At 26.4% G+C, this 60,948-nt stretch overlaps 2 protein-coding genes and 2 long non-coding RNA genes across 7 annotated transcripts; 1 reads left to right on the top strand and 3 right to left on the bottom strand.

Annotated features, from left to right (window-relative positions):
* Nucleotides 1-1,092: 1,092 nt before the first annotated feature.
* On the bottom strand, nt 1,093-2,198 carry LOC135930060 (uncharacterized). The gene is made up of 3 exons (XR_010572717.1): nt 1,870-2,198; nt 1,534-1,824; nt 1,093-1,489 (listed from the first exon to the last, which is right to left on the bottom strand). It is a non-coding gene; the product is annotated as an uncharacterized LOC135930060 (long non-coding RNA).
* Nucleotides 2,199-2,448: 250 nt separating this feature from the next.
* LOC135930254 (uncharacterized) lies at nt 2,449-3,367 on the bottom strand. Its single transcript, XM_065467035.1, has 6 exons — nt 3,325-3,367; nt 3,156-3,281; nt 3,063-3,113; nt 2,933-3,022; nt 2,827-2,889; nt 2,449-2,785 (listed from the first exon to the last, which is right to left on the bottom strand). Exons 1-6 carry the CDS (start codon nt 3,365-3,367, stop codon nt 2,646-2,648), a joined length of 513 nt encoding a protein of 170 aa, XP_065323107.1. The 3' UTR covers nt 2,449-2,645.
* Nucleotides 3,368-6,256: 2,889 nt separating this feature from the next.
* On the top strand, nt 6,257-21,116 carry LOC135930005 (uncharacterized). 3 transcript variants are annotated; one of them, XR_010572702.1, is made up of 6 exons: nt 6,257-6,348; nt 19,880-20,031; nt 20,070-20,208; nt 20,262-20,499; nt 20,546-20,851; nt 20,934-21,116. It is a non-coding gene; the product is annotated as an uncharacterized LOC135930005 (long non-coding RNA). The 3 variants fall into 3 exon arrangements; XR_010572700.1 differs by having other exon boundaries at nt 6,258-6,348; nt 20,099-20,208; nt 20,934-21,114; XR_010572701.1 differs by lacking the exon at nt 6,257-6,348 and adding an exon at nt 16,346-16,726 and having other exon boundaries at nt 20,099-20,208; nt 20,934-21,114.
* On the bottom strand, nt 19,133-46,674 carry LOC135930004 (metastasis-associated protein MTA3-like). 2 transcript variants are annotated; one of them, XM_065466763.1, is made up of 18 exons: nt 46,619-46,674; nt 46,509-46,576; nt 46,371-46,461; nt 46,139-46,329; nt 45,851-46,071; nt 36,777-37,065; nt 36,303-36,436; nt 35,236-35,303; nt 34,944-35,057; nt 32,969-33,052; nt 32,633-32,697; nt 32,118-32,481; nt 31,753-31,971; nt 31,231-31,311; nt 29,866-29,937; nt 23,244-23,281; nt 22,715-22,809; nt 19,133-19,658 (listed from the first exon to the last, which is right to left on the bottom strand). In XM_065466763.1, the coding sequence occupies exons 1-18, from the start codon at nt 46,644-46,646 to the stop codon at nt 19,583-19,585; spliced, it is 2,298 nt and encodes a 765-aa protein (XP_065322835.1). In that variant the 5' UTR covers nt 46,647-46,674; the 3' UTR covers nt 19,133-19,582. The 2 variants fall into 2 exon arrangements, with proteins under 2 accessions (XP_065322835.1, XP_065322834.1); XM_065466762.1 differs by lacking the exons at nt 19,133-19,658; nt 22,715-22,809; nt 23,244-23,281 and adding an exon at nt 25,061-25,561.
* Nucleotides 46,675-60,948: the final 14,274 nt, after the last annotated feature.

Genomic DNA, 60,948 nt, shown 5'->3' with positions numbered 1-60,948 from the left:
GTTTAGGCTTATAAATTTTTCCTTATTAGTCCATTTTATAAAACATTGTCTAAAAGGGTAGCGGAGAGTTATATTAGTTTAATGACAATGTAAGTTGCTAAGATTCATAGGCGTAGCCAGGATTTTCCTAAAGGGGGGGGAATTACAAAATTTTTGGGGGCTTCGCCCCCAGACCCCTTTTTTGGGCCGGGTTATTAATCCTATATATATTTTAAAATTTTTTTAACAAATAATAAGCCCGGAAGAAATATGAAATATATTTTTATTAGTTTATTGTTAATATAGATAGATCACACAAAAATGTAATATTAATTTATGTTATGTCATAAGATAGATCATACAAAAACGAGGTAATAATTTATGTTTTGTGTAATATAAGATAGATCATACAAAACGTGGTAATAATTTATAATGTTATATGGAATTTTCTTTTAGAATTTGATAATTCATTAATTATTTCAGTATTATCTGGTGTTAATTCCTGATGAATATTTAATAGCGCTAAACCATTTAATCTATTTTGCGAGGTAGTATGTTTTTAGTCTTCTTAAATTAGAGAAAGTTCTTTCATTTGTACATGTCGTAATTGGGAGGCATGCTGAAATTTGAAATAATTTTGTTATGTTCGGAAATTCAATTAATGTGTTTACAAAATTCAGTACATTTAATGCATTATCAGGCTTTATATCCATTCTTTTTAAATTGGCAAACCAATATTTAAATTCACTTATTACTTCTAATTCGGTCCCTACCATATCTTGCAAATAAAAATTATATAAATACTGAATTTTATTTCTAATGTCATCCGAAATGTTCACAGATGGATTAGAGGATAACAAAATTTGAAAGTTACTTAGCAAAAGTTTATGGTTTAATAAACGTTCTTTAATCTGAGTTAAAAAAGTGTCCATAAGTGGTATAAAAATAATAATTTTGTAATACTTATCAACTGATTGTAAGGAAATATTATTCCTATGTACTTGTCTTGATACTATTCTTGGCATGCTTATTATCATATTCTAAGATTGCACTTTTTTTTTGAACTTTGTTAAAAATCGTTCTAAATTCACAATCAGCATTTTTTCTTATCTGTAAAATAGCATTATATGCATCTTCAGCGAAGATCAATGCCTGAACCATATCTTGGTTCACTCTTTGCAAGGCTCTGCATAATAATATCGTGTGGCAGAAGAGAGTGTTAATGCAATTAATGGCCAATAAAAACTCAGGATCTTGAATCGCTTTCAAGATTCCATTGGCTTCTGCCACCACTGATGTATCTGTCCATCCACATATTTCCTCCAATGCAACAATTATCGGGTCAACTAATGCAAGAAAAACTGCAAACGATTCATGTCGTAGGATCCATCTTGTAGGGCACATTTTCATAAGTTTATGATGATTATTGCCTCTTCCTTTGCCAAAAAATTTTTGAGGACATTAGATCTTTTTGGATACTTGAACATATCATATACCTTGCCTATTGTGCCTTTTTAAATATATGATTATAATTAAAATAAAAGTTTAATAAACCCATGGTACTAAGAATAACGGGAATTGAGCAACAATCAGAAATGGCTAGATTTAGGGAATGCGACGCACAATGTACATAAATTGCAGTAGGATATTTTTTTATTAAATGTGATTGAACACCGTTTAAATGTCCACTCATAGCACTGGCACCATCATATCATTGTCCCCGCATAAAATTAACATTAATTTAAAATTTTTTAAGATGAACATCAATTGTGTTAGCAAGACATTCACCTCTTATATCTTGAATCGGAATAAATTGCAAAAAGTCTTCTTTTATTTGAACTTCATCTATATAAATGATAATAATTTATATAAAATAAATATAAATTTTACCATTTTCAGAATATAAATATCGAGCACACAAGGACATTTGCTCTATGCCAGATATATCAGTTGATTCATCTGCCAAGACTGAAAAGAATGGAGACTTGTTAATGTTGGCAACTATCATTCTTAATATTAAATCATTACACACATCAATGATTTCGTTTTGAATGGTGGGGCTTAAATACGTAGCATTTTTCGGTGCATTTAACAAGTTAATCCTGAGCTCATCATCTCCAATTGCTCGGTTTCTGAGAATAGCTCTAAAGTTTCCATCATTTTCATTTGCCTGAATCTCGATGACCTCTTAATGCCATACATTGATTTCCACATGTAATTATTGCATCTATTATAGGAGATAATTTTAGTCTATTTTCATTTGCCATTTTCTTTTTACCTTGATCTTTATAAAAAATAAATAATTATAAGGCCATAAAATATGAAACCCAAAAGGTTGGCCAATTAAACTGGTACCTTTGTGGGTCTCTTATAATAATTTTTAATGGTTTACCTATTATATGAATGATAGAATCTCTATCATAAGCATTAATTGCTCAAAGAGATGATATAATATTTTGTGTATTTTTATGGTATAAATTGTTTTGATGATTTTCAAAATTCTCCCCTGCATCTTTCCAACGTTTATATGGGCAATTCACAAGTCGCTTTAATTTTTGTTCACCTTTACCAGCATATTATGGTCCAAATAGAACACAATATTTACAATAAGCCCCATTTTGTGAAGGTGAGTAAGCCAATCAAGGCCAAGTGGTAAACCAATTAAATTAAAATTTTAATTTCCTTCTAGATAGATCTCTTGGAAATTTAAAATTATTGGGTGGCCTATATATACTCTCTAGTATATTAAAGTCTTTGGGGACTACATCCAATTGAACATAATTGCTTATGTCAAATGGTAAAGTACCTAAATAAACTATTTACATATTTTTAAAATAGAAATTTTACTATCCATATTTTGAACTCTTGACTGTCTAAGATTTACTGCAGATCTTTCATCAACGACATCAACTTAAAAAAATGCAAATTACATAATGATATTAAAATAAAATACCTATTGGGATTACCTGGATGATAGGATTACTTTTCTCATTCTCTAGCACAATCTCTAATATTTGATCATCTTTTTGATAATCAATAACAACTAATAATAATAATTATGTTAATATTCAAATAGTTCTTACTTGAATCAAGGTCTCTTATATTTAGAGAATTATTATCTCCCAGCAACATCACTAAAAAAAGATATATAAATTCATTATAAATATAAAATATACGTTCATCAATCCTTGTTAAATTTATTCTAATATCCTTCTTTTTTGATATATTTTCATGATTGTTACATAATATTTCTGATACCCTATTTTCACTTGAAATTGAATCAATTTTCTTGCGATGATGATCTTGGTAGGAAATTAATGTTTATTATAATAAATATAGAATTACCTTTTTCATTTACATTCTTTAAAAAATATTTTCTGATGTCCATATCAATCTTAAAACAAATATGATGCTTGTTGCTCGGTCAAAAAATTGCAAAATATATTTTAAAAATAAATTGGAAGGAAATTTAAAAAAATGGGAATATGGTTATGTTAATTTTTTATTAAATTTATAAATTAATTTTATTAATAATTTTGTAATTAAATTTTACTTTAATTAAGAAAAATAAATTAATATAATTCATTATATAAAATTATAAAAAATCATATTTTTATTTATTATTTTATTTAGTATTTTTATAGATCTATTAATAGTAATTATATAAAATTGACTTTTGTCTTATGACTTATATATGGCTTATATTTCTTTTTTTTAAATACATTTTTGTATCACTTTTTTTATATATATTTATATATAAATCTTTTTAAAAAATATAAATTATAGTCAATAGTTTAAGTTTAAAAAATTATTAACTCTCATTATTTCTTTCATTATTGTTTAAGAAGATATATGCATACATTTTTGAGAGACAGAGAGTGGGAAGATGGAACGTATTTTTTATTAGTTTAAAATGATATTTACGAAAAGTGATATATTTCTGAAGAAAGGGGGGGTTTCCCCTTTTCCCCCTTTCTGGCTACGCCTATGCTAAGAATTATATTATTATATGGTTTTTAAAAACCATTATTAATTGAGGCATATGTATGAATTAATTAACCTTTTTTAATCATTTGTAATTTTTAGACGCTAAATTTTTTTATATCAGCAATTGAAAATATTTTATAATGTAATAAATAAATTTTGTATTAAAAAATATTATTTTTAGAAATGTCTTGTATTGTTTTAATTATTTATATGCTATTTTATTTTGTATGCATAAATAATAAATGACAAAATATGAAATTCAGAATAATTGTTCAGAGTGAGCAAATTTTAAAAAAGAATAATATATTAATATAAAACCCGGCCGAAGTCCAGCACGCCCCCGTCCCCATAAATATTTTTTTAGTTGAACCTCCTGAGATTGTAAAGGCTAGCGACGCCCCTGACATTTATACAATTTAGTTCGAATGAAACTAAAGCGTGTTGGGTTGAAAATACACGGCTTGCCGTGCCGTCCTTAAATGCGAATTCATACGTTCTATTTAAATGCACGATATTTGTTTTTCCTTAGCTTTTAGATTCGTAACTGAAAACTTAGATTCGTAACTGAAAACTTTGATTCGGAAGAAACTGAGAATCCTTGTCCACATACCCCTAAATACCCTGGTCATAGTAGTATTCCTCCCATGTTTGCTGTTATGGACTCGCGTATCGGGCCAGAGCATAACAGATAAAGTTAATTTTTTCAATTAGCCATATATGTCGAAAACAACCTGCCAAATTTAATCTATAAACTCATTTAAGCTAACTTTGAAATATATAGATTGATTTACTAATATTATGGCCAGTGGCATCTAGGGAAGTGTAATATATAGCTCAAGAGATATGATAAATTTGTAAATTCTATTGATCACCCTCCAAACCAAATTCGGTGAAATATATCTTAACCAAATTTAATTCAACAAATTATTGTTGTTGCGTTAGTCATTGGGTTCTATTTTTTCTTATAGCTACCTGTTTAGGTTTTTCTAGAACCACCTCTCATCATTTAAAATGATTTATCATGTTATTCTTTTTAGTCTATACATCATCCGTCAAATTATTGATTTACGCTAGTCATATTTTAGCTAAAATTTTAAATTTTTTGCAAAAGAGTATGGTACGATTAAAACACCGTTATCTCTTATTAGAAATAAAATTAAATGCCAAATATGAAAATTCTTTTTTTAATGTCTCAGAATCAGATATTCTTGATATTATCAAAAAATACGTGAATGTATTGCATGGTGATTATGGAAGTGGTATAGTGGACAATTCATTATCAATTAAATACTATCAGCCCAGTTCAAGAATATTAATATTGAGACTAAATAAAAAAGGACACCTAATAGTAGCTTCGGCAATTCCACTTATTTGTAAAATAGGATCATATGATGGATATTTTAAAACTATTTATGTTGGTGGTACAATTTTGAAATGTCAAAAAATGCTATTAAAATATTATAAATCAAGTATAAAAAATCTAAATAAAAATATTTTATCATGAATTTTAATTAGCAGTCTTATAAATAAAATATCAAATTTGATAATTAAATTCAAGATTTAAGAAATATAATAGTATTTATTATTTATGTGTAAAAATAATTTTTACCTAAAATGTATAGAGTATATTTATAATCAAAATTGTACTGATATAATAAAATTACAGGATTTGGAATTTTTAGCAATTTATTTGCCAAAACAAAGTGTTTTTTTTTGTTTTTCTTTTTATTTCAAATTTAAAAGTGTATAAATTTAAAAATACTTGCCTATATATCAGTTTCATTGATCACTGAGGTAAATTTGCTAAAAATTGAGTGCTATTCTATTTATTTTGGATTTCCTGAGTTTTAATCTATATTTTTTAAAAAATCCAGGCTGAATTGCTAAAAATAGACCAATTATCAAACTAATTAAAATAATAGTGCTGTTTCCCATTCTATTATATCCTTTCATTTTTACTTGTCCCCAATTCCTTTCAAACTTGAGACTCCATTCTACTAATTTAGCATTAATCACGAAAATAAGAGTAGTCTACCTTTCCTATTATATTAAGGTAATTGAAACCTACCATATTTAATTATTGCACTCAAAATTTATTTTATCATATAATAAAATCAATCATTAAAATATTTTTATCTTTCTGTATTTTGTTATTAAAGACAAATTTTTTATAAAAAAAATGTTTTTCAATATATACACTAAAGTAATTGGCCATAATTACTAACCTTGACATTAAGTTATTATTTAAATTAAATTTTGAATATATATATAAAATAATAACAAATTAATAATTGTATATAGCTAAACATTAAAATATGTTATATAATAATATGTAGATTATCTAAATGGTTCAATTGAATTTATCAATCTCACTTGCAAATAGTAAGAATTTTTTTATAAATATAAAAAATATACATCTAATGTTATTATAGAATAGTCTTGCAATATTTTATGTATTAACTTTTATTTATCCTCTGCCAAATATTTAAGTAGTTCTATGTCACTTTAAAAAATTTTTTTAGCAAAATATTTCTATTAATATTAATCCTAGGAATTAAAACCTATTAAATATATTTTTAGCAAAATATTTATATTAAAATTAATACTAGGAATAAAGAACCTATTTTTTCTGTTTTTTTTAAAATGTAATACTATTACAAATAATACTGCCAATATTATATTTTTTATTACCACAATCATTTTATATTTTTCCCATTTTGTTTAGTTTCATTAAAAAAATAATTTCTTTTTTTTAATAATTTTTTTAAAAAAAATTTGTAGCAGCTTTTTCCAATCCTGATGTTTTTTTTATATTCCTGATTAATACCAATATGAAACTTAAAAAACAACAGTAGGGGAGACCTTTCCTAGTTTAACATGGTGGTAAACCACCTGATCCCATTTTAAAATTGAGATATGATATTTAAATCTTAATATATAATTTAGACCTTAATTACCAGTTTGATGCACACCAGTTTTACTCTGATAACCACATCAAAACAAAACAAAGATTTAGGGATTTACATTACCATTAAATAAATAAAATAATTGGTAATTCTTCCCCTCAAAATGTAATAAAGTAAAAGGAAGAAATAACTCTAAATAAATAATAAAGACCAAATGAGAGTGCTGACTCATGGACAGAGTTGTCAAGTCAAAATTTTCAAATTGCTGGAAAAATTTGGTATTATGTGGGAGAAGTTTTTCTTTTTATTTCAACTTTAAAAGTGTAGAAATTTTAAAATACTTGCCTATATATCAGTTTCATTAGCCACTGAGGTAAATTTGCTAAGAATTGAATGCTATTCTATTTATTTTGGATTTCCTAAATCTATATTTTTCAAAAAATCCAGGCTGAATTGCCAAAAATAGACCAATTATCGAACTAATTAAAATAATGCTGTTTCCCATTCTAGTATATCCTTTTATTTTTACCTGTCCCCAATTCCTTTCAAACTTGAGACTCCATTCTACTAATTTAGCATTAATCATGAAAATAAGAGTAGTCTACCTTTCCTATTATATTAAGGTAATTGAAACCTACCATATTTAATTATTTCACTCAAAATTCATTTTATCATATAATAAAATCAATCATTAAAATACTTTTATCTTTCTGCATTTTGTTATTAAAGACAAATTTTTTATAAAAAAAATGTTTTTCAATATATACACTAAAGTAATTGGCCATAATTACTAACCTTGACATTAAATTATTATTTAAATTAAATTTTGAATATATATATAAAATAATAACAAATTAATAATTGTATATAGCTGGACATTAAAATATGTTATATAATAATATGTAGATTATCTAAATAGTTCAATTGAATTTATCTATCTCACTTGCAAATAATAAGAATTTTTTTATAAATATAAAAAATATACATTTAATGTTATTATAGAATAGTCTTGCAATATTTTATGTATTAACTTCTATTTATCCTCTGCCAAATATTTAAGTAGTTCTATGTCACTTTAAAAATTTTTTTTAGCAAAATATTTCTATTAATATTAATACTAGGAATTAAAACCTATTAAATATTTTTTTAGCAAAATATTTCTTATTAAAATTAATACTAGGAATAAAAAACCTATTTTTTCTGTTTTTTTTTAAAATGTAACACTATTACAAATAATACTGCCAATATTATATTTTTTATTACTACAATCATTTATATTTTTCCCATTTTGTATAGTTTCATTAAAAAAACTAATTTCTTTTTTTTAATAATTTTTTTTAAAAAAATGTTTGCAGCAGCTTTTTTCAATCCTGATGTTTTTTTTATATTCCTGATTAATACCAATTTGAAACTTAAAAAACAATAGTAGTGGAAACCTTACCTAGTTTAACATGGTGGTAAACCACCTTATCCCATTTTTAAATTGAGATATGATATTTAAATCTTAATATATAATATAGACCTTAATTACCAGTTTGATGCACACCAGTTTTACTCTGATAACCACATCAAAACAAAACAAAGATTAAGTGATTTACATTGCCATTAAATAAATAAAATAATCGGTAAGATTGGCCCCTCAAAATGTAATAAAGTAAAAGGAAGAAATAACTCTAAATAAATAATAGACCAAATGAGAGCTCTGACTCGTGGACAGGGTTGTCAGGTCAAAATTTTCAAATTGCTGGAAAAATTTGGTATTATGTGGGAGAAATATGAAAATTGCTGTAGAAATATAAAAATTCTAAAAAAAAATTTTTGCGGGCCATAGTAAGTCGGTAACTATTTTTCAAAATAAAATAACATCTTGATTTAATAAAATATATTAATTTATAAAAAAAACCAACTATCTTTTTTAAATATAAAAGAATGTAAACAAGATAAAATTTTATAAAAAAACGATTTTAATTTTACAATTAAAAATATATTTTATGCGAATGTCCTGCAAAACGACCGCAATTGGAAATCTACCGTGTGTGTGTATAACATTATAGGAATAGGCATTTAATTATCACGTTTAAATACATAATGTACTCCAAAAATAAGAAATAATACAGATGCAACTACAGTTAAGCAATTGTAATCACTTATCTAGTAGTACAACATTCACAGAGATACTTATCATCACAATGTTGGTAGAATCTTTTCCCCATAATATTTAACAACTCTAATATAAATGAAAACTATACTTGTAGAACAAAAATGAGCAAGGCTATTATCAATGTTTTAGGACCTAAATCCAGGAGGTCAATTCTTAACGATTTGAAAGATGGGCATACATATGCAATTCTAACAGATGCATCTAATAAGGGAAATATTAATATTTCCCTTGATCCTCCGCTATTTCAACAAAATTAAGGTCGTTTCAATAAAACTATTTTATTTTTTCCCCACAAATAGTGAAAAATCCAAAGACATAGCTAACCATATAATGGTAAACATAGCAGATTCGAGATTATCAATGAATTGCATGTCAGCTTTCTGATCTGATAATGCCTCAGTGAATTTGGTAAAAACAGAGTGTATTTACAGAATTGCAGCACAATGTTGGTTGCGATATGTTCCTAATACCCGCCATCGATAGAGTTTTAAAATTTTATAAACCTTTAAAACAAAATTTCTTAAATAAAAATTATAAAAGCTGTCCTAACATTTTGAAAATTTTTTTCAATAATGAATGGCAGAGGTATATTTAGGAATGATTTCACATGTAGGAAATCTACTACATGCTGTTAATGTGTAGTTGCAATCAGAAAAATCTTAATAAAGATACACAAAATTATGCTGCAGATGTGTTCAACTTTACACTTTAAAATTGACAATAAGTGCCATTGCTAAAACTTAATTATATTTTATTTGAGAATTAAATAATAGAACTAAATGTTTACCGTCGTTATTGAGATATTTATAAAATTCCTGGCATGACATATATATTTGCTCGGCCTCTAATGTTGTTAAACAATCCGATTTCTCTCCTTTTTCCAGGCAGTCCTCATCAGGCTAAAAATGCGTTCGGATGAGGCATTAGAATGAGGTAAGGAGAATACATACTCGCATATTTTTTCCAAGCATGGGGATTTATCGTTTTTACGAAAAAATTCTACCCATTTCTCCTCTGCTTTTAGACCATCTAACTTTAAGTATTTTGGCGAATCATAAAAAATAGAGAGAATATAAATCTCCTCAAACAAGACATCAATGTCTTTCGGTATTTTTAATACATTTATAAAATTATAAAAACCATCAATTGATGGTTTCTGTTCCAAGGTCATAATACATTTGTAAATATAGTTATTAAAATCAAATTTTGATTGTAAATATTCTAAAATTGTCTTAATAAAAATATCTGCTTCATTTAAAAATGCATTAATTAGAGTATTATTTGAACATTATAATATAATATTTTTAGCAATAGCGCTATAAAATTTATTATCAATTTTTAACTGTAGAGATGAACAGAGCTTAGCATGATTTTGTGAATCTTTTTTAATAAAGAATATTCTGATTGCAACTGAATATTAACTGCATGAAGTAGATTTCCTACATGTGAAATGAATCCCAAATATGCTTCTGCCTAGTGTTGTTAAACGGCTCATTTTGAGCCGATTTTTAATAACTGCTAACTCAATATTTTATTAGGAAAAATATTATGCAAGCCTTAAGATTTTGCTCATCGGTGGCACAAAGGTTTAAACATCTATTGACAAAATCTCGAGGCTTAGACAATAATTATCTGGCTAAAATATTGAGTAAGCCGTTTTTAAAAATCGGCTCAAATCGAGCCGTTTAACAACACTACTTCTGCCATTGCACTTATATTGGAGTTGTTAAATATCATGAGAAAAAGATTCGACCCACATTGTGATGATATAGCTCTGTGAATGTTGAACTAGATGATAGATGTATACGATTTCCGCAAATGTGATTGCATCTGTATTATTTATTATTTTGAGAGAATATTTTCCTATTGCAATGCAATCGATGTTGATATACTCCCCTGTACTGACTTATATGAATGAAATGATGTTGATTTATTATTGGATAAAAATAGAAGAGGATAGAAAAAATTTACATACTAGACATGTTTTTCGAATAAATATTTAAAATTTATTTTATAAATATAAAAATAATCAATTAATGTCTCTCAAAATTATTATTTATATATTAAAATGTTAAAATACTAAAATAAAAAAAGCGGGAGAAATTAAAAAATTGCGGTAGACTTCGGGAGATTTCCAATTGCGGTAGTTTTGCGAGAGAGAGATGTCTGCGTGTAAACTAAAAAATTGCGGGAGTCTCCCGCTGATGGGGGGAGACATGGCAACTCTGCTCGTGGATAGTGTTGTTAAACGGCTAGATTTGAATCGATTTTTAAAAAAGGTTAACAAACCAATATTTTAACTAGGAAAATATAGCCTAAGCCTCGAAATTTCGCTAATACGGATCCAAATCTTTGTGCCAGCTATGAGAAATAAATCTTTAGGCTTGCGTAATATCTTTTTGATAAAAACATTGATTTAGCCCTTTTAAAAATTTGGCTCAATCGAGCCGTTTAGCAACACTAATTGTGGACTATGGAGAGTTTCTACTGGCTAAGAGACCTTAAAGATTATTATTTAGTGTAATGTTTTAAACGACACGATTTGAGTCGATTTTTAAAAACGGCTAACCCTATATTTTAGCCAGAAAAATATTGCCTAAGCCTTGAAATTTCGCTAATAGATGTCCAAACCTTTGTGCCATGAGCAAAATTTTTAGGACTTAATATGGTTCTTGTTAAAATATTGGATTTGTCATTTTATAAAAATCGGCTCAGATAGAGCCGCTCTAAGACACAAATTTCGTGCTTATATAAAATTATTATAAAAAAAAAGAAATTGCGATAGAAAGTAATCGAATACGAATTGAATAATTTGTATTCGAATCATGAATAAAATAAGAATAATATATTTTACTATTCCTATACGAAGTAGTAAATTATTCTATTCGTTCAAAATGCTGAATACGAACAATTCAATATCCAATTTGTATTTGCTTTTGAATAGACCTAGGAATAAATATGTCCAGATATAAAATAAAATAGGAATAATAAAATTATAAAAGAAAAGGCGATGAAAAAAATATATGATAATTTATATTTAAAAAAAGGAGGGGGGGATTTTAAAATAATCAAAATATTGACCAACTTAAATAAATGCCAGAGAATTTGAACAATGGTGTCCATCTCCAAGTATGAAGTTACAAGGATAGAAAAGTTCCCAATTCTAAATTTTTATTTCAAAATCAAACAACAATCACACCAATGAACATACAAACCAATATACAGTTTGCTTCACTAGTAACTTCTATTCAAATTTATATATTCAAATCGATTCTAGTCGAATTAATCTAAACTATCCAAAAATTTGATTCGTTGATAAGACTGTAATAATGTATTGAACAATGATGAAATTCTATATTTATACACGATGCGATGATTCACATCAACCTCCCACACATCCACATAGATAAATAATTTAAAATGTTTGTATTAATACTGATCAATATAGTCCAAATAATTATCTTGTACTGATATATATATATTGCTAAAAGAGTGGGTCAATAGCGAAATGCATTCTGCAAAGGCTATAATTATATGAAAATGAAGATAACATTACTACAAATAATAAAGTTGAAGGTTAGAACTTTGCGGAAAAAGAGATTTCATGAAAAAAATTATAAATTTATGCGATATAATATACTCATGGTCTATATGTCAGTCTAAAGATTCGGCGATTCTAGATAGTACATACTTTTAAAGAGAATGATAAAGTAAACGCTGAATAAATTTTAAGCCCAAAAAATATTATTAAGGATTTTTCCACTATTTAACTACACTTTCAAAATTAACACATATCTAAAAAAAGCGCTGTTAATTAATTTTTTTATAGTACCGAAAGTGTCAAATAGAAAAAGATGGAACAAAATGTTTTATTTTTATTACAACTTTATATTATATTTATTATGCAAATCCCAAAATTCAAAAATATAAAATGGTTAAAAATTAGATTGATAATATTTTTCAACAATTTTAATGGCGATTGTTTTTAAGATCGTTCATTTCTCAGCATAATGAACACTATTTCAATAAGTGCAGAGGGTCGTAAGGGTGCATTATAAAATTGTTTACACCTAAAAGAATTTAATAAAGCCTATCTTCCCCAGAAAAAAACGTTTTTTCTTATCGTGAAAATGAGTACTAGCACTAATTTCTTCCATATTTTTATCATTATCTTTCATCAAAAAAAATTATAACCCAAAAAGGAGAGACAGGGGCTAGGTAAATCCCGAAGCTTGGCAAACCTCTTAATCTTATTTTAAAATTAAAGAGACTAGAAGGCTTAAATTTTTATCCTAATATGCTTATAGAAATTTTAATGTAAAATTCAAAAGATTTTTACATTATAGAATTTTAATTTTTTATTATGTTATATAATGATTTAAATTTTATAACAAAATTTATTTTAACCCTCTTTTATAATTTGAGAAAGTTTTATGAGTATTTATTTTGTCTAGAAATTATTCCAATCATGATTAGTCAATTTCGAGCTAGGGGGCTTGCTAAACCATACGCATATATTATGGCAGTTAATATGAAAAAATTCTTGTAGGAAAATATCATGGCTGTGTATGATTGGTTTTTAGGATATGCTAATAAATCATAAGCTTTTTTTATGTTCAAAATGTTTATTAAATCTCCAATATTAAATTTCAATTTATTAGCTTCATTTTTATTCTCAATAAATTAATAAAATTATTTCATCCGTACCATTATTAATAAATAAAAATGCATTTCATTAAAGCCTAAAAAAAACTAATGGTTTAGTAAGCCCCTTGCAGTGGTTTACCTAATTTCGTTATTATGGAGTATATTTATAGGTATCAATTTATATATTGTTTTTTTACCATATCTTAAAAAAACAAGAGTTTTAGCCGATTTTGTAAAAATCGGTTCGATTAGCCCCAGTTTCCTCTATAGTGTTGACTTTTCATTTGGCCAAAAGTAATATGACTATACTGAAAGTAATATTATTAATTGAAGGCTTCATTTAGACTAATAAAAATTACAGCAGATTTATAGTTATTTTTTTAAATTTATTTATATAAATATCAGACCTAATTATTAAAAACTAATTAATCAAAAATGATATAAAGTAACGAGCTCTAATGTCATTACCTAATATTTTTGAAAAAAAAGTAATTACCTAACTTTTGTAACACGTTACTATCCCAGAATGTTTGCATCTATGCTATAACTTTAAAGAAATTAGTCATCAATAATGGGACAATTAAATTTTTTTATTAAATTACTTTGTCCCTCAGTCATATTTTAAACATCTAATTTATTTATCTGTCTATTTTTAGTTTTACGCTACTAACTAAAAGATTCTACTAACGATTTTAAATTGTAACTGAGAGCATGTGACCAAATGCATTTTTATATAGTATTTTTTAGCTCATAAAAGAGATTTCATAGTATTTTGGCCAAATTTGATTATTAACCATATTATAAATATAAAAAATACAATATTTTTCGATTTGATTTGATTTATTTTAGATGGGGGAAAATGTCTTAATATAACAGTCCTTATATTTATAACAGTCCTTATATTTTCCCTTAAATGATCAATGTTGGGAACAGTTTTCTTATTTAGTTTAAATAAGTATCTTTCTTATATGTATCAAATAGGATTTACTAAATCATTAAAATTATTTTTCGATTTTCTTTGAAAATTCAAAATAAATTTAACTAACAGGGAAATCTGCTGGAAGTTAATGAATTCAATTATTTAACAAGAACTTGCTAAGTTACATCTGCCAACTTAGTTAATTATATTATTTTTCATTTTGTAGTTAATCTAATTTAAATACTTACCGTTCTAATATAAACCTTTTTGATTTTTATCAAACATAAAAAGGGAATCTTTAAAAAAATGATTCTATAATCGTTTTTTAAATTAAAAAAATTAAATACCCTCCTATTCTTGGTAAGATTCAAAATTTTATAATAAATAATAATATAATTTTAAGAAAATAAGGTTCTATTTTATTTTTTTTGATTTTGTATAAAGCTTTTAATAAAACTTATTTTTCCAACAGGATTTAAATGTATCATATTCAACAAAATACCATAATTAAGGCAAGACAATGTAAATTTTGACGAACAACTTTCATGAATCAATCAGGATTGGGAATTGATACATTTTTAAACGATTCCACCCCAACCACCAAATTCCCAAAAGAATATTTTAAATTAAAAGAAGATTTAGCCGAGTGTCAAATCAATACCCGTACAGACACTTTTGATGTTATCGCTATAATTAGTGGTGTTTATATGGTACTTTGCATCATATTTATAGTCTGGTATTTGGGATACGTGAAAGGGAAATCTATCAGGCACAAGGAAATGGAAAAGGCCTTAACAAATGAGAGAAGAAACACGCTAAAATTGTATAATATATCTATTCCAGAAAAGCCAAGGGACGTAAAGGTGAAATACGATTTTAAACAAGGTCTTAAAAATGAAACTGTATTGACATAATATTTATAAAAATTTTAATCTTATTTGAAGAATTAGAAAAGGCTATATTCTATAACGGCGAAGCTGTCATGTGATTAATTATATTTGTGTAAATATTTTTTTTAAATTGTTAAGATATTTTGATTTTATTTTCATTATTAAAATAAAATAGATTAATTTTTTTGTTTTGTTAAAGTATTTCAACTATCATTTTCTTCTTTTCTACCATTGTCTAATGGTGATTTTTCAGATTAAATAATATAATTTTCAAAATAAACAAATGGAACCTAACACGAACCAAAATTTGTCCTTATTTGAAACCAAGTCGAATACATTAAAATGAGATGTGAAACCGTTACTAATAATTTATATTCAGAGATCCTGGATTCGATCCTAAATTTGTCAATTTTCCCGGATTGATAATCCTGAATTAAATTGAGGATCTTGATCGAGATCATTTTTTTTAATATTCGATCCCGATCCTTTTAAAAATTAATTTTTTACTTAAAAAGGAATAAATAAAATAAAAATTGTGAAAATTAAATTAATTTTTTTAAAAAATATCTATCTACATCATATTTTATCAACTTCCATTCCACTATATTTTATATTTCATCAATTTTCTAAATTTTATCTAGAACGAGATTTAAAGCCTAATTTATCTAATTATAGTATATATAATATAAATAAATTCTAGGTTTTAATAATGTCCTCCATTATAGATTTAGAAGATAATATATCTACTATTGATGTGACAGCAGATATAAGTGAAAATGAGAATCTTTTACCATTTCATAATTTACATAAGTATTTTACTTTATGTGAAGTTGATTTGATCAGTACAAAATGCTATTTTTGTAAGAATAAAATATCTTCTTCAATTAGTAGTTCAAACCTCAAAGTCTAAATATAATATTAAATTTAATCAATATTTAGACCATAAATACGAATACGATACAGATGATGGGCTTTGCCTGACTATTAAATTTGAAAGTGCTAAGTTTTGCAGATACCTGATTTATTTGAATGAACGCTTATTTAATAACAAATTAATTATCATTTCTTAATATAGATTTCCTTTTCACTGTATGACAGTAACATTGGCAGCAATAATTCACTCAAAATTTAAGTTAAACTGGCCTTATATTAATCTGCCACAAAATGGTAAAAGAAAGGTTAATTGCCCATTTGGGAAATATGTAGGATCAACTACATGTAGATGCTTCAAATGAATGTATGGATGAAATAAATACTTTTTTGAGAAAAATTTTCACAAAATGTTCGTTTTATTAATAATATTTTTAATATTTATATTAATTTAAAAAAAATATTTATTGAATCTAACAAACCTTTGCCATCAAGCGCTCCACAGGAGCGCTTATTTAGTAAAGCTAAACATGTGCTTAATGAAAGACGGGGATTTTAAATGATAATAACTTAGAAAAATTTTAATAAATTATAATTGTTATACTTATGTTAGTTATACAATTACAATAAATTTATACCATATTTAATTTATGTTAATTTTGCATCGATTAAAAATTTCCTTAAATAAAAAGGATCAAAAAATGGTCGATCCTCTTTTTTGAAAAGATCGTGATTCGATCTTTTTAAAAAGATCGATTAACAAGTATGCCTATATTATTATATGAAGTAAGCTTTAAAACTTTTTTCTAAAATAAAAAAATTTGGTTCCGAGTTCAGCAAAAAATTCCCTAAACCATGTTCGGGTTTGGGGTTCCAAAAAAATTAGGACATAAAATTTTGTTAAAATAACAGAAACAGCATGGGTTTTTTAAAATTTATTTTATTATATTTAGTTTTTATTTGCAATAATAATAATTTATCATAATTATAATAATACAATATAATTAATAATATTTCTAAGGATAGCTTGGGTTCGATTAGACCAAAATTAAACTCAATTATAGTGATTTAGCCCTGGTGGTAATATAATAATCTATTAGTCTCGTTATTAATTTAAATAATGATAAAATTCCAATTTTAAAGTAGATTAAATTTCTTAAAAATATCAACTGAAAAATTCACGTAAAAGTAACTTGTATATAAATTTAAATAACATCAATCATCTCTTGTTAAATAAAAATCAATCATACAATTTACAAGATAATCTAATATTATCAACATAACATTGTAAACATTGATACAATATTTAAACGAATTACCTGATATCTTTATATATCATCACTGATGAAAGAATAACTTTGAAATTTTTGAACATTAAAAAAAAGGTTCAATAAAATTTCGAGGGTTCGAGTTTTCAGGATATTTACTGGGAGAAAAACGCAAAGATATCGCTTATCAATAATATACAACAAATTTATAAAATTAAAAGTAGAAAGAAAGAAATTCAGATTATAAAAATCGCGAATCAAATCTTGTTCATTGTATCAAAAATTGAAGGGAACGTCTATAATGAATATCATCCTCTGGGTTATAAATTTTTTAAGGTAATTAAAATTATGGAGTACTTTACTTTTCAATTAAATATTAGGTTTAAAAAAACCTCTATTAACAATTAAGATAATAATGTACCCAAGGTAAATGAAGCACATCATTCTGGCTGACTAAGCTGAACTTATGGGGCTGTATCATTGCAAATTGTGGGAACTTTACTTTCGTTGAAGAAACAATTTCTAAATATATCAAGAAATCATTACTATTTTTGAATCAAGATAATTTTATTTATGCAAAAACTCTTAACAACCTTTTTTAAATAAAAAAAATTATTATTCTTTTATGAAAATTATGCATATTTAATATTAAAATTATGACAATAAATAAGATATTTCACCTATCTTAATAAATCGTTTAATATTGTATTACAGCCCTAAAGTAAAAACTGACATCATTTTCGAAAGTTTATATTGAGAGAATTACATATGATTTTTAAAGATATAAAGCACACCAACCCCAACTTTTTGAGCTGATATAGATAAAATAAATGAATTTTTTTTTGATATACATTTTTAGAGCTCTGTAAAAAAAACTATCCGACCGATCTGACATAAAATATTGATTCATTTCAAATAACGCAAAAAATATAGGTTTTCAAGAATAATAATAAATTTTGTTTTTTTGTTAGTAGAATTTTATTTAAAATTAAAAAGAGTTATGTGTGAAAAAAGGTCCCCTTCTTAATCATTGTCATTCCTTCCAGAATCTGCAGATGTATTTTTTTTCTAGTAAAATTTGAGGAGGAGAAATAAATCGACTAAATAAGAGATTAAGATTCGCGTAATATATTTTAAAAACTTTCAAATACTATTTCTTTTTTTTCTCCGTAGTAGTGTTTCCAGAGTCCGAGTAAGCCAGTTTCCCCTTCTCCATTTTTTAAATTTAATAAATTATTATTTTTTAAAAGAAATGGAAATAATTTGAAAACCCGGTTCGTTTGTCTATGGGATTCTTTTTTTTAAACACTGATCACATTTGTTAAAAATAAATTTTGTGCTCATCCGAAAGTATAATATTTATTTATATAAATTCAAGTAAAAAATAATAATATAAATTATTATACAAAAAAAATTGTTATAAAAAATTTCATCAAATATTTTAGCATTAACTAATAAAAGGGCTTCAAGACTAAATTTTAAATAATATCTATATGAATATCATCTAATCTACACTTATAATTTGGAAGTGAGGCTAAACATCGATATCTTAGTCAAGAGTGAGTTAATTTTTGAAGAAATATGAAAATAACTTATCCTATAAAAATTAAATAATATTTTAAAAAATGTGAAAGGAAGAATTTCAATGTTTATCATAATCATTGAAGATAAAAAATGATTAATTATTAAGGCTTTTAAAAAAAAGGATTTGCATTATAAATATAATATAATTGGTGCAATATCTATAAAAAGGATGGATTATATAATTTAAAACATATCAGTCACTCGAAGGATAGGCCTAAGGCATTAACTCAATTCCAACCAAAAGTGGAGAGTTAAATTAGAACCAATATAAACAAGGAGGCATTTTCAAAAGAAAAAACATTGATACATAAAAGTTTAACAAAATATAGAATATGAAATGAATGATTGATTTTTTTATAAGAATCTATGGTCTATATTCCTACAAGTATTCCCATTCGGCGACACGATTTCTTGACAATTGTTTGATTCAATTTTCTTCGCATTTTCCTATAAAATTTGTTTTATTTTGTTAAATATATTTAATAATAGTGAGCAAAGTTTCAAGGCAGCGTTTCAAAATCCAAATAAAAAAGTTAACTTTTATTTTTTTCAATATGAAACGTCTAAATTCTAAATAAAAAAATGCTTGCTATATAATTAACAGAGGTATAAAACATCGTTAATATATGTTAAAAAAAATCTATTTTCTGAATATATTAATTTTAAAGGGGATTTGACAAATTCACAATTTTATAATTATACCAGAATGAGAAGATCAACCTTTTCATATATTCTCGGGTTAATATATGATGATATAAATCCAAAAATTACTAATTTAACAAACAAATTGATCTGAAGACAGATTATTTATTACCTTGAGGTAAAATAAATTTAATTCATTAGTAAATTATACATAAGATATTTAATTATTGGTTTTGCACAATTAGCATATAGTTCAAGGATTTCAAAATCCTGTATAGCCAACATTGTGAAAATCAATGCACAGCCAAATGTACATACATATATCCCTAAGCCCAATAAAAATGAATGGGAAAGAGTAAATTTATTATATTAAATTAAAGAAAATATATATTTATATTATATCTTTAGATTTCCCAAGAATTCCTCCTTCAATCCGGATTATAAAATTGTTTTGGGGCAATAGATGGTAAACATATCTATATCAAGAGCCCTCAAAATAGAGGCTCATAATCTTATGACTTTAAACATAGATTTTCAATTAACCTGTTAACCTTAACAGATATCAACAGAAAATTTATTTTTATATATGTGGGAGCATATGGAAAGCAGAGTGATGGCGGAGTATGAAAGAGCTCTTTATATAAAGGTTATATTATATTAATTTTAAAATATTCTAGGAATATAAATAATAGAATTGGTGAACAATACACTTGATCTGCCTGCTCTCAAGCCCTTTCCAGTTTTAATGAAGCCATGCTATTTGTAATGTCTGTTGAAGCCCTACCCCAAAAAATCTAACAATGGAATTCAACGTGAGGTTATTCCATGCCAGTGTAGGCATAGAAAGGAGTTTTGGGGGAATTGTTTAAAAAAATCTGAGTTTCTGATTAAGCCAATAGAAATTGGCCTAGCTATCATATAAATAGTCATAAAAACAATCTGTATCTTACACAACATAATCGTCAACATAGAAGGATCAGCTTCCAATGATGATACAGGTACTACAAATAGTTAAATTGAAATATATAATTATTAAACATCTTACGTATTTATAATACTAAAATTATGTAACCATCATAGAGATACAACAATGGTAAACCTTAATGCTAGACCATCATTACTTAGCAGAGAAAATAATTCTTCTTCAATGGAATCAAAAATTCTTAGAAATAAATTTAAAGATTATTTAAATTATTAAATTTGTTTATTTATATTGTAATAAATTTATTTATTATACATAATGTATGTTATTAAATGATATAAAAATTATATTAATTTTAAAAATATGTAATATAATACAAAAATATTAAATAAAAACATCACTTGTAAATATAAAATACATAAATATTACACATGTAAATATAAATATTACAAGTAAATATTAAAATACAAAAACATCATTTTAAAATACAAAAACATCATTAATATATAAAATAATAAAATATCATTTATATAATGCTATTATATATATCTAATTAAAGTAACATTTGCCTTTAGTTGATATAGGAAACTTAAAACCTCAATTTTAAATAATAGTTGGTTGTTTAAACTTAACTAAATAAATATAAATGAATCATAGATAAAAAATCCGAGATAGATTTTTTCCAATACATTTATTAACCTGTTAATATCATTTGTCACTTTAGGTTTTATCGTGTTTGAGGGTGACACACCATCTAAATTGACAGATGTTGGGTTTATGCATAAAATTTATATATTTCCTATATTTGTATTCATGCTTGCAAGCCTTTGAACCCGATGGCCTCCTTAGTTTCTCCTTATTTAACTGATCTTTAAAATTTTTCAATCTTTTACTTATATATAAAGCGCTGGTATCAAAATTAGGAAATTCCAAAGCTAAGCTAATTATATTCTTTGGAACCAATAACATATAATTGTTCCATAACAATGAACCTTTTATTATGGTCAGTATGTTCTTGGTTCCTGGTTCAATCAGTTCAGCTAATCTTTTTGTAATATCATCATTCCATGGGCTAAAAATATTATTGTGTCATTAAATATAATTATTCTTACTCTTTATAAGATGTTATCAATTTTATCACTTCAAAATTTAAAATACAAAACGGAAATGTGCCAAATTTAAAAGAATGCATTTAAAATGCATTATTTGCGTTTTGGAAAGCTGCGTTGAAACGTTCAATTTGTGCGCACTATAACGCAATTTAAGAAAATGAGAAAAGTAATATTTTTCACAACTTATGTCATTTTTATCATCAACTGGAAAAAACAGTAATAATTTTCCTAATCTAAGAATAAAGTTATGATAAGAAATTATAACATCGCCAATATTTCAGCTATTATATAGATGAAAAATGGAATGTATAAAATGGGTATTTTAGTTAAAAATATATACAATGTTTCAATTTATATAATATTCTTCAAATTCTGTTTCGCGATCACGATGCAACAGCTGATCAAGTTTTAAAATATTTTAATGAAATCAATTTTTCTTAAATTCCAATCATGTTTATAATAATTATTAAGATTAATAAAGAAGAATTGATCCAATCAAAAGATTTTATAAACTCGATCGTGCCTCGATTTTTAGGAGCACAAAAGAAATATTTTGATCAAATATAAAATAAAATATGAAAGGCGAAAATAAAATTTAGATGTTCTTAGCAATTGCTTGGGCCTGGACAACTTCCTTAGCGCTGCGTTAAAAGCACTTTCGATGTTAAAAATCCAGTCCAAAAAACGGCTCATTTCACACGTTCTAGGATGTTGAATCAGTTTATTCATTCGAATAAACTGGATATGGTGTAGTTCCTTCCATAAAATATTAAATTTATGGAAGGATGTCAAAAGTAAATAAAAATTGTTGAAAACGCCGAATTTACCTAATCAACCCATTGGCTACAAAATAAAGATCATCCGGAGCGTCTATAAACGAATTAACGTTTCTTTTCTGGGGTATGTTGATCGATAACTTAGGCTTAGATTTTTATTTTTTTATTATTTAATAATTTAAATATTCTATTATATCCAAAATTTCAAATCTTATTTCAAAGAACTTAAGTAAATTTTTTAAAAAAAAATAAATAAAAAAGAAGTTTAAAACTACATAATTTAAAAGGTATTGTGATTTTTACTTATTTCAATTCTTGAAAGAAAGTTCTAAGCAAAAACTAGAAAATACTTTTTTTTCATACTACTTGCTTAATAGTATGTCAATCAAAATACAATGATTAATAAAATGAAAATGATTTTTATCAGAGAGACGACCTGTAGAAGTCAATCTTTTAAGTCTGGTCCGAATTTTTTTAAAAAAATTCACTTTAAAACCTGGCGAGGGTTTGTTCATTGCCAGGCCGGGTCAGATCTGTGATTTTTATATATATCGATTAAAATTATATATAATGATTGTACTATATAGGTGGATCCACTCATTTTAATCCTTTTGCCATCTATAAAATTATAATATTCAATAAAAACAATACAGGAGGTTCTACTTTGTAAATAATTGATAATATAAAAAGTTTATAAAATTATGTGAGAAGATATTCTCGAGAGAAATTTATAAGATGGAAAAAATAAATTTTAATTCATCTGAATATCGACAAAGAGAACAATGTCGCCAAATTATATAAATAATATAAAGATAATAAAAAAAAAATCATTATGAAGAAAAGTTATATTTTCAAATATAAATTTTGTAAAATGTTTATGTAATAAGTGCTTTAGGGCTGTTTTCGTAGGAATGGCCCGGTTCGAAAAAATTTAGGATATTTTGCAGCGAGGGTGGCTCAAGTTCAGCCCAACCGGAATTTTAAAATTAAGTCGATCGGTTTAGAACCGTTCGAATTTCTTTAAAGGAAAATTATTTTGTATTTAAAACTCAACACAAATGTTTAAGAAATATGTAAGAAAATTTAATAAAGAGACCTTGAATAAAAAGAATAAATTTTAGAAATAAGTTAATGTATTATGACTAAAACAATGTTGTTTTTTTGTTTAATAAGTATGGTTGATAAATACAAGACTATCAAATCAAATCTATGAATTTGTATTTAAAATAAAAATTATCGCTTGATATCAGAAGTTTGATTTTAAAAATGAAAGTTATTTCGGATAATATTTTTGAAATTATACATTTGAAAGTACGAGAAAAATAAAATGGTAGTTTACTTTCTTTTGTTTGTTTTACAAAAATATGAATTACAATTTAACGAAAAATAGAGCTTAAAAAATTAAAGGAAAATTAAAATTAGGTCTTCCGACTTCGAGTGGGCAAAGACAGGTCCTTTTAGGATTCTAATATGCGGTTAATTATTGTCCGAAAGATTTAGCTGTTAAAAATCCAACTTAACTTCGAGGTAAACTAGAATTCTGCAATGGGGTTTTAACCAACTGTCAATAGCCCATTGTTAAAAAATAAATTTAACCCGCCCGCTCACCTGCTCACCTCAGTATCTACAATCTTTTAGAAGGGCTAAAAACACACCCATTACAGATATCTAACCTAATAGGGATGAACACGGTCAAAAAATACCCATAAGAAATATTAATTTTGGTTTCGACTAGGGCAATTCATATTACATTTATAAATTTTGAAAAAAATTATATTAAGAGTTCTATTACAAGTGAAGCACTATTGGGAGATTAGCTATCATCAATAAAGTAAAATAAATTAATAAGCACACATTAAACCCCGTGACTGCCCCAGCGCAAATGTTTATTAATATAATTTACAATCATATAATATCGCATAATTTTATATATATATATACACCAAACACACATTTAGACTAACTTTATTGCAAAACTGTTTAAATTAATTTAGTGACAAACAATTAAACAATGTAACACATTATTATTATTATTACGTAAGATACAAATAAATATAGTCTTAAAAGAAAGTTTCATTATAAAAAAAATTCCCAAAAATATAATTCGATTTTTTTTAACGAAAAAAATTTTGATTTTGCACTCCGTATAAATATTTCTTTCGCATATTTTTAACGTAAGAGTTTACGCTGAATTTACTGCATTTACATTTCGCAGTTCTTTTTTCAATTTAACAAAGATGGCGGTATATGGATTGATAAGATAATACTGTAAAAAGTGTCCAGTAGATTCCATCACGTTTTTTTAAAAAAAATAATATTAATATATAAGGTTTGCATTATAAATATAGGAAATCTAATATTGTCTACTTGGATATTATAAGCAAACCTCTGAGTTTAAATTAATATTTTTTAAAAAAAAGAAAAGAAATTTTTTTTTAAAAATCTATAATCGAAAATGATAAAATCCCGTTTTAGATAAAAAAAATTATTTAATTTTCTAATGATCGATTTATGTTGTAGATTCGGATTCATCTCTGTTTAATTTCATAAGTCTTTTGATAGTCCTCAAGATCGTGACTTTCGAAACCGTTACACTATATTTGACACCTATCAATTCTTGAATATTTTCTAAGCTCAGGGCGGAGTTTTCTTTTATCGAAGAGATGATAAACTTTTCTTGGTCCGGCGATAATATTTCTCTTAAATGTGGTCTTCCCTTCCGGGCACTTTGTATACGGCCAGTTTTTATAAAATTGTGCTTTATAGTGCTCACTGTTTTGTAACTCAATTTAAAACAATCCGCGACTTCTTGCAAACTGTCCCTTTTCAGGGCTTCAATGACTTGGCCTCGCATTATATTATCGATGTAATTACGCCTCTTGGTGGTAGCCTTACCAGCTAAATTATTTTAGAAAAAAAAGTAATATAAAAATACGCTAAATTTAAGCTACTGTTATGGAACGCAGATGTCGGTTAATAATTTCTAACCAAAAAAATCTATTTTAAACCCCATCAATATATACATACTATTTTTTTCTTATTTTGAAGCTATCCCTACCCCAAGTATCACTTTTATTGAACGGTTCGTTTTGAGCCGATTTTTTAAAACGGCTAACTCATTATTTCATCTAGAATAATATCAAGCAAGCCTGAGATCACAAAGGTTTGGACATCTATTGGCAAAATCTCAAGGCTTAGGCAATATTTTTCTGGCTAAAATATTAAGTAGCCATTTTTAAAAATCGGCTCAAAACGAGCCGTTTACCAACAATAATTGAAATCAAACAGAAGAGATAAATAATATATATCAAAAAAGAATTTGAAAAATTGGTCAATGTAGCATTATAGTGCGAACAAATTGAGCGTTTCAAACGCTGCGTTGCAGCGCCAATAATGCCTTTTAAATGGCCCAGTGCAAATTGGTAAAATTACCGTTTGGCGTTAGCAACCATTTAAAAATGCAAACAGTACTTTTTTTATTTTTGTTTTGTAATACTTATAAATAACTTACTTATATCCTATAAAAAGAATATTTAGAAATAAAGAAATAAGAACGCAGGATAATATAATTTTCAAAGACAAATCCTTTTTTTAGAACTTATTTAAAATTTTGAATCGGCAAATATTAATAAAAAGACAAGCTCAATTTAAACAAAGGACGCGTTAGGTTTTTTTATTTAAAATTTACGGTCAAACGTAAACACTTAATTTGTACGCACTATTATAGCTTTAAAGCAAAATTCTAGCTAAAATAATATCTAATAAAGACCAACCAACTAGTTAACATCAGGTAATGACCTATATGTAAACTCCTTATTTTAAATATCATTTTTGTATGGAACTATTTAACCGACATGGTGTTTCCGTAAAAATAATCTTAAATTTACGTAGCCTAGCAAGTAGTGTTGTTATATTCTCTATCTTTCGCCAATACTAAAATGGTTTTAGCCAAGTGTTTATCCTTAAAAATTATCACAATTTCTCTAAGTTGAGCCTCTACTTAAGAAGTTTCAAGTTCAAATTTTATAGGTTTTAATGCTTGACCTAGCCGTTTTTGAAGGGGACCAAAGTTAGATATTTTAAAAATTACCACTGGCAAGAATATTATTTCCATCTTTTAAAATATTATTTTAAGCGTGAGCCTATGATATTAGATTATTTTTTTTATAAGAAATCTATTATAAACAATGTTAATTCCATAATATTCTTAAACCATTGAGTTTAGTGGGGTCAAGTAGTATCCCTGTCAAAATTGCTATTAGATAAAAAAAACTGCATATAATCTGACTTTTTTTAATATCTCCTACTTTATCCTAAAATATGTTTCAGCAAAGATTCGCGTATATTTAATGATTTTTTAAGATATAAGCATTTTTGGAGTAAGATGGGCATTTTAACTCTTAAATATTTTTTTAAATAAACAATTATTTGAAAAAACGTTTATACTATTATTTAAATTTAAATAAAAATTTGATAATTGTATGTTACAAATCGATTTTTTTTAGTAACAATAAGAAATAGTACATATATGCAAATATCGCTTTATTTTTGACCCTTTAAAAAAAATTTATTGTAAAATTTTTATTTAATTAAATATTCAAAATTTTTATTTTTAATTAAAGGTTTAACTTAATAAATTTCTAAAATATCCAGGCAATAAAATTTTAATAGATATAAGAGTTTTAAAATGTGGGTCAAAGATAGAAAGAAAGAATTACCTAAGCACTAGCGTTATTTTATTACAAAACTTCTCAAGGGTTAAAGAGAGAATTCCAAAGGATACATTCATTAGTTAATAAAAATTTCAAAAGGTTCTTATAATGAGTACAAATTGAGCGTTTCAAACGCAATTAATGCATTTCAAACGGTATCGTGCAAATTTGTCAAATTACCACTTGTCGTTAAAAACCATTTTAAAAAAGGCAAACTGGTTTGCTATTTCAATACTTTTTTATTCATTCATTTTTCACGTTTGTCACCAGTTCTTAAGAACTAGGGTTTTTTCACAAGAAAAATAACAATAAAGAATAGTAAGGGGGGAGGCATTAAAATTCCTTCCTAATTGTTTAATTATTAAATTAAATATAATATTATATAAAATGTAAAAAAAATAACTTATCTTATATTTAGAATTTAATGAAAAATGTATAAGATAATATTTTTTTTACAAAAATCAATTTTTTTTTAAAAACAGTTAAAATTTTGAATCGACGATGCTAATAAAAAGACAACCTCCGTTCAAACAGTATGCGTTACTTTATATTAATTAAAAATAATATGGCAAGGCGCAAACGCTCAATTTAAGCGCGATATTATACTGTTGTTCATTTAATATTAGATTAAATTTAGGCCTATTCAAAACGAATAGATTCGATATAGCACATTAATCGTATTCGAATCATTTAAATGAATTGGATAATTTACTATTGTGTATTCGTTTCGAATTACTCGTTTAAAATCTTTAATCATTATATTAATTAAATTATGATATAAAAAGTAAAATACAATCATATATCAAATACAACATTTAAATTATGAAACATAAATTATCAGATATAAAATAATTTGGAAAAAAATCCTTTAAATATATATATATATATATAGAGGAAACAGAATATTTATCTTTATAAAATGGTAGCAAATTCTTACAAAATAAATTTATAAATAAATTTGCAATGAAAATTGTTTTTTTTTAAAAAATGTATTATGAAAATTAAAAATTAGAATTAAAATTTTTCAGACCCCAAAAGAAATCATATTTTAGACAGAAAATATCATTAAAAATTTGCAGATCCGACAGAATTTCTGGTCATATTAATCTCAAATTATATTAATTTATTTAAATTGTACCTTTAATTTTTGTCATATATATATATATTTAATAGATTATTAATAGTTCAAATCAATATAGAAAAAATTTACATTTAAAACAAGGTGTCAAACCAAGACAAACAGAACATCGAAACGAAAATGATCTTTTATAATTTTTCCAACCCCAACCATAACCGAGATAAGAATATTCCAAATGAGAGATAAACAAAACGCTTATAAATATGTTTGAACCGGTATCAAGCGATTCATATTGATTTTAAATTTTGAAGTAAATTTATAAATAAAATATAGGCAAGTATGTAGTGCAAAAATATTTACTAATTGATTTTAATTCAGAAAAACCCCAAATTTATAATTAAAAAAAACCTTGCAAAAAAAAGGGAAAAGAACCAACGTAAATTTAATACCGGAATGTAGTAAATTTGTTCAATAGCCAGAATTTAACCATAAGCCGTTTTAACATTTTAAATTAATAACAGGAAACTAAACATTTATAACGGTTTGACACTTGGTTTAAAAACCAATGTTTCAATAATGAGTAATCGTTTATTCATATTTGAATGAATCAAATTGATTATTATATATGTATTAGAATGAATCGAAAAATTTATTATTGGTATTTGTTTTACTATTTGATTCAAATTATTATTAGAAACTAATCGAATATTCGATTATTTTTGAATAGGCCTAAAATGATAAGATTAAAAAAATATATATTGCCAAACAATTTACCATAATATATTTTTATATCGTTAAACTGATATATTTTCGGTTTAAATTGTGTAATATAAAAATTACAATAAAGTTAGTCTAAATCTACAAAAAAATATATAAAGCTGTTTTGATACGCACTATAAATCAAAATTCTTCTGAATATAATAAATAATCCTTCAATTAGACTCTTATTATAACTAGGTAAGTGAGTAGTAACTGGGTCATTTGCATTTATCACTATATTTTTACTATAAATTAATATCTTTTTAACTATAAAAAAATAAATGGCCCAGTTACTCTACTCCATATACCGATATTTAAATATTATGATAAAATAAATGTAAAGAGGAGTTCAAATGCAAAACAATCCTGGCTATTTTAGGCTAATCGCTGATAATATTCAATATAAAAAAACATAAGATTTTATCTTATGTGGGTGACTGAAGGTTCAAAATTTCTTTTCTCTTATCGATGATTGATATACATTTTTGTTTTTTTTCACTGCTTTTTGTAACATTTTACTTAATTATTTATTAACCATTTTATTTGATTCTATTGATATAAATTCATCGATTGTATGTTAAAAAATTTTCAAATTTTCTTAGAGCATGAGAGTGTCATCAATGTTTAATAAATAAGATATTTTGGATTATAACCTGTCATTTCTTCATCAGTAGAAATCTCTATACTTCTTTTTCCTTTATTGGTGCTCAAATAATTCTGTTTGTCTGATTATTTAATGGATAAAATAATTATAAAAGTAATAATTAGTTGAATTATATATTATTTAGAACGTTACCTTACAAATAGTGTTCGATTTGAACCGATTTTAAAAATGGCTAACTCAATATTTTTGCCCGAAAAATATTTCGCGAACCTAAAGATTTTGCTCATAGATGACACAACGGTTTAGTAGACATCTATTCACGGTTCTCGAGGCTTAAGCAATATTCTTCAAGTTAACATAATGAGTTAGCCGTTTTTAAAAATCGGCTAAAATCGAGCGGTTTAACAACACTACTTGCACATTATGTAAAATAGAGATATTTAATTCCTTGAATGAATAGATAGTGTGTAGGGTTCATAGGCTGATAGTGTATCAAATTAATGGTAACTAGAAATCATGAAAACCATAATTGGAGCATGTGATAGACTATATGGTTTCAAATACTTGTTAATACACCTCAATTAGATGGTTGGTCTAGATAAGGAAATAAAAAGTGGGGATGAACGAGATTTGGGAAGAAATATTATAATTCCTACTTGTTTTTTGATTCCAAGACTTGGATTATAAGAAAAAAAAACATAGCTTTGCATCAATGAAAATGTGTATTTCACTATATATGCTATGTGTATAGAAAGAAAAATTACCAGAAGTGGAATACAGGCAAAAAATAAAACTAAATGGATGGTTTGGCCATACGGAAATAAAAAAATTGCCAAGGAAATATTAGAACATACCCATTTTTTCCCAGGCCCAAACATTTAAATAAATTCTAGTATTCAAGGATCCGAGTTCAATCCGATTCTCCTTTTTCCCTATAGGAAGGTTGAAAAGGTTAAGATATTTCCAAGTGAAAAAATTAATTTAAACTCTGACAGAAGGATAAATAATATTGGCTTTGTGCTCTGATAATAATACTTATAAAAAAACATTAAGAAAAACAAGAATACTTGAAAATTTTGTAGAGGAATAAGTCTGGTCAAAAATAATTTTAGAATCAAGGTCTGAATCTTTAGAAAAATATCTTCCTGAGTCTGATCCGAAGAGAGCTCTAGGTGAGATAGCTAGTAGATAGAAAGAAATGAAGACTAAAACAAATGAGAAATAGAATAATATAATATGATTGGTTAAAAAGTGGTTGGGTAGAAATGAGTGGGGAAAAAATTGTGGAATATCTCAAACCACTAGATAAATTTTATAAACAGCAAAGAATAATTAAAATATACCTAAAATTCTTGAATATATTTATTTCTTTTAAAATTTGAAAACAAATAATTAAAATTTTCATAAAACATACTATGAAATCGATTGTTCTTATCTGTTAGAAGTTGGAAAGGTTGTTCTTGCTTACGATTGTAAGAATTCGTAGAGATAGCTTCTGATGTAATAAAAAAAATACGTTAATATAAAGAGTTTCGTAAAACTTTTAGATTTCATATATCATAAGAAATATATCCATATCCCAATATTATTAAAAAAAACCATAATTTTACGAATTCTAATTGGAAATTTTTATTTCATTTCTATCCACAAGAGTTAAGCAAACAAAAAATCTTCAATGAGAATTTAAATTTTTTATAAAAATTTTGTGGTTTCAATCATGGAAATCTTTTAATATAAATAGCAAAAGATTTACTGGCAAGAGATTATTTTTACAAAAAGATTTTAGTTCCGAACAAAGTTGAATAAAAAATTTTGAGTGAACATTTTCAAAAAAGGCATTTAAAATTTTGGAAGAGTTTGATTTCCAAGAATATTATGAAACTCTGTTAACTTTCCATTTCTTTAGGACAAAATAAAACAAAAAAATTGCGCTAACCAGGATGTTGTAGAGATCGAACTTTAACCGATGTCTTGGTTTGGGAACTATCACCATTAACTGAAGACCCAGCGTTTAAAAATGTATTATTGTCCCCATAGAGGGCTTTAGTATTCTGAATCATTTTGGCGTGATGGATGTGCGAGTTTGAATGGTGCACGAAGTTTGTGTTTGAGTTAGGGGAAGTTGATTGATTCATTTCCAATATTTTTTCTTGACCTTATAAAATTATAGACATAAATGCAGAGTTGAGATGTAGCATTTATTATTTAAGAGATCGCTTTTTTAATTTGTATGCCACGAGTAAAAAAAGAGTTAAAAAGGATATTTTTTCCATATCATGCCAAATAAATTTTAAAACAAACATTCTCCTTTGATAGCTGGCATATTAACGAAAGTAAATGGTCTCCTAGCCACGTGTTTAAGTCTCAAACTTTGCTTACAAAGCGCTCTTGAAAGTTTTGTCAGCGGAGTAGTTTTAAGGTAAAATGCGGCCTTTGTCTTCAGTATAATTCTGGGATAATGATGCCCGCCGATATTAAAATGACTATTATTAGATTCGCTGTTGGATAAGGAACTGGAAATGTGATTAGAGGAGGGATGGTTTGAGAGAGATAAGGGAGAGGTCAGGAGTGATGGATTAGCAGAGAGGGAAGGGTGGGGAAAATTGAGGGCGGATTGGTGATGAGATGCTATATGGCGAGCTAGAAGACTTTTCATCTTGAATTCCTGTTTAATTGAAAAAATGGGGGATTAATGGTAACAGTGTTTGTAAAAGAGATGAAAATATAAAGATAACTAAGGAAACATTTTTAATTTAAAAAAAATAAATAAGAGGATGTGAAGTATTGTTTAGTTTTTAATAAATAACGTGATATACCTTATCACAACTTTGAATGTTGCATTTGTAAGGCCGATGAGCAGACATGTGGGCAAATAATCTTTCTATATTAAAAGTTAATTTTTTTAAAAAAAGTTATAATATATAATTAGGCAGATTATTTAATAAAATATTATATATAATATAAAATGATATGATAAAAGAGAACCACCCTAATCTATTTTTCCATGAAATAATTTATTAAAATTATGGATTGCAACAAATAAAAATAAATGAATTTTTAATATTTTTTCTTCAATCGTTTCTTTATATAAATTTATTGAAATTTTGATAGGTTTATTTTAATATAAGAATATTAGATATCAATAAAATGACCTTGTCTGTGAAAAACCTTGTTACATTCGGTGCAAGGGTATTGCAGATCTGTTAATTGAGTAGCCAAACCTTGTCTTTCGCCCTCTTAAGAATTAAATAAGGGAAGTATATAACGGTTATTCATATTTAATAAACTAGAAATTATTGTTATTAACGATTTTTGAAAACGAAACCTAATATTTTAGCCAGCACAATTTTGGAGATTTTGCTCATAGATGGCAAAAAGGTTTGGACATCTATTAACAAATCTCGAAGCTTACGTAATATTGTTTGGTAAAAAAATGTATGGTAGACGTTTTCAAAAATCAAGCCATTTAACAACACGGCTAGAGATCAATTATTAACTAAATAATTTATTTTACGAAACCTAGGTGGCGATGGCATATTATAACAGCCGAAATGGGAAGAAAAGATCTCACAGAGAAGTTTTTAGTATGGCCAACCCGAATTCTGTTGGATTTGTTGAAATAGGGGTCAACTAGATGTGGAACTGAATATTGAAACATGTAAAAATGTATAGGTCATAGTTTTGGAGAGTACGAGAAAATGGGAATCAGGGGTGATCATAGAGAATATTGGACAAAAATTGTGCCGGGTGAAGTTTACCTACGGAAGGGAAGGAGTAACACGAAAGGGAATCGAATCTAGTAAATTGAGATGAGGTTGTGAAGCGTTGAAGTAAAACTTAATATATAAATATTTAGAAATGATTAGGGAATGTTAATTCAAAAATTTGTTAATAAATGTTAACAGTGTTGTAGGAGAGTTCACTTCTAAATCGATTGTGTAGTCTTATATATATGTGAAAGAGTTGGAGATGTTAGCTCGATAATCGTTATATATTTCATAAAATGGGATAAGATGGTATTAATGTCAAAAATTACAAGCAAAATTACCTTTGCTGATTATTGTTGGATTACATAGATGCATTTACCGGGAAAATATAACGGTCCGAGTGAGTATATTCTCAGGACGCGTTGATAAAAATGGGATGAGGACGGAAATTCCGCCCGATTGAGGACCATTAATGACATCAGGGCTGAATCAGAATTGTCACAGCCTAGTGATCAAGGGCCGAGTTTTAATAGACGAGGGAGGAATCCTATTGCAGTTCAAGGGATCAATGCCCCTTTGAGCCCAGAAGATGAATTCTGGAGGGAAAAAAAGTGTATTGTGTATTACCAGTCCTGTTGATAATAGGACTGTGACAATAATTGAGTGAAATGGTTGGGATATTCACAGTTGAGGCAATGGCGAACTTAAATTCTAATGGAATAATCAGATGAATAGCCGTTGGTGGATATTTCGGCGGGTGAAAGATAAATTATTTGATGTGAACACTGATGTTATTGGACTGTAAGGAGAGGGTAACATGTTATAATAACTATATTATATTGTTGTAATATAAATTTCTTGGTTTAACATTATTTTAAAAGTTTTGTTTTTTCCTTTGTTTATTGTATTGCGAGATTATTTATATTATTGTTTTAATCAATATTATTAATAAGTAGTAATTAATTTCTATTTTAATTGTAAATAATAGCAAAAAATTGCATATGGTGTTGACGTAGATATTTGGTATATTAAAGTGAATTTTTTACTTTAGATTTTGAACTTGGGGCATATCCTTCATTATATGGATATTCGAGGAAATAAAGGCTCAAAAATATATCAAATATCTATGAAAATACTTAAATAAATGTAACCTTGGGATAAAACTTGAAACAGGATACCCTATTTTAAAATTTATAAGAACTAGATTCGGAACCAATTCTGGATGTTTCAAGAAACTGTGAAACCGAAAACTAGTACCGCTCCAAATTTAGAAACTGGAAATAGTACCCAGAAAGACATTTTTCAAAATTTTAGAAAGCAAGAATCGGAAACAGGTTATTTTCGTCCAGAGTTTTAAACTCTGAAAATAATACAACCTCGCATAAAAGAAGTATTTAGCTCCCCAACTATAAATATTTACCGATAGGAGGTTGTTTAAGACCACCGTGCGTTTTCCAAAAATTATAACAGTCGCTGCAAAGACGGGAAGGACTGGTGGTCGAGCCCCAAGTGTACCATTGAGATGTTTGAGTAGCTGTTTTTTTAACAAAAGTAACGATATTATAATATTTTGGGAATTAAATAAAAGGCAATAATGTTTAAGAATAATAAAATGGTATATTTAATATCTAAAAGACTATATTGAAACAGTAATGAAGGTATTTACTTTTCTTATAATAATAAATGAAATTAAATAATAAAGTATACAATACCATTGCAGCTTTCGCAAGGTTTTCCAGAGGGTTGATTTTCAATGGCATGGGGGTTTGAGAATGATTTACTAAGCGGGAAAATAAAATAAAATGTTTTATAAAATATTATTAAAACAGGATTTATTTTTTTAGGAGTCATCATACCATGTCAAATCGATCAAACATGATTTTCGGGTAGGTCTTGGGAATTGGGTAAAATTTTATATACAAAATAAGTTACAAGTAATGTAACTAGAGCATTGTACAATTTTTAAAAAAATATTTTTGAAGATATCAATAGGCCAAAGTATGAAAAATGACCTATTTTATGCATATCGATGGTCATTCATTTAAAGATTTATTAAAAAAACTAAATTATAAATAATTATTTTACAAAATAAAGCGTATGATATCTATTATTAATAATATTTCAATTTTTTTTATTTTCTAAGTGACGGTCCATTTAACCCTATTTTAAAAGTTTAAAATTATGAACCCCCATTTTTATAAAATTTTAAGGGAATGTTTTTAAGATATAATAATATATGTATGAAAAAATTGGAATGCCAAGTTTTCACTTAAAATAGGGCAAAGTTATTTTTCATAGAATTACACCCAAATCCCAAAGAATCGTGATCGATTTGACATGCAATAACCCTGGAGCGATTTTGAGATTTATAGACTTTTCAAATTACGAGCCTTTTTTCGTTGCGCATTTCAAATGTTGATAAGTCATCATATATTTCAAATAGGTAAAATTTGTGTTTTACATATTTCCATATTTCTTTAGTATTTTGTCAAGAAAATTAAAGATAATTATTTAGCGCTAAATTTAAAAGACATATGATGCTCATGTCGTTATTAACGTTGTAATACGTCGAGGCTTCGTAATATTATTTTGGCAAAAATCTTAATGGCTAAATTTAGCCGTTTAATAAAACTACATGAGACAAAGCAAAAAGACTCAATTTAAGTATTATTAGATACATAATATTTATTTGATTGCTTGTTTTTTTTCTTCAAAAGTAGTGTCACATTATGGAATTTTTTTTTGTACAATTATTCAAAAAAATAAGAAATTATATTACTTAGAAGGTAATTGAATTTCTTTGAGTCGCTTTTCTTCCTCTATGGCTTTTAGCCTTCTTTGCTGGACGTATCTATCCGTCGTTTTCCACATGTAATAGTATTCGACTATGCTTCTTAATGATTTCCAAGGGAACTTTTATATAAAAATAAAATTAATTAATAGTATATCCTCCTCTTTCCCTCATAAATTAATATTTCTAGTGGCGTTATATAATTAGATTATTATTTGTTGAAGGAAAAAAAATTTGCATATGATATTTTAAAATTAGCTTATATATTTTGTAAGTCGAAAAATTATATAGGTGAGAAAAAAATCAGCTGATATATCGATCGCTCATTGATTTTTATTTTTTTTCCTCTATCTATATTTTTTTTTCTAATGTATCAAAGGAGATATATTATAATTTTTAAAATTTTAAATGAAGAATAAGCCCAATTTAAAGAACGAATTAATTTCATATATATTGACTCACAAAATCCCTGCGAATATCCATAAAATCTTTGCCATATTTCTCAAGAGCCTCCTCGAACAAATTCGCCTCTGCCGTTGACCAGGCCTCCATCTCGTCCCGGCAGAGCACGGGGCCTGTAGAGGGAACCAAACGAGAGATAGCTAGGGATATATCGTAACGACTCTTGTGAAGCGTGTCCAGCGAGAATATGAGGGTAGAATCGCGGGAGGCACAGGCGACAGATAAGTGCAGAGATGGTTGTTTGACAGAGCTAGCGCTGTCCAAAGCTCTAGCGAAGGTTCCAACAGATCTAAGATTATACAAATAATCTGAGTTAGAGCGAATGTTTAGAAGAAAAAAAATGTGTAGGGGGTAAAGTAAATGCAGAAAATATTGTTTTTTTATCAAATTAAAATATCAAGTTGTAGAAGTTATAACTTCTCGATGAGGTTATGAAGAAAAAATGCCTCCTTGTGTAGAAAGAGATAGGTGAAATGGTTGCTTAAACGAATATAATTTAAAACATTTGCAAAAAAAGTTTGATAGAAATAGCACTCACTGTCTTATCTATGGCTTTAGTTTGGATGGTGATGATAAAGTTCTGAGACAGAATGATTAATTACAAGGTTAATTGGTTGAGTTAAGCTTTATATAAAATTTTTGCAAAAAGATTTAGATCAAGAAGGGGGAAAAGGTAAAGGATTGTATATGTTATAACACACAGTCGCATCAGAGAATACACAGTTATAAAAATATATTGTCGAGTAATTATTATTCTAATATTTATATTAAATGAAGATATTTCACCGATACTGGATATACAAAGATCGGTCAAATCAGGCGCGGTGCGGGAATTTGCCATGGGTAAGCGGAGGGATGGGAGGGGGGGGGGGGTAAGGGATATTTTATTTTATGAGTTATTCAAAAGGATAACTTAAATTCCAGTATTAGGACTAGCACTAGTGGCTAGAGGTTTGCAATGAGCAGCCTACCCAGGGCGGGTGTGGTCGGGTTTTCTAAAATATTTTCAACATTGGGCGGGTGGTGGGCGGGTTAAAAAAATTTAGTAATGAAGGGGCATGAGCGGGTGAATCTTTAACATTTTTCAGGTGAAATGAGCAGAACAGATTTCAATATGAAAAATAAAAATTTTATTCAATATTATTGCATATTTGATAATGTTTAATTAAAAATACAATAAAATAAAGAAAGTACTAAACTATAGTCATTAAAATCATTTTTAAACCTTAGGAGGGTAGGTTAAACAAAATTTACAGATAAATAAGCGGGAGGGTAAATTTTTAAAAAAAAAATTATAAATAGGTGGGTGGGAGGGTTATAAATAAATTTAAAACGAGTGGGCTTATTCTACTAGTGACTATTTATAAAATAAATGTATAGAAAAAAATTTGAAATATATATTAATTCATATAATTGGTGGCGTATTACTTTGCTTCGAAACTGATAAATAAATGTAAATTGAAATATATATATGCGATAAGAGGTAGGAATGATTATAAATTATCAATCATAAAATAGTAATTTTTTGAAAAATATTTTAGCCGACATCTGAGTTTTTTGACTGGGGAGAGCCCTACGCCCTCCCCGCTGCCTACACGCCTATATTTAATATTTAAATTAATAAATAATTTTTATTCAAATTCTAGTCGATCTCATATAATTTAAGTCTAAGATGACACTTGCTCTCCTGAAAAATTAAAAACAAGTTCTGGCCATTTTTTTTTCTCATCGCAATACCGTGTAATGAACAAAAATATATCGTTAAAAAATATCTATCCCGCTTATAACTCCATTTTTAGGAGTTTTTTAATTATTTCTGTGGGGCGGAGATCTAAAATTATTATAAATTTTCGTATTTATTTAGAGGGAGAGAAGCCTATGGCTGAATGGGACTTAGGGGAAAAATAAGGGTATCGATAATGGAACTGCAAAGAAGTAGAGTGGATTTGTTACTGAAAGCTGTCAGAAGCGAGAGGTGCCAGATGGTCATTCCCAACTACTCTTGGACATTTTATGTAAATTCAAATCCTTACTGATGTATTTAAAAAAATTTAAAAATAGTTGAAAAAAGTTTTAATACATTCTCCAATCTTAAAATATCTATAATGTTATATATATCACGTGCTTGAAATAAATTTTTTTTATACTATTCGTTCAGAAGCAGTAAAAAAAGAACAACATTTTAAGGAAAATTATAATGTTTATAAAATTATTTGTATCGAAAAAATAAACATCTGTGGATGCAGTACACTGATATACAAAAATGAAATATATGTGTGTCTAATTAAGAGCCATTACGCATGCTTTTGTTTATATAAATCTTAGATCAAAAATTCTGAAAAATTTAAAAGCTATGCATAATTAAGCATCTTTTAAGTAAATATATTAAAGTTTTTTTTAGTTTGTTGATATCATGATACCAGTGTTTCAGTAGCGGTAGCTTAAGCGGGCTACTTTTTTTAGAAAATAGCGATAGCGGTAGCTTCAATTTTACATAATAAATACATCTAATTATTAAAATATTTTTTTATTAAATCTAAAAATGATAATCCTTTTATTTAATTTAATTTTGAAATTTATATTTAAAAATATACATTATAAATTTAGTTAGCATTATAAATCTAGTTATTAAAAATGTGTGAGATTGTTGAAGATAGCGAAATTTCTTTGGAAAATGAGAAAAATATAGATTATCATTTCCCAAAATTCAAAAAATGATTTAATCTTGAAGAAAAAATTACTACTGGATATCGGTTTCGATGCAAGATGTGTCGCAAAATTTTATCCTCAAATCATACAAGTAGCTTTAATTTGAAAAAACATTTAAAGCTAATATATTAAACAAATTTAATATCAATGTGTAGGCTAATCCTTAATTTTTAAAATAAATTTAAATCAAAGACCAATCATTTTTTTATATATTCAATTTTATCTAAATTATTTAAAACATTTTAAAATAGTTATTTCAATCATTTTTATGTACTATCTCCTACATATTTTTTATTCTAAGTATTACTGTTATAATTTTAGACTGTTCACACCTCAAATTATAAAGAGATTAAAAAATATCTCAAAAAGTTTTGGGTAATGGAAGGAGATACATCCACTTCCAAATCAAATTTAATTCAAACAAAATTAAGCAATTTGGATTCATCATCAAAAATTGGCTGACAAAGTCATAATGAACTCTATAATAGATACTGTTCAACTATTATCCTTGATATATAATGGTTCTTTTATAAAGATGATAAACACTTTTTCTCCACGTACCAAGATATTTTGCCGGCAGACATTGATGGCAAGAATTTTGGATAGCTTTATAGAAAGAAAGAATCTTTAATATTAAATCTATCAGATGTCTCCTACATCTGTACCACATCAGATAGCTGTACGCACAATAGAAGGTAAAAATGTTTATTTTCTGATTTATAATATGATATTCATATTTTTAGAGCTTATTTAGGAGTGACCACACATTGGATTGATCCAAAAATCTAAAACTGAATCTAAAGGGCAACTTGATAGGCTGATGGTAACGTTAAAAAATGCCATGCCTAACCACGATACTAATACTATAGCAAGATCGAAACCGCGGCCTTCCATAGACGATTTTTTTGAAATAAATAATAATAATAATATTATTGAACCTTTAGATGCTTTTTTAAATCTAAAAATACTCATTTTTGATAATTTTTTTCATATAAAAAGTGTGTTTATTAAATTTAATACTGTGTTGCGCTAGTGCTGAACGATTAATTAGTATGGCAAAGCTTATACTTTCTGATCGTCGCTCTAGACTGGGGATGACAGTCTAGAGACCTTCATGGGCCTAGATTATAGGACCAAGCCCGGCTTATCGTAAAAATATATTTTAAGCCCAGGCCCGGCCCGGCTCGTTTTTAATATTTAAAAAAATTCCAAAGCCCGCTATAATATTTAAAAAATTTGCCAAGCCCGGCCCAAGCCCATAAAATTATTTTATGTATACTTAACTTATGCTGAAGTAATAGTAATAGAAATATAATATTTTATTTAGTAATTAATAATATATATATAATATTAATAAATGATATAAAAAAAATTTTAATTTATATTTTCAAATTATCATTTAAAAATAATATATTATCTACAATTTCGTTATTTAAATTTGTTCTTCTTTCTTCAATAACCCTTCCAATAGTACTGAAATTCCGTTCACTGGTAACATTAGATGCTGGAATTGCATGAATTTTTTTGGCTAATCTTGCCAATTTTGGCAAGATTTTTTCATGCTTTTTCTACCAATCTAGGATGCAGTCATCATAGTTGATATCCTCTTCATTTAGCTCAATATCCATATATAAATTAATCTCATCAGCATCCGTCTCATTATGAAGTATTGTATCATCCTCCCATGAAGACATATCCAATAATGAGGATGAAGCTAAAATTTTATATAGCTAAAAATATTATATAGCTAAAAATATTATATAGCTTAAAAGATTTATAAAGAATAAATTACTGGTAGCTCTAGTAATCCTCGAAGTTTGGCCATCTTTGGTAACATTTTTGGGAATATTCCCTGATTTTCGCTGTTTCGTGCCCAGGCCGTTGTGTTAAGTTAAGTGAAATTATACCAATTTCCGATTTAAAAAATATATACTCTCCCAAGGTGTATAGGAAATTTGATAAATAACACTAATAAAATCAGAATGATTTGTTATATTTGTCCTATTAAATATCCTTAAAATAAGAAAAATTTGAATTTAAAAATTTAGGCCCATAGCCGGCCCAAGCCCTATTGCAAAAATTTCCAACGAACCCAAGCCTGGCCCAGGCCCACTAGAAAATATGGGCCGGGCTTGGGCTGTTGGCCGGCCCGGCCCGAAAAATTTAATAACCGAGGTTAAATATTTTCACAGAATAAAATAGAAGAAATTTATAATGGCCTTGGACAGGAAAGGGAATAGACTTTTATAATATCATTTTTCTGGTATTCGTACATAGAATTTATAACAATGAATGATAAAATTAATGGCATAAAGACCGCAGATTTCTAAAGAAAACCTGTAATAAAAATTGAATAGCACTGAATACTGGTTAGTAAAAATAGTTACTTATTTGCTGGTTTGGTTTTTTTTAGTGGTGGCCTGACAAAAAAACACCTATATTTTCTTGGGTTTCAATAAAAATATAAATAGAATATAAAAATCGGATATTGTATTTTAAACTAATACCGCTCTTATTCATAAATTAATTAATACAGAACCCTTCGAACCCTTTACCGAACCCAAACTCGAATCTTTTTTTTCAAATATTAAATTTTTATTTATTTAAAAAAATATATTTAAAATAACATATACTACATTAAAATTTATTATAAAAAAACATGCAAATTATCTAAAACATATAAAACATAATTTTTTTTTTATTTTCAATATAAAAACATTCTTTGGTGAAAATTATTTTGCGTGGAATCCCTTTTATTATATTTTAGAGTACTCCATTTATGTAAAAATTTTACCATGTAACAAAAATAATAGATAATACATATTTTAGGAATATTTATTTTTGTTTGTTGTATTTTTAAATTAAAAATAAGAGTAAAGGAATGAACATTCTCCCAAGGTAAAATAACATTATTAATTGCGTTGCAATGCACTGTCAAAGTTAGGCATAAAAAATCGATATTTTAATTTTAACATCTCGATTTTGGAAATATTCCAATTTTAATAATAAATTATTTATATGGTAAGGCCTAAATATAGTATAATAAAGTTTATATATTATATGATTTATACCAAAATTTACCACGAACCCTGAACCTAGTTCAGAGATATTTCCCTGAACCAGAACCCAAACCCTCTTATTAGAAGGGTTCCCAGCCCTGATTTTTAGATTATATAGCTAATTTTTCCCTTTTTTTGTGTATAACGATAAAAATATTTCATTAAGTCTAATTTACCAAGTAATATATTTTTGTTTATTGGTGCAAGTGCAACAATTACTTTAGAAAGTTTAAATAATATCCTTGATCTCTTGTCTACATTTGCTATATAAGTTTAGCATCTTTCGTAGCAATATTCTTGGGTCTATGGAAATAAATTATTTATTTAGGATATCATTATCATAATTAAAGTTAAGATAGAGCATCAAAACTTAAGAAATTCCGACTCTGAAAACTTTTCTAAACACGGATAATCATCCAACTTACACCCTCTTTGAAAATGATTGCATTTATTTTAAACACAATCAAGAGTTTTTATAATAATACAAATTAATGTTTATTATACTTCTCTAATGTATGGATAAAAAAATTAGAACCAATATCAATATAAATCAACAATACAAGATAGAGAAAATGTAAACTAATTCAATAGTTTTAATACCAATAAATTGTATTTCAGCCCTAACTGTAACTAATATATTTCATTAATTATTAAGTATTTATATAGTAAATAGTTTTTAAATGGATCATGAGTTATAAGATTATTTCAATATCACCGATAATAATCAACGTCTTCCTCTACTGAAATAATAACTTTTTCGTAGTTGATTTAAGAAAATAGAAAACAAAAATAAAACAAAGAAATTTGAAAATGAATAAATCCTATTTCATCTTTCTATTGGATTACTGTTTTCCATTAATTCATTTATATTACAAAAAAATTTTTCTTAAGTAACAAAAAAAATAAATGTTACATTAGACAAACAAATATGGTCATGAGCTCTTACATTTACAAAATGGCAGAATTGAAAGTGTGGCGTTATGTAGCTAAGTACCTATAATCAGAGTGGGACAGTACCACGAATACTTATATTTAAGATACAAGATCCATTAGTATCTTGTACTCGGTTCTTTGACATTTTTGATAAGATACTTCAGATATCAAAATAATTTTGTATTTTTTTCATTTTCTTGACAAAATTCATTAAAAATATTTTTTTATATATTTGTTTTAAAAAAATTTTTCAAAGATTCTGGAAAAGATATTTATAAAGTTCAATCATATATCTGTACTTGGGCAGATTTGTGGTCTACTAGTAGCTGTATAATAACTGCTCATAGAGTAATATATTTTTTTAAAATTATTTTAAAAATTACAGAGAAACCTTTGAAAGACAATCAAGTGCCTTATCATGTATAAAGCTTGGAACACATTTTGAGCAGATTTATTGGAAGAAGTCTATAGAATTAAAATTTTTAGATAAACTCGATACAATTATGATAACGCCTCCAATTTCCTTAGCTCATTTTATTGAATACGTTATAAATTTAAATGATCATGACAAGGATTATGAGAATATCTTTTAATTAAATAAACAAAAAAATCTTACCCAGACATATCAGATGTGCCTGCCATATTTTATAGTTAGTTGCTACTAATGATAGTCCTTCTGCAATAACAAACTCAAAGACTCTTGTAAAAGTTCACTATGGAGTTATTGGAAATTTAACTTATGGAATACATGTGGAAGATTTCAGGTGGAATAGTCTATACGGCATGATTTATTGCTCAAATATAAATCACATTTAAATTTGTTTTTTGAAAAATTGCTGTAAAGTTTTAAGCCATATAGCAATTGCATTAGACAAATTACATAACATTTTACAATGAATTAGTTCCCAAACTCTCTGTGGTTAAGAAGAACTAAGGTAAATCTGAAAATTCAAGTTGGTTTGACATCATTATCACATCCATATTTTATGAAATTTATATGAAAAGAATCTCTAAATGTAATAGTACATAATTAAACTACAATGACTATTGATTTAACAATTAATGACCAAGATGATTATTTTTCTTTTAGTGAAAAATTATTTCCAAATTTAATAATACAAATAAAGATCTTAAAAATATTCTTGAAAAACTTAATTCCTTCCAAGGAAATTTTATAAATATAATATTACAATTAGCTTCTCAGCTCCAATTGAAAAGTTATTTAATCTTGCCACAATGTTAAAAGCCCCAAAAAGGCAAAGGCTTAATGATAATTTATTTGAAACTTGATTGTATAAATTTTTAAAAACTTATTGCAAATAACATTTCAACTCCATAAAATACTAGTCTGCCATAATGCTATGAATTAATTAAAATTAAAAATTTCATCATTAAAAATGGGAAATATTTTATCAATTAGTGTAAATTTATAAAATGAGCTATATTCATATTATTATATAAAAAAATTTAATAAATTAATGTTTTCTCTAATTATATACTTATTTATGTTTTCATAAAATGGGTAATGATCATTTTATAAAAAATTATAATGTATATAAAATTCTCTCATTTAGTAAAAGATACAAATATCTCTAGAGCTGTAAAATGGCTCGTTTTGAGTGTATTTTTAAAAACAGCTAACTAAATATTTATCCAAAAAAACAGCCTGAAAATTTTGTTCATAGAAGGCATAAAAATCTAGACAAACATTAACAAAATCTCTAGGCTTAGGCAATATTTTTCTGGCTAAATAATGAGTTAGCCATTTTTAAAAATCAGCTCAAAATGACCCATTTAACAACACTATCTTATAGCTTTTGGATATTTTTAAAAGTACTTGTATCTATATCTAGGATTCTTTTTTTACAACAAATTGTAAAAGAATGTCACTATTTGCAGAAACCTACAGAGGTGTGTTTTTTTTTAATTTTTGGCCTGGCCCATTTATTTTAAATTTTTATAGTTAATAATGGAGCTTTAAATGTTTGATTTTAAAATATTCTACCCAGCCTGGGAATTTTTTTAAAAAATATTTTAGGCTCAGCCCGAATATTTAAAAAAATTAATTTTTTAGGTCCAGCCTAGGTATACCTGGACCATACCCACCTGGGCTTAAGGCCTGACCTGCAGATTTCTGATTATTTGTAACTTTCAGTTCAACTCTGATGTAATATATAATCTGGATATTGGGCCAATATTTTCAGGATTTCTATGATTAATAACATTAAAATTCAACAAAATTTGTATACAGGAAATAGAAGCCACTCTCAATGAATTAATGGATATAACTAAGAAAAAAAAAATTAAATTGACCAGTGAGGCTTGGCTATAGGTCTAATATAATCTAAAAATGGAAAATATAAATTATCAAACCTAGTTATAATCATAAACTGATCAATTTGAGTATCAGTAAGCAAATTATTGGGGTCCCAAATCAATGTCTCTAAATCTGGCAAATTTCTAGTATCAATTGCATTTGCTGGTAGCATAGAGGTAACTTCAGCTTGAAACCTTGGCCCAACTCTAATCTCACCTCTATCAGCCAATAAAGTTTTTTGATGTGGTTCATATACCAAAGAATAAAAGAAGGTATCCTATAAAATATTGATAAGTAAAATTATAATAAAAATATTAAAATTGACAATCATATTATAATTATACTGGTTTTTGGAGATAAGAGAGCAAATCTTCTGTTTCATGTAAAAGATAAACTGTGCATCTGCCTCTTATCTGACTTATGGGCAATGTTTCGTATTGTCTAGATAAAAAGAGTTCTTTAAGTTTAAGTTGATATTTTTCTTGGGAAGAATAATTTTCTGACCGATCAACATCATTTTCATCATCAAATATACCTTTAAAAAGAGTTATTTAAGAATATTAGCGATAGTTTTACTTTGATGTTTATCTGCTAATTGTAAAAGTGTAGATGGGATTTCTCTTCTTCTATAAAAGCACATAACTCTAGCTTCTATCCCATTATTAGCCTAAACAAAAAAATATTGTGTTAATTCAATTAACATTTTTTTTAAACCTTAATAAGCTCTTCAATGCGCCTAATAGCATAGGGAGAAGAAGGCGATACTTCAAAGTATGCATAATCTATAAATTTAGGAGTAAATATGAAAGTTTTCTTAATGTTACCTCCAACTTTATAACATGTGGTGGCCATTTTAAATCATAGAATGATTTTAATGAATGATTAAAAAACATATGATATCATTTGGATATATTATAAAATCCATTTCATTATTTATATAAAAAAATAGCATTATTATAGCAATATAGTCCTCAATATTATAATAAACTTCCGTAGAAAATTCTTACAAAGATTTTATATTTTAATAAATTAATTTTGAAATATGTAAAGAGAAAAATAAACAATTATTGAGACAAGATAATAATAATTGTTTTACAGAATTTCTTTGTTATTGACTTTATACAAAGGAAAAAAGTATTAAATTGTATATTATGAATCAATACAGTACTTTATTCTAATTCCAGCAGACTGAAGCGTACTGGTGATGCTGCCTTAAAAAAACTTTCCTAGTTTCCTAAATTACTAGACGGATTTCCGACTACTCGTCGAATGCGTATTCATAAAAGATTTTGTGATATATTCTTATATTTTTTTACAACTTGATTTAAATTTATATAGCACCTTAGTATCGTTATACAGATATAGATGCTTTTTTTAAATTTTGTATTTAAAATACTAAACACTATGGTAAAATTTTATATGATACAAGATATTCGCATTTTATTCTAAAAATGTATCTATACAATTAGAAGATAAGGGTAAAAACTATAAAATTAAATTTTCCTTTTAACCTTTTACAAATTCTTTTTGTTCAACTACATATAATTGTTACTTTCCTATCAAAGTTAGTAAATTATATAATTATTTCTTAGCTGTTTTTTTCTTTTTAATGTTTGAAAACTATTAATGTAATTGAATTAATTTTATTGCAATTTACACAATTTCTTATTTCTTTTTATGTTTATGTAATACATTATGGCGATTCATGAATTTTTATATGATTCTAGATAACGTCTGTGATTTTAATTGGCAAAAACTTAATTAAACAATCCTCTCAATCAGAGTTGTACATTTGCTCAAAATAAAAAGATCTTCAAAGATCGTAAAATTTGAAGATCTTTTATTTTTTTTAAATTTTGTGTAACGATCTTCAAACTTCTTGATATTTATTTTTTTACACCTTTATTAAAAGCCCAGATGTTTTTCAATTTTATTAATATAATATTTCTTTTATGTTTTATACCTCTCCTCCTGCCTTGATGAAAATTGAAAAACATCTGGGCTTTTAATAAAGGGGTAAAAAAATAAATATCATGAAGATCTTTGAAGATCATTACACAAAATTTTTAAAAAATAAAAGATCTTCAAATTTTACGATCTTCAAAGATCTTGCTCAAATTTTTGAGCTAGATCTCGCTCAAAAATCTTCAAAGAAGATCTTTTGTACAACTCTGTTCTCAATTGACAGCTGAACCTCAAATTAAATGATACATATCTATCATGAATGTTTAATATACCTTAAATGTAGAAAAACAAATGGGTACATTCGTATTTAGCCGTTTAAAACCTTGTTAAATCCATAACTTTTTTGAGAACCCACTCATTCCTGCTATCTTATTGAGAACTATCCAAGGTGGAGTAAAGTATAGTATCGATTTAAAGGCACACATATCTAACTATAACCGGCGTCTACATGACACTATCTTTACTGGATGCAAACTCTCCTCAAATCCTACAAATATTTTCCACATTTTTACATACAATTATAATATTGCTCTCATCATTAACTTATAGAATAACTTAAAATAATAATGCTCTACTAACAATTATTAAAAAATTATGAATCTAAAAGTGTCATCTTTTAAAACTTGAATTTAATTAATAACTTCCTTATTTATAATGAATGCGTTATTATAGTAAATTGTTTAGCATGAATATGAGTCTACTGATAGAATGTCTACCCCTTTTTAGATTAAATTTTGATGGATAGCATATAATTATCCAAAAATAATTTTTTTGTAAAATAATGCTGATTGTGTTTAATATAGATTTGGTCGATTATTAGCAATATCATTATATTAAAAAATGTCTATAATAAAAAAATTCATACAACAAAATATTTGCCTTATTTTATTTAAAAATTTAATAGATAACTTCCTAATAAATTTATCCTATCCTTAGCCTACCCCCCTCAAAAAAATTAAATAATGGTTAGTCATTTTTATAAGCTTAGTCAAAAATGGCTATATACCTAGACAGCAGAGTTGTACAAAAAATCTTCAAGAACAGAGATATAAAATTGAAGATTTTTTATTTTAAAAAAATTTAAGCAGCGATCTTTAGACTTAAATCTTTGAAGATTTAAAAATATTTTTGATCAACATTCTTTAAAAGATGTTATAGTAAATTATTATTTTAATAATTTTTTGAAGCATATAGGTTAGTAAGTATGTTAAATTAAAAAGGTGTACCAGAAAAGTAACAATTGTCATATCGTAATTTTTTTTTGACGGAAATGGGATTGATAACAGGTCTTGAAAGTTGGCGGTTTGATGTGAGGATCAATTTACAAAACCTATGCCAATATTTAGAGTCTTAATTGATCCTAATTGATCTACAAACCAACCATCAACGGAATCAATGGTTAATGAGTTACAGTGGCGTCACTAGGGGGGGGGGCTCAAACCCCCTGAAAAATTTGAATAGCCCCCTGAAGGAAAAACAAATTTTTTAATGGTTCCTTAATATCCCCTTAAACTAAAAAGAACTTTTTTGATTGTCCCCTGTTTATTATAATTCTATTAAGTAATATATAGATATAATTTTATTATTTAAAAATTAATAAGACTATCTAAATTTTATTAGATTAGATTAATACATATAAATAATATTTTCAATATGTAGGCTTGCAATCAAATTCTTTGTTAAAAATAAAATATCAATACCATGCATAATGTTTAAATATCAATTTAGCATTAACAGTTGAAGTTTAATTGATTTTTATTAATTAAATTATTATATAACCCTAATTAAATAAATATAAAGATTTATTAATTGAAAATTAACAAATTTAATATTGTAGCCGAGTTTAAAATCACTATTTAAATAAAATGACTTTGCGATTTAAAAATTTAAGCATTAAAGACTTTATGAAAAAAACTAAAGATAAAAGTAGCAATAATCTTGAGGACCAAAGAAGAGGATTCAATAATAAAGCTGGTGATGAACAAAGTATATTTTATACAGTTTTTAAAATTCAAACTTTGATTTAGTTGAAAGACGATTAATTGTAGTTTTAAAAGATATAAATATTGAAGACAAAAATGTTAAAAGAAAGAAAATAAGTAAATAAATTTATATATAAGTCTGTGTCCAAAATATTTTGAAAAAATCCTTAAAATTTTCACAAATTAATAACAAAACACTTTGGACATTTAAGTTTTAAAAAATAAAAATTTATTAGTAGATTATCTATTTTAATGGAAGGTTTCTTTTTCACTTGATCATAATTGAAGTTATATGTTTTTCCTATTTCCTCCCAAATTTGCCTAATTTCTATATAATTTCTATTTAAGTCATTTTTCACCAGAGTATTAAACAATATTGATTTCTTTAGTTTTCAAGTTAAGCCAAAATTGCTTTACAATATATTTTTACCTTTCAGGAGCAGAACACAAGAAAAAGATTTTTTTTTAAAATTTTTCTATTATAATCACATAAGGTGATGTCAAAATATTAGCTAAATAAAACATATTAAATATTTTCTATATAAATAGTCAATATCTTAAAAAATCATACACTATTATTCTTTTTACATTAATAAAGATAATATTGGCTAAATTGTTTACTCAATCATTCTTTCATAATTTGATAATTATATATTTATTTGTTTATCCTAACTTAATAATAAACTATATTTTAATAAAAATGCTATATATATTTAGAATAGTTTGCTTATTTATATATATTTTTGAAAAATGGACACTATAATATGGAATTACATTTTATATATTATATTTACAAAAATAAATATAAAAGAAATACATTTTAAAATTAATCTTATTTAGATTCATTGAATAATGAAGAAAGTATTGTGAATGACATGATTGTAAATAACTTAAGTAAAGAAGGAAAGAAAATAGGTAAAAAATTAATTTATATATAAGATATTTTATTTTTAAAATAATAGAAGCACTATGCGTGGCTCAATCTGAAGATATATGTGAGATCCAATGTACAGATATCTCTGAATGTATTAATTTTTTAAATATAATTAAATTAAATATAAAATTTTATATAGACATAGAATCTGAAGAGGATACTACAACAAGCCAGATTCTTGGTAGCAGTAAATATAAAGGTATATTGGATAAAGAAGTTTTATTGCAACAAATTACATTTAATGAAATACATTTTAAAATTAATCTTATTTAGATTTATTAAATAATGAAGAAAGTATTGTGAATGACATGATTGTAAATAATGTAGGTACAGAAGGAAAGAAAATGGGTAAATTAATTTTTATATAAGATATTTTATTTATAAAATAATTGAAGCAATATGTGTGGCTCAATCTGAAGATATATGTGAGATCCAATGTATAGATATCTCTGAAGGTATTAATTTTTTAAATATAATTAAATATAAAATTTTAGGCATGGATTCTGAAGATGATACGACAACAAGCCAGATTCTTGATAGCAGTAAATATAAAGGTATATTGGATAAAGAAGTTTTATTACAACAAATTACATTTGATGAAATACATTTTAAAATTAACCTTATTTAGATTTATTAAATAATGAAGAAAGTATTGTGAATGACATGATTATAAATAATGTAGATACAGAAGGAAAGAAAATAAGTAAATTAATTTGTTTATAAGATATTTTATATTTGTTTATAAAATGAAGCTATACGTTTGGCCCAATCTAAAAATAACAACTATTCAAGTATTTTTTTCATTTTAACAATATTTTTCTTCAAATATATAATATTTGTCATAATTTTTAAAAGCAATAATATTTTAATTTTTATATTAATATTTGTCACTTTTTTAGAAGAGCTTATACAAGTATTATTTTTATTTTAACAATGTTTTTCTTCAAATATATAATATTTGTCATAATTTCTAAAACCAATAATATTTTAATTCATTTATTAATTTTTATCGCTTTTTTCAGAAGAATTAGATCTGGGTACTAAAACAACTAGTCCTATGCAACCTATATTAGGTGCCTATCCATATATTGGAATGGGTAAAAATAAACGATGCTTTCAAACTCAGTGGTACAAATCCTTACCCTGGAATGAATATGGCATAACCAGAAACTCTATTTTTTGTTTTCCTTGTCGTAATTTTCCCACTCAACCTCAAAAAGGATACCTTTTTAATCAAGGTTATCAAAAATTTCGTAAGGTAAAAGAATACTTAACAACTCATGGAGCAACAAATGGTCAAATGTAATTCTCTGGAACCATTTTAAACAATCTTTGATAGAAGGCACCATTAAAGAAAAATTTATAGCTCTAACTAAATCAACAATACTTGAAAGAATAGAATATTTGAAACGATTATTCAAAATTATAATACTATGTGGTAAGTTGGAACTTCCCCTTAGAGGTCATTATGAAAGTAAGACAAGCAATAATCAAGGAAATTATAGTGAAATATTAAACTGTTTGAAAGAGTATGATCCATTTTTAATAGCATATTTAACCACCAGGCAATGCTCATTATTGCTCACCTCAATCACAAAATCAAATGCTATCTGCAGCTGGAAACTTAATTGTAAAGTACATAGCATCAGAAATAAGGGAAGCAGGCTATTTTGCTGTCATGGCTGATGACACTCGTGATGTTAGCTCATATGAGCAATTTAGTATATGTGTTAGATATGTTGATAAAACAAAAACACCAAAGGAATCTTTTATATCTTTTCAAAAAGTTGAAGACTTAGATGCAGAGTCATTAACGAAGACATTAATAACAACCTTAAACAACAATTCCATAAATGCAATTTGCGTTGCTCAAGCATATGATGGTGCAAGTGTTATGAAAGGGCATCTTTCAGGAGTCCAGGAAAGATATTGCCAAAATCACAAAATGGCTATATATGTGCACTGCTATGCGCATAAACTCAACCTTGTACTGATCTCTGCCTGCAAATCAGTACCTCAATCTAGAAAGTTTTTTAATGTATTAGAAGGTATTCATGCTTTTTTCTCATCTGTTATCCATCACAATAAATTTATTGATTTGCAATTAAGATTAGGGTTAAAATCCAAAAATATTGATGCCTTGAGTTCTACACGTTGGGGATCCCATATTAGAACTATAGAGGCAGTAAAAATGACTTTTCCTGCAATTATTTCTTATCTAGAGAATATAGACCATGGTGATGTGGTGAAAGCAAAGGGAATTTTATATATTCTTTTACAATATGATACAATTATGTGTATGTTTATATTCCAAAAATTATTATCTATGTGTTCCAATATTTATATTTTTTTGCAAAAATCAGATTCGGACATATCAACAGCCTTGGCTCTTATTGAGTCTCTTATCAGTTCTTTGTCAAATTTAAGAAATAATTCGTATTTTTCTTCATTATTTACCGAAATAAAGAAATTTTGCAATTTATATAATATAAAAATAACAAATAAAAGAGCAAATATACCTTCTACCATTTTGAATAATTATATTCAAATAGATGATATTGTTTCTTCTAATCATTCTGATCAAACAGAAACTTTTTATAAGTGTCATGTCTTTTATCCAATTTTGGATATTATGATAAATGAATTAAAAAAGAGATTTTGCCAAGAAAACACAGATATTTTAATAGCTATAAATGCTTTACATCCCTCCTCCCCCCTTTTTTTAAATAATGATATCATTAAACCATTTATCTTACATTATAATCTTCCTGATCCAATGGAAGAATACATAATATTAAAGGCTTATATTTTAACCTATAATAAAAAACACGAATCTACGTGTAAATCAATAATGGATTTGATAAAAATCTTACCCATAGATATATTCCCTCGTATATTTAATTGCCTTAAAATTGCGTTAACTATACCTTTTAATTCCTGCTCATGTGAAAGATCGTTTTCAGCATTAAAACGGGTGAAAACATATCTTCGATCGACAATGGGTCAGGAACGATTAAATTCGTTGGCTCTATTGAGCATAGAAAAAAATATTATTAATACCATTCCTATAGATCACATTATAGATGAATATGCAATAATCGGCAGAGTTGTTAAACGCTATTTTTAAAAGTAGTGCGCTACCGCTATAGCTATTTTTCAAAAAAAGTAGCGCGCTACTGCTTTCGCTATTTGTCAAAAAAAGTAGCGCGCTATTAGCTACTTTTAAGCTACTTTTTATAAAAAAAATTTTAGAAACAAATGAAACAAATTTTTTTTATTTTTTTTTGCTTATAATGTAAATGTATAATAAATAATATATAAAAATCAACATTTATAAATATAAAAATATAGTTAGTTTAGATTATAAAAAATTAAGCAATATAAATAAATATTTATTTTAATTTGTTGCATTTTAATAATAATATCATTCCAATATTATAATCCCCAAGTCTAGAGCGACGATCAGAAAGTATAAGCTTTGCTTTGCTAAATAATCTCTCGACACTAGCACTTGAGGGCAAGGAAGCTCTAAAAATATTTAATCAGATCAATTTATATATATAAATAAGTTTTTACCTTCTGTTATGTGTCCAACTATCTGCCGGTGTACATACATAAGATATATTTGATAACTATACTATTAGAACATCTTTCATCACTTTGAAGTTGTCGGCTATTTTATTCATAAGTGTCTGGCGACATAAAACTGTTGTGCCAGGGGATAAAGTTTTAATCATCATAGTAAATGATGGATTATCAACCAACAATGGCTGAACTGTGTCAATAATAAAATCAACAATTACTTTTTCAGCCAATTTTTGTGAAATATTGGCATGTTTATTATCAGTTAATTAGGTTTGGATAGTATTTGTCTTTTTGAATGAAGATTCTCTTATACCAAAATTTTTTATATGTTTTTCTATTTCCTTTTAGCAATTGGCGTGAACAGTCTAATAAAATAAATAATATTATAATGTAAAAATAACAATTTACCTTTAGGTATTTCTTCAGGTTATAGCTAGGGATGTAAGACAGGGGAAATTTCCCATATTTCCCCTATAGTTTCCCCAATTTTTATAATAGGTTTTTTTGCCTAAATCAACATGATTTTTATAATATTAACAGTTTCCCAATTTTGAAAATGATCTTATGATAATATAAATACGATTTTTATTAGATTTTATAAAATCATTTTTTCCTCGTGGTTCATATCATAAGTTATAATTGTCAATTTCCCTATTTACATTTGCAAAATTTTATAAGATACTTGTTAAAATTAAATAGCTAGTCTGAAAAGTATAATTATATTATAAATAAATACCAATGAAATTTATAAATAATATATGAAATTTTAAGTTATGTTAATAGAGAATATTTATAGTAATTTATTTCACAGTTTTTAATTTAGTTGAAAATTTTTAGTATTAATTAATGTATTTACAGTCATCTTGACAGTGAGTTTAAGAGGATTGAACATATAATCAATGAAAAATTAAGCAAAAGTAAAAATTTGACTCTAATTAGTGATGGATGGACAAATATAAGAGGGGAATCCATTATCAACTTTATTCTAGCAACCCCCTGTCCCATTTTTTATAAATCGATTCACACAGGATCTAACATGCACACAGGTGAATATATATCAAACAAATTTATTAAAGTAATTGAAGAAGTAGGAATTTTAAAAATCAACACCATAATAACTGACAAGTAATATGAAAAAAGCATGGGCCCTTGTAAAACTGAAATACCCAACTATTGAATGCATTGGATGTGCCGCTCATGGATTAAATCTACTTGTAAAAGACATAGCAAATAAGATATTATCCATTCAAATTTTAGTCACAAAAGCTAAAAATATTTAAAATCTAACAATATTCTTTTATCAACGTTAAAAGAAAAACAACTCCTAAGAAATAATAATAAAATTGTTTCCCTAAAGTCAACTCGTTGGGCAGGTATAGTTTTGATGATAAATAGCTTGTTAAAAAATAAAGATATTTTACAGGAAATGGCTATTCTTGATATATTTACTGATCGAGATAAGAGACTTACTCTTCTTGATAAAGATGGGTTTTTAAATGATCTAATGCAACTATATAATTTTATTAAAGTCATATTTACGCAAATAGAGATAGTGGAAGGAGATAAAGCCAATTTATCTGATGTCCCTCAAGCGTTTATTCATATTAGGGAGACATTTAACGCTTATAAAACAATATCAAATATATTGTCGCAGAGCAAGATTTTAGAAATAGAGCAGTTTATCAAAAGCCGAAAAATTTTTTGTTGTCGGGACATTCATTATGCTGCTCATATATTTGACCCAAGGTTTTGTGGATTTAATTTAAGAGACAATGAAATTGCAAAGGGGTTGGATATTATTAACCGATTTTCTGGATATCTAGATTTAGATATTGCAAGAGTAATAGTAACCTATACAATTATCGTGCAAGGGAAGATTTTTTTAATATAGCAAGTCTTTGGCAAGGCGCATCATTTACAGATCCAGTGAGTTGGTGGAAAGGTTAAATACTTTTATATTTCTGTAAACAATAACTTAACTCTTTTTCTAATCTTAAAATTGTGTTATTCAATATTTTATTAGGTCTATGTTGCAATCAATACATATCGACCCTAGCCATACAAATTTTATCAATACCATCAACAAGTGCAGCATCCGAAAGAATATGGTCCTCCTTTGGAAATATTCATTCTAAATCTAGAAATAGATTAAAAAATGACAAAGTTCGCAAATTAGTTTATATAAGAGCCAATCTACATTTTATGGAAAAGGAAATTTCAGAAAATGACAAATTGCTGGATTCCAGAATTTCAAGCTCTGATCTGGAATCATTTTCATAAACGAAGATAATTAACTATTCAAAATTAATTGTTTAAATATTATATAGTCTATATATAATATTTCAAATAAAACATGTAAAGTAATTGCAAATTAGTTGAAAATAATTTATATTTGTTTAATTATAATGTTTATAATCTATATATTTTCAATAAAACATAAAAAAAAATCAATATTGACCTGTAAAGTATTATAAAAAATATAGTTTCCCATTTTTTCCCGTTATTTCCCTATTTTCTCATTATTTCCCGTTTTTTCCCCAAATTTCCCGGGAAATTTCCCCGAAATATAGTTTCCCGGGAAATTTACATCCCTAGTTATAGCTACTCGATTGATTTGATGATATATTTTTTTTAAATTTTAAGCACAGGAATTTGAATCCAGATTTTGTTTTAATATTTATTTTAAAAATTTTCCAAATCTAGGGAATGGGAAATCGTTATTAGAGCTATTAAGTACATTTTCTTCCATTGAATCTTCCATGTCTGAATCACTTTCAAGGATTTGGATATCCATGGGCGATGCCATTTTAGATTATTAACACAGATTGAAAATATAAATTAAAAATTGAAAATATATTTAAATTTCAAAATTAAATAATAAATTATAAAAATTATAATTAATTATGATATTATATTTAAATTTTCATGTTTATACTTACATTCATTATATTTTTTAAAAGTAGCGAAGTAGCGCGCTACTTAGCTACTTTTAAAAAAAGTAGCGCGCTAAAAAATTAAATAATTTTAAAAAAAGTAGCGGCTATTAGCTATAGCTACCAAAAAAGATAGCGCGCTACTTTAACAACTCTGATAATCGGGGTAGAGAACTTATTTTATAAATAATTTAACCTTATAATTTTTGAAACGCAATTTTAGGCTTTAGTATCTGCGAGTAAATATATCGTTTAATATTTATTTTATAAATTTTTTTTTCATATCCAAAATTAGCTAAAAGACATGGTGCTTATAAAAAAATTCTTTTTGAGATAGGAAAAAATCAGAAAAAAACAGTAAATGCTTTCTTTTGATATGACCAAAGTTTCTGAAAAATTTAATTAAAAATATTTGAATACATTGACAATACAATAATATATAAGATCTTAATTGCTTTCATCATATCACTATGGTACTTATTTTCTAGCTCCCAAATTATTTATTTCTAATTTGGCACACTTAAATTGTAAATAACTCAAGGCTTCAATATATTTGCATAATTTCTTCCAAACATAATTTCTTCCAAGAATTTAGGTGTTTTTGCTTTATCAATATATCTAACATACTAGATTTTGATATGAGTTAACATCGTGTATGTCATGGCTATGACTGCAAATTAACCAGCATCTATTATTTGTGTGGCCATGTAATTTAAGATTATTACTACAGCTGCTGAGAGCATATGATTGCATAATTAAGATGAGCAACAATTATCAACTGTCCAGTAGTTTATATAGGATTAAAAATGGAAGATAATCTTTTAGAAATTTAATATCTCACAATAATTTTCTCGATTACTTATCTAGTTTCCATCATGTCATCTAAGAGGAAGCTCTAACCACCATATAGTTTTATGATTTGGATTGGTCGTTTATATTCTGTTCTTCAAGAATTGTTGATTTGGTTAGGCCTATAAATTTTTCCTTATTAGTCCATTCTATAAAACTTTGTCTAAAATGGTAAGAGAGAGTTATATTAGTTTCATGACCTTTTGTTAATGTTAGTTGCTTAGAATTATATTGCCTTATGGGGTTTTTAAAAACATTAACAATTGTGGCATATGTATGAATTAATTAATCGGTTTAATCACTTGTAATTCTTTAGACGCGAAATTTTTTATATCAGCGATTTAAAATACTTTATACTGTAGTAAATCGATTTTGTATTGAAAAATTTGTAGAAATGTATTGTTTTAATTATTTATATTCTAGTTTTAATTATTTATATTCTAGTCTTAATTATTTATATTCTAGTCTTAATGATATTTATATTCTAGTCTTAATGATATTTATATTCTAGTCTTAATGATCAATATTCTAGTCTTAATTATTTATATTCTAGTTTATTTTGTACGTATAATATAATAAAAAACAAAATATGAAAATTAGAATAATCCTTCAAGATTAGTAATTTTTAAAAATATATTAATATATAACCCGGCCGAAGGCCGGGTAAAAGCGGGCCGAAGGCCCGCAAATTAGAGGGTATGGGGGCTTCGCCCCCCATAAAATTTTTTAAGTTGAGCCCCCTGAGATTGTAAAGGCTAGCGACGCCCCTGATGTATAAGCAAAATAAGGAAAGTGTGAAATTTTGAAGCTGGCGGAATGATTTGAGGATCAATTACCGAAACCTATACCATTGTGTAGCCTATTAATTGATCCTAATTGATCTTCTATCCGGAAAACAGCGGAATAAACCGTTCATGAGTTATGGGCAAAATAAGAAAGTGTTGGCACTTTGACAAAACCGAAAAAAAAGGATCATGATCTGAAACTTGGCAATAATGTAGTATTTAATGTCTACATTAATAATCTGCAAACCGCATTCGTATCCCTAACCGTAACCGAGTTATAACGGTTTTAAAAACGTGAAATTAGCTGAATTTTTTTTATAAGTAAGGATCAATTACCGAAATTTATACCAAAGTGTAGAGCGTTAATTGATCCTCCAGAATCTTTAAACAGCATACCAGCGGAATAAACCGTTCGTGAGTTATTGACAAAATAGAAAGGTTTTGGCATTTTGCCAAAATTTAAAATTTGAGCAATCATTTTTTAGTTAAAACTAATATTTAGTGTCTTAAATGATCCTCCGAATTCTTTAAACGGAATGTCAAAAAAATTAAAGGAAAGAGAGATATCATCAAAATAAAGAAAGTGTAAATTTTGACTGGCCGAACGACTTGAGGATCAATTACCGAAACCTATACCGTTGTGTAGCCCGTTAATTGATCCTAATTGATCTTCTATCCGGAAAACAGCGGAATGAGCCGTTCGTGAGTTATGGGCAAAATAAAAAAGTGTTAGCACACTGCCAAAACTGAAAATAAATAAAATCATATTCTGAAACTTGACAATTATGTAGTATTCAATATGTACATTAATAATCTGCAAACCGCATATCCGTATCTATAACCATAACTGAGTTATAACGGTTTTAAAAACGTGAAATTAGAGGAATTTTTTTTAAAAATTGAGGATTAATTACCGAATATTATCCCAAAGTGTAGAGCGTTAATTGATCCTCCAGAATCTTTAAACCGCATACCAGCGAAATAAGCCGTTCGTCAGTTATGGGCAAAATAAAAAGTGTTAGCACTTTGCCAAAACCGAAAATAAATAAGATCATAATCTGAAACTTGGCAATTATGTAGTATTCAATATTTACATTCCGCGTATCCGTATAACTAACCGTGACAGAGTTATAACGGTTTTAAAAAGGTAAAGTTAGCGGAATTTTTTTTAAATATTGAGGATCAATTACCGAATATTATGCCAAAGTGTAGAGCGTTAATTGATCCTTAAGAATCTTTAAACCTCATATCAACGGAATAAACCGTTCGTGAGTTATAGGCAAAATAGGAAGGTTTTGACATTTTGCCAAAATTTAAAATTCGAGCAATCATTTTTTAGTTAAAGCCAATATTTAGTGTCTTAATTGATCCTCCGAATTTCAAACGGAATGTCAAAAAAATTAAAAGACAGTGAGTTATCAACAATAAATATTTCAAGGTCAAATTTCGACCTGACAAATTATGGATATGAAACTTATATCATTTTTTAGTTCTCCGTTGATAACAAGTGCTTAAGAATAATATCCGAAATTAAAATGTAAAAGTTAATAACAAAATTAATAAAAATAAATTACGGTACACTAAAACAAAATCTAGTGCAGCGACAGACATTCTATTATTTTTGCCATTATTTATTGTAAATTTTTTATGAGCTCACTAAATGTTTCAAGGTCAAATTTATACCACTGAAATTATATATGCACTGTCCTATTAAATTTTATCGATTTAAAAGGCCAATGATAAAGATCGAAAGCCTATTATATTACTCTTATAAAAATATATTCCTTTTTTATTGATGGATCTAAACTATTTTAAAAAATATTAGAAAAATGTATTAGTAATTTTGAATTACAAGTAGCTATCTAGAAAAATTATGTATTATTTAATTTAGCCAAGTTTATCGGCCTTTATGGCTTTTGTACTTGTCGTTATATTTTAATCTAAGTCGAAGATTTTTTATGTAATATAATAGTGAAGGAATGGTGAATAATATTATGTACGAATAGTAATATATTAATCAGAAAACGCAACAACAGTATAATATTTGTTTTAATCACGATATATATTTATTATAAGCGTGGGGGCGTTGTGTTCTAATTAATTAATGTTGTTGTGGCTTGA

The sequence above is a fragment of the Gordionus sp. m RMFG-2023 genome, chromosome 5 (assembly GCF_954871325.1).
Source record: "Gordionus sp. m RMFG-2023 chromosome 5, tfGorSpeb1-WG-v2, whole genome shotgun sequence".
NCBI classification, from domain to species: domain Eukaryota; kingdom Metazoa; phylum Nematomorpha; class Gordioida; order Chordodea; family Parachordodidae; genus Gordionus; species Gordionus sp. m RMFG-2023.
This window is presented reverse-complemented; position numbering and strand designations above follow the sequence as displayed.

Coding starts and splice junctions, on each gene's coding strand:
- LOC135930254 (XM_065467035.1), bottom strand. CDS start 3,367: ATGGACATCAGAAAATATTTTTTAAAGAATGTAAATGAAAAAG. Junction 2,890..2,932: donor CATCCAGGTAATCCCAATAG/GTATTTTATTTT, acceptor CATTTTTTTAAG/TTGATGTCGTTGATGAAAGA. Junction 2,786..2,826: donor AAGAGTTCAAAATATGGATA/GTAAAATTTCTA, acceptor TAGTTTATTTAG/GTACTTTACCATTTGACATA.
- LOC135930004 (XM_065466762.1), bottom strand. CDS start 46,646: ATGGCCACCACATGTTATAAAGTTGGAG. Junction 36,437..36,776: donor TGGATATTCGCAGGGATTTT/GTGAGTCAATAT, acceptor TTTATATAAAAG/TTCCCTTGGAAATCATTAAG. Junction 32,482..32,632: donor ACATTCAAAGTTGTGATAAG/GTATATCACGTT, acceptor TCAATTAAACAG/GAATTCAAGATGAAAAGTCT.